This window comes from Crocuta crocuta, unplaced genomic scaffold (genome assembly GCF_008692635.1).
Source record: "Crocuta crocuta isolate KB4526 unplaced genomic scaffold, BGI_CrCroc_1.0 scaffold433, whole genome shotgun sequence".
Taxonomy (NCBI): domain Eukaryota; kingdom Metazoa; phylum Chordata; class Mammalia; order Carnivora; family Hyaenidae; genus Crocuta; species Crocuta crocuta.
The window spans coordinates 1642563-1697652 of record NW_027530001.1 but is presented as its reverse complement, the minus strand read 5'-3'; the positions used below and the strand labels follow the sequence as shown (position 1 = coordinate 1697652).

The following is a 55090-nucleotide window of genomic DNA, read 5'->3' as shown; positions in this document are numbered from 1 at the left end:
AAGAAAGGAAGGAAGGAAGGAAGGAAGGAAGGAAGGAAGGAAGGAAGGAAGAAAAGAAAAAGTGTGAAGCCTAAAGAACAGCCACAGAGAACTGGTTTCACCCCACCCGGCAGGGATCTCTGGGTGATTCTGGGCACTGAAGCATCTCTCTGAGAGGCCCCCAACCTGACAGCAAAACACAAAAAGCCTGACTTTATCCTACAGCCAGGGAAACACGAAGATGCCTCCGTGCAATCAGACCCGCAGCTCCTCAGGTGGGCGCTCCAGCAAACTCTCCCCAGAGGCCGAAATGGAGTATCAGTCCTCTGAGGGCTAAATCCACCAAGGCAATCGCAGTGGCTGACACCCTCCACCCCCACCCCGGAGACAGTTTCAGCCCATCCCTAAATGGTGCAGAGGTGACTCATTTCAGAGCAAGAGCAGAACAAGACAGGTCCTGGCTAAACCAGAGTAAGCTGGTCTGGGTGGCTCAAGGTCCCGCGTCCAGGTTAGCGAGGGTGCGCTCCCAATGACAAGGACAAAAGCGGGCTGTGTGTGTGTGTGTGTGTGTGTGTGTGTGCGCGCGCGCGCGAGCGCTGTTCTGAACTCCCTGGCTGTTCTGACCCGCAGCCTAAGTTAAAGGCTCACCTGATCCCACGCAGCATTCAAGCCAATTCTGCCTCTTAAGAAAGGAAGATTCAAAAAACAGAAGACAGTAAAAACCTAGAAAGTAACTCATTTTTCACAGCCGCCCAAAAACTCTCTTGCAGTGTCATGCCACTGGAAAACGATTGCTAAGAAATTCTCTCCTGATTGTAGAGGCTCTGACAAGTGAGTGTTCGCATCAGCCGCCGAAGCTGGTGCAGAAAGCAGACGCTGGCAATGCACTAACGTCAGCGGTAGTGGGTGGCTACCTGGCTACCGGGGCTAACTTTGCTCCCCAAAGCTTTGCTCTACCACGGAGAGTGCCTTATGTTACCGTGAACGAGTTAATCCACATAAAATGCTGAGAGCAGCACCTCACAACAAGCAAGAGCTCAATAAAGATTAACTATCATTGCTAAAAATATTCCTTCATGCTTTTCTACTAAAGAAAAAATAACTGTTGCCTGTCTGTGATTCCATGTGTGTCCTTATACATTATGAGCTCCAAGTGTTTTATTTATATTATGTATTTCAGAGCCTGGGACTGTACTGGGCTCAATAAGTTTGTGGTTTGAATTGAATTCTTTACTCAGTTGTGTTACCCTGCAGAGAGCAGAAATTGAAATAAAAGGATGACAGTGAAATACAAAACACATGAAATCAAAGTTTCCTTTACCTCTTCACTTTATCACTGTTTCTTTGTAACATCCCTGGCTTGGGGGACTCTCTTGTTATCTTTCCTCTTTTGGAATCTGGTTCCAGCTGAGCTTCAATGGAGCCAGTGACAGTTGATGCCAAACACAGTTCAGGCTCAACCAATTTTGATACTGCCTGGGCTCCCACAGGGACTGCATATCATACAGGAGATACAGAAGGGCACAAACTCAAGCCATATGAGCAGATTTATTTGAGAACCCACTCCAACAAGTGTCTTTTGACATACACCAAATCAATAATAATAATAATAATAACAAAAATAATAATGACCAACATTTGCTGAGCACTTACGCACTACTAAACACTTTCCTATGACATTTAATCCACACAACAAAACAATGTGTGTCCTTTAATTTTCATTTTATTAAGTGAAGAAAACTAAGGCACAGAAAAGTCACTGTGAGGCAGCCGCTTAATAACACCACCAGTAAATGTTGAGATTTAAACCCAAGTTCACAGCTCTCCAAAGCTCATTCAGGTGAACCACTCAAGACTACAATGGCCTCGGGCTACACAAACCCAGCTGGAAAGCACAAACACCACAGTACTGGTTCTCTGCAGGGTGGAGTGGAGTGTCCTCCCACGTCCCTGTCTCTGTCATCACCACAACATGGTATTTCAGCCCAGCACATCTTATCTTCTACAAAAGACCCCCAAAGATTTCTTTTCTCACCTGTCCTGGTTACCAGCCTACCTAACATGTCTTAAAGTGTGACCATTTGTGGTTTGTAACTCAAGCGTAAGGGACCTACTCCCATTTTCTTTTGCTGGTACACAGGCATTGAGGCCACGAGTCACTAAGACAAAGCATTTATTTATTAATTAGAGTCTCATCAATATCAGCCTCTGCTAAGATTAGGTGTGGACTTTCACATGGCCACACTGCTTCTTTGCCTTGCTCCTCCTCCTCTAATGTATAACTAGCAGAAAGCTGGAGAAAGGCAGGGGCTGGCCAGCTGTGTGTGCCACACTCACTACAGGACTTGGAATTAAGAGGCCTCCCAACCGATAAAATGACAGAAGATAAGGTAAAGCAGCATTGTGTTTGTTTTAAATCGGCTTGAAGAAAGAAATGGGGGGATTTGTTCAAGCTGGTGACCATATGGAGGATTGGGGGGTGGTGTTGGGTGTTGCTGCCATAGATCGAAGCTACTTTTCTGGGCCAACTGATAGTTCATTTAGCTGCTAAAATATATATCTTATTCAGGATTTTATATCACATATCGATATATTCAGGATTTTGAGGATACTTACTATTTTCTGACCAATCTGTGTGACTTTTTCTCAAGTGATTCTGCACAAGCATATTACTGAAGGAATGTGCAAAAAAAAGGGGGCAGGTTAACCTGAATCTAACTAATCATGAAAACTGGTCTGAAATTTTCAAAAATGACAATGAATGAAAAATATGAGGTAGAAAGACTGTTCTAGATAAAAGGAGACTAGGAGCTGACAACCAAATGCAACAAGTGATATTAGATCCTGGGAAGAAGAAAAGAGCTTTAAGGGACTATATGGGGACACCTGGGAAATTTTGAAAATGTGCTGCTTATTAGATAATATATCCCGTTCTTGGGTGTGATGATGGTATTATAATTATGTAGGAGAATGTCTTTGTTCTAAGTGAGTACATGCTAAAGTATTTAGGAATGAAATGGCACTGATATGTGCAACTTCTTTTCAAACAATTCCAACAAAACAACACACATACATACATACGTATGTGTGTGTGCACACATACAGTGCAAGTTTAACAAATGTAAATGTTAACCATCCTTGAACACAGGTTATGGAGTGTTCACTGCATTGCTTTTTCAGCTTCTCTGTAGCTATGATACTTTCCAAAATAAAAACTTAAAAAGAAAAAGGTCATAGTGCTGTTGTTCCCTTATAAGTTTTCCCCAACCAAACTCACCCACCCCTGCAAACAGTCATACAAGTGGGTAAATCTGTGGCCCTGTTAGAGTAGGACCTCCAAAGTTCTGACCTGGTGTAATGAACTCTGCTGAGCACTTCTTCACATCAGTAAGTGACGAGGCTGGGAGCACAGACTTTGTGGTTAGCCAGGCTTGGATTTAGAGTATGGTGATGCTACTTACCTGCCGTGAGACCAGAGTTATTTAACTAAGCTTAGGTTTTCTATATTGTGACAAAATAAGAACATATTGGGATACAATAGAAGGATATAATATAGGATATGCAGGGATTACAATAGTCCTTTATGGTCTGGGAGTATTTAAATGAGATAATATTAAAGAGTTCAGATAACACACATTTTAATACTAAGAGTTATGTATTTATGTGATACGTATTTTAAAAATAACTAGGACTTCCTGATTTCCTATCATAGCCCAGGATAAAGCTAACGTAGTTAACACTTTCAAGATGATATGAAGACAAATACTAAGTTAATAACTATACACATGGCATGTAGATTTGGCAAAATAATAAAGGTAGTGTTCAAATTACTAGAGTTTGGAAGATACTGCAAAAGGGAAGATAATGTGCTTACCACAGTGTCTGGCACATAGTACGTGCTCACGCTTCATTCTGAACTGTCATTAAATTCCCTTACGCAGCTTTAGAAATTGTCATAGGACTTTTCTTGAGAACCAAGGAATTGCCTAATAATGGAACCCAGAAATAATGCAAACTGATGCAAAGCACAATGTTTCAGCTTTGTAAATCTGCCCAGACTTTGAGCCAGTGGGATAAGCATAGAACTGAGGGCCAGGAGACCTGAGTTCCCACACTGGGTATGCCCAATAATGCACTAACTATATAACTCAGACAAGATACTTGAACTCAGTTTCTTCAAGTAAAAAAAATGAAGAAATTAGACTAGAATCCTCTGCTCTCTAAGGTCCCTTTCAGCTTGAAAATCCTATGGCTTGAGAGGCTCCTGGGGTTTTCTAAAGTTGGGTGTAAGATCACCTTTAGGTTCACATTTGGAGTCATGCAGTTTAGAGGGAAGACATCAGCTTTTTCTCCCTACCTAGTCAATCAGTAGCTGTTGAAAATCTGATTTTTGTTTAGCAGTGGGAGTTTATGAACACTAGCTCTGGGTTCCAACACTAGAATGTCTGTTACTTACTAGCTGTATTCTACTGGGAATATCACTTGATCTTCTGTGAGCTCTGGTTTCCTCACCTGTAAAATGAAGGTAATTTCCTGCACTTTGTAGTATCACTGTGAAGATTATTGGCAATGTATGAAGAGTTGACAGGCGGTTGGTTGACAAGAGAGATAAATGAGATGCTAATGTGATTAAAGATGCAGTTGTTTTATAGCCCTTTGATTGTTTACAGGAAGACTATATTATGTATCTTGTTTAATCTTTATGATAATCCTATGCATGAACTATTATTATACCCACTTTCTTCGGCAAAGAGAGAGACTCAGGGATATTAAGGGCCTAGCTGAGACTCTTCTAGGTTTTCTGAATTTGTTTTTTTTAACAAACCTTTTGATTTCTTTTTTTTAATTTTTTTAATGTTTATTGATTTTTGAGAGGCATAAGCGGGGGAGGGGCAGTCAGAGGGAGACCTAGAATCAGAAGCAGTCTCCAGGCTCTAAGCTGTCAGCAGAGCCTGATATGGGACTTGAACTCAACAAGTTGTGAGATCATGACCTGAGCTGAAGTTGGAAGCTTAATCCACTGAGCTGTCCAGGTGCCCCAAACCCTTTTGATTTCTAAGCCACAAATTAAACACTACATTTTGTTTTATGTTAGAATTCAGCCACTTGACCATTCTACATACTTCCACATTTATCCAGCAGCATATTTTTAACTGGATGTAGAATCTAGTTTCTCTAAATTAAAAGTGTTAAGCTCTAAGTGAAGGCAATCATTCTTAGAGTCAGGCTTAATATCTTATATCCCATGAAGAAGCTGAGAGAAAAAAACTTGAAGATCTTCAGCCATTTTGTAGGTATTTAGCCTTCGGACAAATTCCTTACCCTTTGCATATTGGTTTTTCCATATGTGACAGGATAATAATGATTACTACTTACAGAGCTATTGAAATAACAGGCAAACAATTTAGAACCCAGAGCCTGTACAGAATAAGATCCTAAGTTCTCACTATTTTCATTAGCTCCTATGTACCTATTATTGAATCAATTTCTTGGGCATTAGATTGAATGTATAGGGTTAATGGGCCAATTCAAACATCGTCTTCAGAAGTTTTCCCTCTCATAAACAAAACTTTCTCTGACCAAGCCAGGGCCAAGCCACACCTAAGATTGACTATAAATGTTACCTGTTTTCATTTCACAACTGAAAAAGAAAAGATGAGAAACAAAGAGCCAGTTTAAGGTGAAGTTCAGGAGGGTAATTAAACCTGAAAATAGGGAAAAACAAAGAAAGAGAAGGAAAGAATGAGAGGAAGGAAAGGAGAAACGGAGAAAGAGAGAAAGAAAAAGAGGAGAAAGGAAGGATGGAAGGAAGGAAGGAAGGAAGGAAACCAAACAGCTCCAGAGACTTCTATATTTAGAACTATCACTTCAGTTGGAAAGTCAAGTAACCTGCTTCAAATTGATAACATTGTTCCTTATCTGACCAACTAGCTGAAATTTCTATCTTAGGAAGTTAAACCAGGGAGACTGCAGCCTCCCTTGGTGTGGCAAGACCAGAGCCAACTCTAAAAAAGAAGCCAGGAAGACCAGAGGACAAGGACTTTAAGAACACTCTAAGATTTCTAAAAGTTTAAAAACTATTTCCTTCACAGTTCCTTCTTTTTGTTTTTGTTGTTCTTATTCCTACAAAATGAGAAATTGGTTTTAGGGGCAGCCCCAGAATTGCCATAGTAATGATTTAGAACAATTTGATTAGAAAGTAATGGAACTGGAGCTCCAGAGAACTTTGATCTCTGAAAATTAAATTTCATTTTTATCAAAGTAATGTAGGAGCAGCTAACACTGTTTGGGGTGGCAGGGGAGGCCAATGGAGATTATGGGGAACCAAACCTGCTACTGCCGCCACCTTCACCACCAACTTCCATTTCCATAGCACCCCTGCTTGTCACTGGCATGGTGACTAGTTGGATTGTTAAAATAAGGAGAAAGGAACTATATGATTGTCTGGTGGGGGCAGGAGGAGAGAGCCAGCAGACAGCAGAAGCCCAGGCATAGAGTGGGAAGGGCAGTCACTAAAACACCAAGTGCTGGGACATTCTGCCACAGGAAGAAAAGGAGATGAAGGGATGAATATGGGTGCGTATATCATGGCCCTGGGTTTGGTGGTGGGAAGGCCATGAAGTTCTTCAACTGAGTTACAGATGAGCAGTTGAGTCCTGTCCTTTTATATTTTTATACAAAAATGTCACAAGTTAACTGTGTGTAGATGAGGAAGGAGGGGATTTGTGTGGTGGGTAGTGTGAACCTGCACTTGAAATTGGGGGGTATTGGTGATTTGGTTTCAGCATCACACTTGCAAATTCTATGAATATGTGCACTCTTAGATATATTTTTTTTCATATTTAGGGGTGCCTGGGTGGCTCAGTCGATTAATCGTCTGACTTCAGCTCAGGTCAGATCTCATGGTTCGTGGGTTCCAGCCCCACATCAGGTTCTGTGCTGACAGCTCAGAGCCTGAAGCCTGTTTCAGATTCTGTGTTTCTTCTCTCTCTATCCCCCACCCCCACTCATGCTCTGTCTCTCTCTGTCTCAAAAATAAATAAACTATAAAATATTTTTAAATATTTATTTATTTTTGAGAAAGAGAGAGAGAGAAAGAGAGTGTGTGTGAGTGGGGAAGGAGCAGAGAGAGATGGAGACACAGAATCCAAAACAGCCTCCAGGCTCTGAGCTGTCAGCACAGAGCCTGATGTGGGACTTTAACCCATAAACTGTGAGATCATGACCTGAGCTGAAGTCAGATGATTAACCAACTAAGCCACTCAGGAACCCCAGATATATTTTTCTTTATTTAGAAAGATAATGATCCAAGACTTTTAGATGTACTTGGCTTTTGAATGTCTGTTTCTAACCAATGAAAAATGCAAAATAATCAATCAGTTAAAAGCATAAGGTCTGGATCCATGTCATTATTGTTCAAGTTACTGGCTCTGACACGTTAATCTAGTCTAGTTATCTATTAGATAGGGATACTGATGGTGCTTTCATGAGAAGTGTGGTTGGTAGAAAAATGGTCCTCCAAAGATGTCCATGACCTCATCTCTAGAATGTGTAAATATGTTACCTTAAATGGCAAAAAGGACTTTACAAATGTCATTAAGGTTATGGACCTTGAGATAGGGAGATTTACCTGGATTATCCAAATAGGCCAAATCTAATCCCACAAGTTCTTCAAAGGGAAGAAGTTTTCTGGCAGTGGGCAGGATCAGAGAAGTAGTGTGAGGACCTGACTGGCCCATTTCTGGCTATGAAGATAGGGGAAGGGCACCACTAACCAAGGAATGTGGTGGCCTCTAGAGCTGAGAATGGCCCTCACTTTATAGCCAGCACAAAAACACAGATCTACAACCATGGGGAACAGAATTCCACCATCAACCACATTTCCCCCTACAGCCTCTAGAAAGGAATACAACCTGTCAACATCTTAATTTTAGTCTGGTGAGATTCATACCAGACTCCTGGCTTACAAGAACTGTAAGATAATAAACTGGTGTCGTTTATTAGACAAATAAGAGAAAACTGATAACAGTTAAAAAAGATGATACACATAGAGCAATGAATAGGCATGCAGTAGGCATAAATATTCAGTATTAGGCCTTGAAGTTGTGTTTGCATTGCACCTAGTATCAGATTGTCTAGACTGTAGTGACAGACTCTATCAGGGAAGTGGGCTGAAGCCTTCTCAAGGTGTCCCCTGGGCCTCTCACTGCTGTTGATGGTTACTACCTATAAATGAAATAAAAGAGTAAAATTTCTTGTCTTTGGAAACAGCTGAAGGGGAAAAAGGATTTGAGGAAAAAGCATCAACCAAGTAAATGGAACCCTTTTTAGAACAGGCTGTCAGAGGCACTAGGTATTAGATACCTAGTTACATGTTAAAGGATAATTCAAAATCTCTGGTAATCCCCATGCACCATGTAGCATGTTGTGTGTATGTGTGTACATACACACAAACATGTGCACACATGTACATTTTACACAACAAACTTTGAATTTATTTATAAGTATTTTATTATGTATATGGATGAGTGTATATATTATTTATATCTCAATATATAATGTATGTTATATGAGATACATATGTTTCTTTTAAGATATACATATTCATATATAATATAATCATATCTTTGGGAAAGTTTTTAAGTCCTTTCAGAGAAGGAAGTTTCTGAGAAGAAAAGTCTATAGAGGTGCCACCTGACATTGATTCTGAATTAGTGGAAACAGAAAAAACCTACAGAGTCCCGGTTCTCTCCCCAGAGAGTCCAATCCAGTAATAGGCCTGGGTGAGCCCCAGGAAGCTACACCTGTAACAAGCTCTTCAACTCGGGTCTGGTCATATAACCACTAGACTCTAACCTCAAGGGTTCTTGGGCTGGTTTTGTGATAATACTTTATGGATGAGGACACTGAAATTTCTGACCTCTAGCTTTATTAGGAATGACGGGATCTGACTAATAAGCTATTTTTCATGCTGGAGTAGGGATTTATAATCATCCCTCAATTTAGAGAAAAAGTGAAGATCCTATAGGAGAAGTGGCTTGGGTCACATACTCCCTAAATATGAGTGGGAACTGGAATCCAGCTTGATATGACTCATTCATTCATTCAGTGGAATTTCTACACTATTCCATGCTATTTATTTAAACATTTAAATTATGTAATTATACAAGAAATTATTTCCTTATAAAATGAATGATAATATAAATAAAAGAAAAAATATTCTTTTATCCCCCTTCTTTTGTCTCACATTCCTCCTTCAACAATCATCCTTTGGTCATTTGTTCAAGAAAATATTCTATGACTTATATAGAACATGCACGAATCAAAGAATACTCAGGTTTAAGCCCTTTAAAAATACTGAGATTAACAGCTTCATTTGTCACTTAACAATAAGTCAGCACATAATGATCACATCATTCTTTTTAACTGCAGCGTAGCAAGTTATAGGTCTCATGATGTATTTGAATCTATCTGGCCATTTTCCACTGAATGACATTTAGGTTATTTCTACAATTTTTTCACACACACACACACACACACACACACACACACACTGCTTCATAAAATACCCTGAAATGTGATTCTATATTTATGATATGATTTTTCTAATATGGTTAGACATGTAATTATGAGTTGAAGGGAATAAATGCTCTATCCCTTTCTACACTGTTTTGTTTTTTTTTTTTTTTGTAGTTACATGGAGTTGGGAAGAACAGATCATCCTTCAGTCCATAGCTCTAGGTTCAACTAGTTGCAAATCTTAAAAATTATCCTTCCCTGGAGGTTAATGTGGTTGTGATAAAGCCTGGCTTATGCCTCTTAAATGAGTTTTGAGGTGGTTTTGTACAACAGCAATGCCCAGGAGAGCCCCCTATCTCTTTGTCACTGGTGTCTTATTTGACTTCTCCCAATGATATAAACTGACTGTTTTTATCACGGCAATTTCCTTTGGTCAGCAGCAATTCTAGTACTCAGTCCTGATTTTGAATCTTAAATATATATATGGAAAAAAATGTTTTGTTCCTCTCTTGGGAGAAATTGTCCCAAACTTTAGCAGTTTAGAGGACATGATGAATGCCTCTTACATTCCTTTATGAATGACCCCTGCTGGGAACATAAGGCAGACTATGAATGAGTATCAAGGAGCAAGAACCAGCCGATGGAGCCTGTCAAAAGTCCAAGCTGCAGACTGACAGGATGGTAGGTAACTGAAATTGCCTAGTGTTTCTCAACCCTGTGTCTCATTCCCCACAGATCACCGGGACCTTGGTTTTCACTGTCTTCACGGCTGCACTGGGTTCCTTTCAGTTTGGATATGATATTGGTGTGATCAACGCACCTCAAGAGGCAAGTGAAACATGGACAATTCAAATCTCTTTTTGGCGATTTCTATCAGTGACTAAAAGATCTGTGTTCCTCATACACAGAGATAAAGTGTGCCCATGTGAGGAACACGGGGTTATCCCAGCATTGTCAGGCATCATGTGCATGGTTTCAAAGCTGATAACTTGGCCTTGACTCCTCTATCACTCTCACAAAGGAAGAAAGGGCAATAAACAACTCTTGATCTCTGACTCTGCTGTTTGCTGAGCTCACGGAAAACTAGCCAGAATGCCACATGCCTACAGATGTTGTTTTAAAACACTTAAGAGCTTATTGCAGCCTTCATTAAGAGCCCCCAGCCATATGTGAGTGGAAAAATGAACGAAAAATACCAGAGATAAGAGGAAGCAATAGAAGTATATGTCTCATTTAGTGCACAAGCTTTTCCTGAGCACCAATGCTTGTACTTGATGCTTTTACTGTGCATCAGGCACTTCAACATATGTTCTCCCTAGTTTGACCTCTAAAAATCTTATTATGCCCAATTCTAGGCCAGATGAAAACCTTTAGGAATCCTAACACTAAAAAGGTCCTAGTCCTTCTCCGTACTTCTGTCTCCCATGCTTAATTCAAAGTAAAATAATATAAAACTGTTAAATAATAGTCAAGAAGTCAAATAAAAATTTGGATTTTCTCCATAACTATTTGGATGGGTATTTTTTAATATTGAATAACTTCTATATTTTTTTTTCATTTATTTGTGTATCCCTACTCTGGTATCTAATGAATAAATAGGACAGGGCTATCATTTTTCTCAGCTCCCACAGCCTATAAGTTGGGAAACCAGTAATTCATCTCCATTGCTCTAATGAAGGCTGTCAGGTCATTTAGGGCAGAATTGATGTTTCGTTCCTCTTCCTGTCATCAGTGCCAAGCACAACGATCAGCATAAAGGGGTTCAGTAAAGTGTTCAGTGAGTAAAGAGAGAGAGAGAGAGAGAGGAGAGAAGGTGAGGGGGAAGGAGTGGCAGAAGGTGAAAGTGCAAGCATTTGTTTGGTGCCTTCTATGAATACATCATATTTCATCTGTTTCTCTTACAATGTTGAACTCCAGGCAAAATGTGTGCTGGTCACAGATATGGTCAATGATACATAAATCTACCTGCAGTCATATGTATAGAACATACAACCCAAGGGCTGCTCCTTGGGCCAGAAGATATGCTTTGATCAGGTGCCACATAATATTTTCATGAGTGTGGTGGTCTTGCCAAAGTTGAGAGATTTAGATGATAATGCTGGGGGTCACAGTCTTTTGTTCTGAGTGATGACAACTCCTGCCAATTTAGCAGCTTCTTGAAATTTGGCTCAACAACACCATAATTCAGAATCAGTAAGCCTCTTTTTGTGGGAGATCTTTTCACATCCTATTAAACCATCCTTTCCAGGGAAGGAGAGGGGAAATTAGTCTAAGGTTTCCCCTCCTTCAATCCAAGCCCTAGAGCCAGACTTGAAAACAGGGATCCGCCACTGGCATCCAGCTTAGTGCCTTCTCTAGAGCCTCTCTTGTCTGTGTTTAACAAGCCACCTAAACACCATTATAGAATAATAATCATTCAGCTTCATTTGTTTTTGTTAGTGGAATGACACGGCATTATGTTAGGGTATTTTAAAGTCACATTGTTTTTTTATGATTATAAAAATTATACAGGTGTGCCCTGAGTAGCTCAGTTGGTTAAGCATCTGACTCGATTTCAACTCAGGTCATGATCTCATGGTTCATGAAACTGATACCTGAGTAGGTCTCTGTGCTACTAGCACAGAGCCTGCATGGAATTCTCTCCCTTCTCTCTCTGCCTCTTCCCCCACGTGTGCACACGTGCACATGCATGCACTCTACTTTTCTCTCTCTCAAAAGAAATTAAAAGAGAAAAACAAAAAGCTACACATACCTGTTACAGAAAGTGTTAGAAACAAATCACCTGTAAGTATTCTACCACAGAGAGTAAACAGCTGAGAACATTTGGATATTCCCTTCTAGCCTTTTTTCTATACATATTATCCTTATAGAGTGGTCTGCTCATGAGGCAATGTCTTGGTCAGACCTCTTTTATCATAAGAGGGCATCACTTCCCTCCCTCACTCAACTGACTTTACCACATAGGGCTTTGCCCGTGACTGGCAACCTAGTCAGTTGCATCCCAGGTCCTTTCAGAGGTCCTCTCAAGCCACTCAATAGTGACCAAATCATCACTGAAAGGAAGGACAAAAAAGGAAGCCTGAAAGTTGTGTCTTTACTAAATTATATCTTGGTAGGATCTTTGCCTCTACAGAAACAGATGATAAAATAACAGTGCTGTGAAATTTAGTTTTGAGCATTGTTCATTGTATTACACACTGAACTCTGTGAGGATCCAGAGGAAAAAAAATGCATTCAAGTCTCAATACCTTCTGAGGGGCCACTGAGTTGTTTCTTATCTTTGAAATTCATCAGAATACAGGATTGTTTCCCCCTCTTTGAGCTGGCTGCTAGAAAGTGTATTGCTAAATTTATAGCATACTTCTAGCAAGGATACAGCTCCCAGTGTTTATATTTTGTATACAAACTATTTTTGGCTTCATCTTATCTTTCCCAATATTTTTTTCTTATAGCCATTTTTATACTTCTAGTAGAATATTTACACTAAGTTGATTTAAACCCTGTTGTGCAGAGGTAACACTGGTGTGAAATTGTGTCTTTTTAGCCTGCAGAATATTTTCCATTTGATTAGTTACCTTCATTTAAAACTTGAAGAATTTTATGTAAAAATCCAGATTTCTGGCTTCTTTTTATTTATTTTTTGTTTATTTATTTATTTTGAGAGAGAGAGAAAGAGAGAGGAGGGGAGGGGCAGAGAGAGAATCCCAAACAGGCTCAGCACTACTAGTCGTGAGCCTGATTCAGGGCTTGAACTCATAAACCGTAAGATCATGACCTGAGCCAAAACCAAGAATCAGATGATTAACCAACTGAGCCAACCAGGTGCCCCAAGACTTCTGGCTTGTTTTTAAAAATTAAAGGTCATGAAACACGAGTCTCACGTTTGCAGCTTCCTCCTCTAAGGTGAGGCAAATATTCTCCAGTGCTATAACCTTGCCCACTTGCTATTATAGTCTCAATAGTAGAGACAGGTATTTCAGTCCCCCTAGCTATCAAAGTTCTCCTTCACTTATTTGTTCCTCCCTAGTTCCTGTGGGCACTGGGATTTGCGACCTCTGTTTTATAGGATATGGTCAACTATAAATAAATCTATCTGTGACTGCAGGTCTATATATAATGCACATAATTGGGATGACCCTTTTAAACACGTAACAAACAATCTAAAGGAAAAACAAATAAAAATTAGAGAATATTTGAGATGTTGGAGCTATTTTTCTTTATTTTGTTTCCTCAGGTAATAATATCCCATTATGAATATGTTTTGAGTATTCTACTGGAAGACCGAAAAGCTATCAACAACTATACTATCAACAGTACAAATGACCTGCCCACAATCCCACACCTAAGGGATTCAACACCAGCCACTTTGGCTGAGGAAGAGACTACAGAATCTACTAGCCTCATCACCATGCTCTGGTCCTTGTCTGTATCTAGCTTTGCAGTTGGTGGAATGATTGCGTCCTTCTTCGGGGGGTGGCTTGGGGACCAGCTTGGAAGGTAGGCAAGTTTCATAAATAAGCATAAACATGTAAACTTTAGTACTTTGGGTTTGTAAGACTTTGTTTAGAAAGAAATCATCTTTCCCCTTGTGGAATAGTTTTGAAGTTGTTTTTTTCAATTCATGACCCTATGAGTTAGGTTGGTTTTAGACTAAGTAATGGAGAAAGCTGTTGCCCTAGTCTGCTTAATTGTGGAGGTATTCATAGCAAAAGTGAGTTTGGTGTGTATTTCCACAAATGCTTTGATTCTCTAAATTTGTTAGTTTTAAAACGTATTAAGAAACTGCTACACAAATGGTTAACTCAGGAACTCAATGGAAGAGCCTGAGAGTGAAATTTTTAACTGGGGAATCCATTGTTTGCTTCACAAAATCACTCCAGTTCTCAGACCTCCAGCTTTTTATTTTCAAATTAGAATTTGGCATTTGAATCGGTCAAGTCCTAAGGTTAAATCAATATCCTCAGCTCTCAATTGCCCAATACCTTTGGCCTGGGTTTCTAGCCCCTGCTACTGCTATGTCAAAGCCTAAAGTAGAAATGAAACAAATAATATCTCCATTTCTTTACTCTAGTTTTTAGCAGGTGTTTTGGATTTAAAACATCACTGGAACTCCTTCACACTCAAATTTCATTCATTTAGTCATGTGACATTGCTTCTCGGCCTTTTGGCTAAGATCAAGTGCATTTAGTCATGTGACATACTAAATGGGATTCTGCCCCTACCACCAGAGAGAGAAAATAAAATCAGATAAATCAAATGGTTGGGGTTTTTTAGATTTATTTTCTGCTTTTGGGGGCCACTTTTTGTTTACTAATTATATTTTTCTGGTGATAAAAACAAATATGCAAATATGGAAAATTGAGAAAATGCAAAAACCTTTAAACATGTAAATGATACAGGCAACTATTTTAGTAATTCTGGATTAGAATTTATTTAGGTTTTAAATTCTTATTTTATAATTTTATCTCTCTGGTTATTAAAATACTGAGAATTTCTCCTCTTGCACTGGAAATTTTATATAATAAGACTATAAGAAGTTTTCTTAAATACTGAATAGCCTAATAACTTAAGTTTTATACTTGTTCTTATGTGAAAGGGACATTCCTCTATCTAAAAGAAAAGAGTCAGGTTCTCACATTTTTATCAATTTATGTGTTTAGCTGAACTTAGAATCCATAAGTTATAGGGTTCATAAACTGACTTAAATAGTTAAAAAAAATTTAAATCATTTTATTTGAACCAAATTGATTTAAGCAGTAATTGGAAATTTTTCTAGATTATTTCTAAAATAAATAAAATTAACCAAAGTTAAATTTTAAAATATGAACCAACCAATTCTTTCACCAGCTACTGATATTGAATACCTTTTCCCATTTCTAAAGAAAAAATTTAAGGGGCACTTGGCTGGCTCAGTTAGTGGTGCCTGTGACTCTTGATCTTAGGGTCATGAGTTCAAGCCCCAAGGTGGGCATGGAGTTACGAAAGAAAGAAAAGAAGGAAGGAAGGAAGGAACGAACGAACGAATGAATGAACGATTTAAGCCCTTGTTATCATCTCATTTAGAGATGAGATTCTGACAGGTCCAGTGACATACTTTAAAACATTTATTTCATGTCCTAGTGAAGGAAACAGATACATGCCATCTCAAGAACTGAGCATCAGCAGTGGTCATACCCCAATACAATGTCAAATGATTATTTATCAAATGATTTATAATAAGCTAAAAGTGACTCTTCTTCCAATTCTCAGTAGAAAAATGATTCTCCATGAATAACAGCCACAAATTAATAATTTTAAGATCAAAATTATGACAAAAGGACTCAGTCTCTCCTATAAAACTATAGGAAGATTTGCTGAGAAATGACATGATTTTCCTTATTGGCCAGGTCATTGCTCCATCAGTTAAAAATAAGTAAATAAAAATGTATGTTTCCATTACTGCTTTAAAAAGTCTTTCCTTATAATTGTGTAATCGGTCATAAATGTCTGTGGCCACTGTTTTATAGATTTGGCTTCTCAGGGTCAATTTTTCCAGAGGCTGTGCACTGAAAATTTAATTACAAGGATATGGTGGAGGAGACCATGATCTGTGCAATCAATCCATACTACCATAAGTTAAGGAAGGTATACATAGTTTGCATTTGAATACATTCTTTTAATATAAGCAATAGAACTCTCACTAAAACCAAGTATTAACCTCTCATTTCACACAGATCAAGTTCCAGCTGTGTCACTTAATCGTTGGGTGAAAATCAACCAGTTACTTAGGTTCTCTAAGATGTTTCCCTCTCCATCTACATTGTAAGACAAAAATAATACCTAACTCATAGCATCATTATGAAGATTACATGAGAACATACACAGAGGTTTATCACAGTGCCCAACACATAGTAAGCAAGCACTGAATGCAGCTTTACTTTGATGCCAATGATGAGGACGACGACAATAATGATGAAGACACTGACGATGACATGACAGTGATAATGCCTATGCTAACAGGAATATGTAGAGCAAAATTTAAAGAAACAGAAATATATTTCTTTCTCCCTGATTCAACGATGTCATGTATTTTTAGATTATTTATTCTGGGCCATTTCTCATGTCTGAGCAGAAGTTAAAATCCTCTAAATTGTACAAAGTGCTCTAGCAACCATTGGTGGTTAAGGAAGAGGGACTTAGAGCAATCTGGCATCAAAAGTACTTTCAGGCTATCTCTTTTAAGAGTTTATCTGCCTAATAAATATACTCCCTAATAGAATATACTACTGGCCGACTAGTAACAATTTTCTTAAGGTAAATTATTGAATTTGTTTGTCCTTTGTCCTTGTTCAAAGGAAAGGCACTTCACAGAGAAATATCCCTGTCTTTTTCTGCTCTGCAGCTCTGAAGTTGGTCAGCTCTCAATTACTGTTTCCCCCTCCCTTTGAGTAGTTGACAATTCCCATATATTGTTTTTCTATTACTGCTCTAATGAGTTACCCTAATCAGTGGTGGAAAACAACACAAATTAATTTTCTTACAGTTTTGGAGGTCAGAAGCCCAAATTCAGTTTCATTTGGCTGAAGCCAAGGTGTCAGCAGGGCTGATTCCGTCTAGATGTTCTGAGGGAAAAACTCATTTCCTTGCCCTTTTCCAGCTTCCAGCACTCACCTATATTGCTTGGCTTGTGGCCCCTCACTCAATCTTTAAAGCACATTACTCCAATCTTACTTCTATCAGCACATTATCTTCTCCTCTGCTGTCCTCTTATAAGAATACTGGTGATTCCATCACTGGGTCCACAAGGATAATCCAAGATAATATCTTTATCTCAATATCCTTGATTTAATCACATCTGTAAAATCCCTTTTATTATATAAGGTAACATATTCCCAGGGTCTGAATAGGATGTGGACTCTTGGGGTATATCACTGCAGAATAAGACTACATAGTTTTACTCTCTAGAAAAAAAATCTACTTGGCATTAAAAATACTTGCTTAGAAAAAGCTCACCTATTCAAGTTTGAAATATTGACATAGAATATAACAAGATGCTGACATTTCTTTGTGGCACAAATATGTCCATACCTATCCATTCAGATTATTTTATTGGCCTTATCATCATCTACTGAACTTTAATGAAGGTTTTTGTGCCTCACTTTTCCAAGTACTAGTAGTAAAAGTATCAGATGTCTGCAAATGTTAATTTTCATATGATTAATTTTGAAAATGATATTTTTTGTTGCTATTGTCAGCTTGTATTACATATTTTACATTGGTTGGCATTAATTCATAGATTTTGGAAATATGACATACCATGTTAAAAATAGTTATAATTCTCTACGATAAGGCTTAAAGTAAAAGTATATTTTAATTTACTTCCAAATAATTCATTTTAAAGAAAATTTAACTTTGAAAGTTCCTTACATCACTTACATCAACTAAAAATGTGCACCACTAAGGAAGGAAGGAAGGAAGGAAGGAAGAAAGAAAGAGAGAAAGAAAGAAGCTCATTGGTTACAACTACAGTGTTGAATGTAGCTATCACCAGGTAATTATTCCTTAAAACAATCAACTTGATGAAAACTTAATTATTTTTATTTTTAATTGTATCTGTTCTCTCTCTCTCTCTCTTTTTTTAAGTAAGTTCCATACCCAATGTGGGGCTTGAACTCATCATCCTGAGATCAAGAGTCACATGCTCTACCAACTGAGACAGCCAGGTGCCCTCTTGAAGAAAACTTAGTTAACTGTTTGAAAAAATTTTCAGATATGTTATCTTAAAGCAAACTAGTCATCACCACAACTGAATCATCTCTATTAAAATGAGATCATGAACATGAAACTCAGATTTTCTCATTATAAACATTATTTATCATTAATGCTTTAGTCCACAGACAAGTCAAACTAGCAATCATGGTTTAAGATCTCCCAATTAGCTGTTTCAAATAACTGCTCTTAGGTAAATATCTTAGCATACTCTGAAAGCAAATAATTTTATCAACTTTTGATGCTGAATTTGTAATCCTTGCTTTTTAAAATTTCAGAATCAAAGCCATGTTGGTAGCCAATGTTCTCTCATTAGTTGGAGCTCTTTTGATGGGGTTTTCAAAACTGGGACCATCTCACATTCTTATAATTTCAGGAAGAAGCATATCAGGACTCTACTGTGGTAAGTCATGTACACACACACATGCGCACATCTGTCTGAAAAATTCTAACAGCAGATGTGGTAACACACAGGGAAGTTTTTGAGCCTAAGATGCCATCACAAAAGAGAAAGGCAGTAAGTAGCATGAAATTGAAGTCCTGAGTAGGTTTGGGACCGGTAAGTGGGAGTTGTGAAGCTATCTTCTTGCTCATGGCAGTTTCTAGTGGTATAATCTCAGATAAATTATTTAACTCTTAGTTTCATTATCTGCTAAATGAAGGAGATAATATGCACCATGTCAGGCACTTGTGAGAATACAAGCAAATGTTCCATATAGGGTCTGGGTTACAGTAAGCTGCCAAGAAAAGCTGGCTGTTGTTATTGCTCGTTGTACCGTAGACAGTAGCACACTGCTACACCCACAAGCCCTAACTCACCTCTTATGGCCTATTTGGCCACTTATGTCTCTGCCTCTCCTTTCTGGAAAGACCTTGATGCTCAGGCCCATCTCTCAGACCACATTCCCTAGCCATTGGATTCCAGACATGGTCGGGTGAAACATTATGGTAACGATGACCATAGGGAAAGGGAGTCACGCAGGAGCAGATTATTGAAGAGTTCATAACGGACAAAGGATGCTCTCCCCCTGTGAGCCTCACATCTGAACATCTGGAGTGACTAGTTCTGGGAAGCAGCTTTTCAAACTTTTGGAGGTTTCAAACTTTCAGAAGCAAATTTAACCAGCAGAGGTGTGAACAAAGGGAGGATCGCTTATTCTCTAAAATAGCCAAATCTTTAGCTTCTCAATGCAAGTGAAGGCCTGGTTCTGATGGTTTGGACCCGAGGTTTTACATTGTCCCAAATCATAGCTGCCTTTCAAAGTACTAATATTCACTGGGGCTGGGGGAGGACATGCAAGAGCACAAAATGATGTATAAAATGTTTATAACATTTACTTGCAAAGAGAAAAGACTATATAGTTCCATGTGTCTTCAAAGATCAGGTGAAACAAAAGTCTAAAATACCCATAAGTTAATAACTTAGTTAAAAGTCTCTTTTCATTATTTTCAATGTTAATGCAAATAGCTAAAGGATAAGATGGTTTTATCAAGGTGAAGAGTCAACCCACATGTGGCAGGATTTAGATTCAGCATATATCAATTCTGGTACTATCGTGGGCTGGCCTTAGATATATTAACTGAGCCATCTGTAAAATGCAACTAATAACACGATCAAGGAGGCCTAAATCATGATTCTTCTTTCTTCTCTCTCCATTTTTTAAAATACAGTGTAAAAAAATCACAAATGTTTTTGACAAAATTGAAAAGAAATGCTATCCATTGTGGAGCAACTGGTCACTAGCATAGCCAAGTAACTTTGTACTCCCCAGCTATCTTTTAAAATTATTCCTGGTCCTGTTCTGAGCATTAAAGTTGCTAAAAAGGATAATAAATACATTTTGACTTTAAATGTGTATAATTTCAGACCTGTGAGCGTATCTACATTACTATGTTCTTGACCTACAATAGTATTACACAGAGAGTATAGCCTAGAATAGAGCAAAAAAAAAAAATGGTATTCTTCTTATTTAAGATCAACAGACTACACATTAGAGTCACATGTAAATGTCAACCAAAATTTAGATGCCATTTCAATCATGCAACTGTTCATGTGAGATATTAGAACAATTTAAAGCATTAAAAAATATTGAAAGTTTCCAAATGCATCTTTTACACAAATACCATACATTTCCATTTTATAGACAATCTCTCTAAGAGGAAGACTCTGAAAATATTATTTTTAAATTCTTAAGAAAGTGCCAAACATCACATTCAGCCTTGCTTATTGATAGTGTCTGATCTTTCTAGGCACTCAGCAAATATCTGGCTACTGTAGCAACTACTCCAATGTGACTGATTACATCTGCATTTAAGAAAGCTATAGAATTGCCTAGTGCTCTTCAAATTTTTTTTATTCCTTTAAGCACCAAAATCTTTTCTGAAGCTCATTTTGGAGAGAATAAAGAAGAAGATGGGTTGGAAAATGGAGAAAGAGCTCCTGAATCTCTTAATGCTTCCACCTCTCCACACCCCTGCTCACCACTTTAACAGTGATCTAGAGGCACTTCCACATTGTAGAGACTCAGGGCTTGTAGTTCTCATGGTAAACACTCTGTTGTACTGTGATCCCAGGTAAACTGCTTCTCACCTCTTTCAAGTAAAGAGGTTGGCCTAGATATGTGCTAATTTCCTTTAATACCAGGAGTTTCTATTAAACTTATTATGCTATTATTAAAGCATCTTTTAGTCTCTTTTCTGAAGACAACTTAAGGCACAATGATATAAAGTCCATTTTAACATGGCTTTAACTAAATAAGGCAGTGCTATGAGTAATTGCCAAATTCACAACTAATCAGTTCTTTCTATTTCTATATTCAACTACAACTTCATTTGGAGTCTTCTCAACACATATTTTTTGCATAAGCAGTGTTTAAGAGTAGGGACAAGGGCTCTTCCTTCCAACAGACTCTGAAAGGGACTTTTACTCAGGACACTGACTACATTTAAACCAAATTACTATTATTGAGATAGTCCTGGCTGCACTTTCATTTACATTTATGTTCATGTTTTATGCAGGGCTAATTTCAGGCTTGGTTCCAATGTATATTGGCGAAATTGCTCCAACCACACTCAGGGGTGCCCTTGGCACACTTCACCAGCTGGCCATTGTCACGGGCATTCTTATTAGTCAGGTAAAAACTCCCATCCCCTACTTCACCCATCCTCCACCCAACTTCTCCCTCCCTGACAGTCCTCTCTCACTGTAGACCATCACAGAGGAAAAAAACCAGTTCCCGTGGGAGTAGAGATGGTGTAGAGACTAAGGTTTTTAGGTCAAAGCTAAATTATTAGTACTCTGGACCTCACTTCTCCCTTGGATCTACGGTAGGATTGGTACTGGAGATGACCCAGCATGCCAGATCTTGAATTTCTGGAGCTATTTTAGAATTAAATTATTATGTTTAGATTTCAAGGAACAGAAAACTTCACATTTTTTGAGTGCTTGGGTTTTCTTTGTTTTGAGCATTTTACCTGGAAATTTAATATATATATGATTATCATAGCAGTTTTTCATTCAGCTGGCTCTATCCTTCCCTTCCATCCCATGGACTCCAAGTCCTCCGACACCCTAGCCTACGACTATCCAGGGGGTAAACCACCAATAAAGATAACAAAACTGATTCGCATTACAATCATTGTTCTATCTATGGAATCCCATTTTATTTAAGTTCTGGGTAATCTAAGAAGAAATTTGTTAGTGTCCAAAGTTTACACATGATTTTTGGTGTTGCTTTATATGTCAAACGTGTTCTTGACAGTTTGGTTGTTTCCCTTCATCAATGGCCCATATGAGCTAATGAAAACAAACCTAAGTGAACTCTTTGTAAAACAAGTAATCTCTAATTTAGTTAAGGTGAGACACAATACTAATAGTGTCTGCTTTGGGCATACTTGAATCAAAGTTGCCAGGGAATACTATTTGTTTAAGTTTATTTATTTATTTTAGAAAGAGAGCACACGCACACACACAAGCAGGGGAGGGGCAGAGAGAGAGGAAGACACAGAATCCAAACTGTCAGCACAGAGCTCCACATGGGGGCTCAAACCCGCAAACCATGAGATCATCACCTGAGCCAAAGTCAGACGCTTAACTGACTGAGCCACCCAGGCACCCCGCCAGGGAATACTATTAAGCAGCCAATGTGTTCTTTCAACAAAGGGTTGCAGAAAGCAGACCCAATGTGTTGTGCAGCTGCTATGCTCCCTCCCTGCCTTTTCAGATTGTTGGCCTCAACTTCATCCTGGGCAGTCATGAGCACTGGCATATCCTGCTTGGCTTGTCTGCTGTGCCAGCCATCCTCCAATCTCTACTGCTCCTCTTCTGTCCTGAAAGCCCCAGATACCTTTACATCAAGTTGGATGAGGAAGTCAAAGCAAAAAAAAGTAAGTCTGTGGGGTTTTTTTTTTTCCTTCCTATTGTTTTGGAACTATCCAATAATGAAAAACAGTGTGCATGAATGTTTACGGATCAAATTGGTACCAGAGCTTTCCAAATGAAGTCAGTGATTACACATAAGAATAATGTGCAAGATCACTTCAATATGACTCATGCATGCCATTTCAAACCCATAAACACTAGAGTCCAAATGGGAAACCCACATGCAGGGTATTGGTTATGCTCCTATGATAATAAAGATCATAGCTTTCTTTGTCATTAGACAAAACCAAATGGTTTTTTTTATTTAAAAACAGGATTTAATTTAACAAAAAGAATTTCCAACACCCATGCTGTAAAGCAAGAGAAAGGGCTATGCAGAACTGTAACTCTTTCAATAGCATAATAAAAATAAATTTACTTTTGTTCTGACCTGAGTTGTGTCAACCTGATCATTTTGGGAGACAGGCTTAAAAAGACTCAGAGGAAGTGATGATGTCACCAAAGACATCACTGAAATGAGAAAAGAAAAGGAAGAAGCATCAGGTGAACAGAGAGTCTCCATAATTCAGCTCTTCACCAATTCCAGCTACCGGCAGCCTATTATAGTGGCACTGATGCTGCACATGGCTCAGCAATTTTCTGGAATCAATGGGGTAAGTTTACGAATACCCCCTAACCTGTGGGGTGCCTGGGTGGCTCAGTCGGTTAAGCATCTGACTTCGGTTCATATCATGATCTCATGAGTCTGTGGGTTCAAGCCCTGCATCGGGCTCTGTGCTGACAGCTCAGAGCCTGGAGCCTGCTTCAGATTTTGTGTCTCCCTCTCTCTCTGCCCCTCCCCCACTTGTGCTCTGTCTTTCTCTATCTCTGAAAAATGAAAAACCCTATAAAAACTTTTTTAAAAAAAAGAACACCCTCTAAGAGCAAAGTAAATTAAAATAGGGAAAGGAAGGGGTATAAATTTAAATAGCTAATAGATATTTTAAAATGTTGACATCACTTGGGGTGCCTGGGTGGCTCAGTTGGTAAAGCGTCCGACTTCAGCTCAGGTCATGATCTCGTGGTTTGTGGGTTCGAGCCCCGTGTCGGGCTCTGTACTGACAGCTAGCTCAGAGCCTGGAGCCTGCTTCAGATTTTGTGTCTCCCTCTCTCTGATGCTCCCCTGCTCATGCTGTCTGTCTCTCTCTCTCTCAAAAAAATAAAACGTTTAAAAAAAATAAAAATAAAATAAAATGTTGACATCACATGTTTTAACATAATAAACATATAATGACTGAGCATTAATTTTCTTTGTTCTGCTTCATCTGCTTTCTAAAACTGCCATAGAATTTTTTAAAATGTAACAACAATCACTGGTTCTGTGTGTCTACTAAGAAGGAAAAAGGCTAAATTCATAATTAATACAAAAGAGGGAAATGGAGAATAATTATACAAAAAAACCACCTGAATTACAAGGGACTTCTAGAGTTTAGTATCAAATTTAGGATTATTGATAGCTTAGGCAAAAGGGGTCCATGGTTCCCTTTATCTATTTAAATGAACTATACCAGATAGCCAGGTGCAAAGAACTGTCCTGCCGTCTAAAAAAGTTTCACTCTATTTATGGAGCCAGCACACAAAATAAACAATAGAGAGAACTGATATGATATGGCTGAGTGAGGGTAACAGATAAGACATGATTGAAAAACATACTGAATGTTAAACTAGCTAACTTTTAGGTTTTGAGCTGAAATCATTCCATTATGCAAACTAAAATTGTTGTACTCGTAATTCACTACTAGAAGAAAAAAATTAAGCATTTGCTAAAAAAAAAAAAAAACAAACAACTAGATAAAGAAAATCACTTACCCTTTTTATTGCTGTTAAAAATGCAGTTTTGGTTTCCTCTTTAATGAGCCAATCCCAGATCTGCAGGGGACACATAGGGGGTAACTGATGGATGGGCAGAGCCTTAGAAGAAGTAAAGATAGTAATTCTTATCAGTTGAAGCAAAAGGAGGCCTGAACCTCACTCAATAAGCTGAATACCGCTCTTCTGTCATCTCTGTCCTCCTTGAAGAGGTCACTGATGTTCATTTTAATACTTTACATAACTTTGGGGTTTGGAGACCAATTCTGTAGCCCTTTTCTCACCTCTGCCTGTATATATCCAAAGGTGTAATACTTAATGTATCTAAGCCTCCCTGCTTTAGCCACTATCCCAGTGCCTGACGTAGACGCATCCAGGAAATGTGAACTGAAGCTGTTGGGATAGTGCGTAGTGTGCTGTAAGCCACTCCTCACTGAGCACAGTCTGCACAGTTCTCCTCCATCAGCCCCATCCATAGAAAGAGGCACCAGCCACGGGACATGTTAGCTGGGGAGGTAATGAAAGAGGATGACAGAATGACAGAATGCCCTAAAAAAGACCATTATAAACATAAAAGCATAATTAATAATAAAGGCTCTTAGAGAGATTGTGAAGATTTCTCCATGTCCACTGAGGATTAGTGAGAAATGTTGAATTAAACACGATAGCAACCAGAATTCTTATATACACTGGTGACAGTGTCAGTTGACACAACCTCTCTGGAAAATTGTTTGCCAATATCTGTAAAGGTGAGCATATGCACATACTATGGTCCGGCAATTCTATCCTCAGACAAAAATATGTACATGTTTCACCAAAAGGATTATACTAGAATGTTCACAACAGCACACTTCATAATTAGGCAAATGATGATTTAGGTAGTTACCTAAATACAGGTAGTTACCTAAATACCCATCAGTAGTAGACTGGGTAATAAATAGTGGTATATTAATACAGCCAAATACTAAGCAATGATAATGAACACTACAGCACACATAACTACATGGATGACTCTCGCAAAGATAATGTTGAAATCAGATAACAAATAATTCACACTGTGTGTGCAACTACAAGATGAGGCAAAATTTATCACTATGTTAGAAGCTGAAGTGTTTCCTTGGGAAAATAGGGGGACATTCTGGGGCTTCTGGAAGACTGGACATCATTTATATCTTGATCTGAGTGCTGGTTACACAGGTGTGCTCAGTTTGTGAAAATTAATTGATCTGTATGCTTATGCTACGTGTACCTTTTTTGTGTGTATTTAATACCATAACAAAAAGTTTAAAAATTTAAATATATGTATAAAGAAAATGCAGATTCAGAATTTTCAGCTAACTTCAAGGAGAATTTTAAGCAATCAGGAGTTTTAAGTACTAGCGATTGATAGTGTTTCTCATTGCCCAGAATGAGAGGGCAGGTAAAATCTTTAGGGCATTCTAGGGGCCATGGTTCCATAGAAACAACTAAAAGTAAACAACTTAAAATATTTCTTGCTTTCAGGCCATCAGTGCTAGGATTCTTGATTAAAGCTAAGCTGTTATTACTTTACAGATCTTTTACTACTCAACCAGCATTTTTCAGACTGCTGGAGTCAGCCAACCTGTTTATGCAACCATTGGAGTTGGTGCCATCAACATGGTTTTCACTGCTCTTTCTGTGAGTTCACACCCTGCATAAGTATGCTGCTTGTTTCTCAGTTCAGAAATGGGAGAGGCGAGAACCTTGTGATCCAAAAGTGACCAATCACTTATTGTTCATGTGCACTCGGTGTATAGAACCAAGTGAGTCACAGGAAGAGTCCTTCATGCAAATAATGAACTACTAAGCAAACTGAGCACGTGGGTCACTGGTTATCCCCATGTACAGGGATGCCAGTTAGTCACTCATTTGTGAATTAATAACTCACTTGGGGCACAGAGGACTTCCTCCTTGTGTCCTAGATTCCTCCTCCTTTGCTCTGCACTTGAATCTGTTGGGATTGGTGGCAGTCTGTCATTTCTATCAATATTGGGTCTTCTACCTGGGTTCCTCTCTTTCCATGGTTGAAATTCCTTTTTATCCTGATGTCTTAGGGGCAAATACTTTTTTTAAAAAAAAAGGTCTTCTGTAATAGATGCCTATTCCTGTAACAGGATTAAACAGACTCAGCAAACTCCTATGATATTTGGCTATTGGGCAGAGTTTACAGATAGCTCACAAGGCCACAACTTCCGGTAATGAGGTGATGCATAAAAGTGTGTGTGATATTATAAGAGATGGAGTAAAAGTGGTATAACTTGAAATGTTATTATTTTTGAAATGTTATTTTTTTTTCTGACAAGGGGAAAAGGTCATATAGTCTACTTAAGACCAAGTACCTTATATAAGGACTGACTCAGTATCTTGATAATGATATTTAACATAAACAATCAAAGAATTAAACAACAACAAAAAAACTCCTAAAACTTCCCAACTCATGTAATTCATTCTAAGATGAGGAAAATTGGGCTTATTTTTATCTTCAAATGCAGTATATTCAAAAAGTTTGTGGGGCACCTGGGTGGCTTAGTCGGTTAAGCATCCGACTTTCGCTTAGGTCATGATCTTGGGGTTCGTGGGTTCAAGCCCCGCGTCGGGCTCTGTGCTGACTGCCAGCTCAGAGCCTGGAGCCTGTTTCAGAGTCTGTGACTCCCTCTCTCTCTGACCCTCCCCTGCTCACACTGTCTCTCTCTCTCTCTCCTAGAAATAAATAAAACATAAAAAAAAAAAGTTTGTGCATTGTGCATTAAAAAAATATTGGTCACATTGCTGTCTATACTCAAAATACTTCAGTCACTTGTTTTTCTTCCTCTGCACATGGACTTTTAACTATTACCTTAGGATGGTCAATAAATTACAGCTTGCCTACCTAGATCAAAAAGCAGATTTGTCCAGACTACATTAAACAGTGCTGGACCTTGGAAAGAGGAGAGAGAACAGATAACAAGGGAACACCAGCAGTTCTGTAGACATGCCTTTAGAGATAATGCCCACTCAAGCCAAAAGGCCACTTGAAATCGATGAAGGCCTGCTACTGGGATGTGATCCAAGGAACTACTCACATTCTTTTGTCTCCTGAGATATGTTTTTTACAAATCCCACTTCAAAATATTTTTTAATATAGAGATTATGCTTAAAACATCTTATATGTAACAGGATTTGCTATGTCAAAATTGAGTAACCAAAACTCTAAATGCCTAAAAAGGACACTACTACAGAATTTCATTTTTGTCCCCCTCCCCACCAATCCAGCTGGAATATGAGGAGTTGCTTGTTGCTTTGAAAAGTATCTTGACTATTCTGAATATGCCCTCTTAGAGTTTATCCTTTTATTCCATGAAAGGTTCTGAACAGATGAGTGACATAATTTTAACAATCAGCTCTAATCACCTGCCTAATTAACCCTCCAGGGCTAAACTTTTTCATTATATTTATATTTGAAAAGTTATTTTAAGGCTGAAAAAGTACAAAAAGAATAGTCCCTCAGTCACCCAATTCCTCTCCCCCAAATTAAGCAATGAATATCCTTTCAAATAAAGATATGCAAGTAAGAATATGCACTGAAAGGATATTAATGATTCACCGGCTTGGAAAGGGTATAATCAAACAATTTTTTTTTTCTCCTGAGTGAGTATTTGGGAAAAGAAAGATTTTCCTAACCCCATGCTGAATTACATTTCCACATTTCATACCTTCTTCCATACCAATGGACCAGGAGAAGAGGGCCTATAATGTTGAGAAAAACAACACAGGAAGAATTGTGGAGGGAACGGAGAGACAGATGGATCTAGAGGGGAAGCAGTGGTTACTAAACTCCAAGGTGGCATCCAGGATCTGTGTGACACATGGTATCTTGGACAAAGACAAGGGTTCTGGTCAGACAGACATCTCTAGCCCCTGACCAAGTCTCACCCTGGGCCACACTCCTCTCCAAGTGCTCATCTAGCCTCAAGAAATGAGTCCAGCTCAGTTTCCAAGACATGTGGTTTTAGAACTTATTATCCTAGTAGTAATAATTATTCAGAAGCAGAAGACACATAGTAAAAGCCCTCACTCCTGAAGAAATGTTTTTATTTTCTTGATGGTTTGACATGGTGTCATCAAGTCAACTTTGAAAGTCATACTTAGAGAATCCAATTATATAGAGAAATGTTATGAACTTGGGAAAGATTTGTTTCTCCTATTACCTTTTCAACAGTAAATGTGAGCTCTTTGCTCATCTTCCTGAAGTTATTTGAAATCTGAATATGTAATACCTCTGAAGTGAAAGGGGTTTTTGCTATAGGTGAAAACAAATGTTTCTCAGATATTTTCAGAGCCAGAGCTAAAGGGTTTCAGAATGCTATAGATTTACTGATAGATTTATGAGCTGAGCCAATTTAGTCATTGAATTGAGAAATTATGACATAGTTTTTTGTGTGTGATTCACCAACCTTGGCATATTCCAAGAATCAAGCAAGAAAAGTCTATTTAACAAACATTGGTCTTGGCTAATTGTAAACCTTAACCATTAATTGCAAAGGTCCACAGATTCAAAGATATCTATGACCTATCTCCCGAATTAGGATAAGAAAGCACTATAAGCTTTTGCTTTGAAGTCTTATCTTTTCAAATGGATAATTCACTTCCAGCACCAAATACATTTAGGGACACCAAAAAAATGTAGATCTAACTAATTGGCAATGTGATCAAATTCTGTAAGTTGCCAGGTGAATGGCCATAATTTGACTTTATTAGCAGTGAGAAAGTTGGATAAGAATAGTTAACAACCCAACAGTTATATGATTTCAGGTGTCTGTAGTGCACACAGCCTTGTACTTCTAATAGGATAATTATCAAAAGATAAATTAATGTCATTTTTAATGTAGAGCCACTTTAAATGTATAATAAATCTACTGGAAGAGATACGAGAGGTACAGCCTCTTAATACTGTACTCAAGTGATACTTGTAGAGTGATGGTAAGGCTATGTATGGCTCTTTCTCCAGAATCGCCTGTTGAAACCAATGTGACTAAATGAAGCAGGTATCTGTTAATTACTTCGCTCACTGAGACCAGTACTGCCACCTGAGGCAAGAGTCACTTCTCTACTCAGTTCCACATCTGTAAAATGGGATTACATAACCGCCTCCTTCCAGCTGTCTAAATTAAAATGACCTCTTTGGCCATAAAAACCATTTAAGTCAGTATGTTTTGAAACTTTCCTAGGTATTCCTTGTGGAGAAGGCAGGGCGACGCTCTCTGTTTCTAATAGGAATGAGTGGGATGTTTGTCTGTGCTATCATCATGTCCGTGGGACTTATTCTACTGGTAAGTGTAGATTTTTGCACCAAGGTTTTTGGTTTCCATATGATAGCACTTCTGTGATCCAGGTCAAAGTGCTTTACATGTCAAAACACTTGAGATTGATTGAGGAGATAAAGCCAGAGGAACAGCATATAATATAAAGGAGGAATGTAAAAAAAGAGAGAGAGAGAGAACTAGTGTTTTGGGTTTAAAGACTTCCAACATCACAAGTAAATTGCACTTGTTACCAAGGGAGGCAAAATGATCAGAGCATAGTCTCTGGGGTCAGCCTCAATCAGGTTCTAACACTGGCTTGACCAGTTGGCTACTTGTGTGACCTAGGGCAAGTCCCAGGACCTCTCCAAACCTAGCACCCTGTCCACTACTTCATGGAGGGTAATGCATCCTGTCTGGCAATTGATATGAACAGGAGCAAAGGTCAATAGATTCTTGCCTTGCCTCTTTCACAGGAAAAGAGTGACTGAGAGTCATGTAAAGTGCTAATCCAGAGGATTTCCTATAACAGAGTTCAAAAGATTTAAGCACGACTCAGACTAGAATAAACTTGTCTCAGACTAGAATAGTTTGTAGATATTTGCTCATAAACATATCGGGAAGAGAGCTGTCACCATTGAACTCAATGAGAGCCTACTTAAAGGAAGAAACTGCCAATAATCCCAATTCCACTCTTGTTTTTTGTTTTTGTTTTTCCCTAAGAATAAGTTGGCTTGGATGAGTTATGTGAGCATGGTAGCCATCTTCCTCTTTGTCAGTTTCTTTGAAATTGGGCCAGGCCCCATCCCCTGGTTCATGGTGGCGGAGTTCTTTAGTCAAGGACCACGGCCTGCTGCCTTAGCAATAGCTGCATTCAGCAACTGGACCTGCAATTTCATCGTAGCTCTGTGTTTCCAGTACATTGCGGTAAGCAGCCTAGTATTGTGCAAATTTGCTGAACAGTGGAGTAGAATGATTGCTAATTAGAACTCTGTTTGTTCTCTGTGCAGAAGTTCTGTGGACCTTATGTGTTTTTCCTCTTTGCTGGAGTGGTCCTGGCCTTTACTTTGTTTACATTTTTCAAAGTTCCGGAAACCAAAGGAAAGTCCTTTGAGGAAATCGCAGCAGAATTCCGAAAGAAGACTGGCTCAGCCAAAGCGCCCAAAGCTGCCATGGAAATGGAATTTCTTGGAGCCTCAGAGACTGTGTAAAGATAACCAGATTTTTGACATGAAAAGGAACAGAAAAGAGATTATGTGTTTTTAAATGAGAATTCTTTGATAATGTTGTATCTATATCTTGAAGTATTGTTATATTTTTTAGAGGACTTTTATGGGCTCTTCTCAATAATGTCATCAAATATTACCAAAGAAAGTATTTTTTTAAAGTTAGAGCATCTATTTTTGATAGTTAAGACTCTGGAATTAAGTAAACCAAAAGTCTAGCTCATTTTTCTATCCCAAAGGGCAAGTACATTCTAATGCTGCTAGCTCTACTCATTTTTGCTGAGGGGGCAGAAAGAGAATCTTAAGCAGGCTCCACACTCAGAGCCCAATGCTGGGCTCAAGATTGTGACTGTGAGCCCTGCCATGACATGCATGGGGTTCAGCGCGACTGTGAGAAGGTAACCTGAGCCAAAATCAAGAGTCGAATGCTTAACCGACTGAGCCACCCAGGCATCCCCCAGTTCTGTTTTTTATAACAAGGTTCTCCTGAAATGGAATTACATCATGTTAATACCTCATGAAGCATGTAGCTAGAAACCTGGAGATGCAATTAATTTACATATTTGCATATGATTATGTTGGAATTTTCTTACCCACAGACCTCATACTAAAGATTTGGCTAGTGACAATAAGGTCCATGTTAAAATTGATAAATTTTCCTTTTCTCCATTCAGCTTTTTTTCTTGTGGATTAGAATTTGTATTTTGTTTAGTGTTCTATTTTTCTGTATTTTAGATATGAAATGGTTTATGAGTATATTAAGATATGCGCATAAAGAAAAACTTTTATTTTTGGTAGGCTTACCAAATCTTTCAGTACTCAGGAAAAAATTAGTTCCTTTGCTTGATTTTTGTAAGATTAAACACTTGAAGAGACTTTACCAGTCATATAGCCTAGGTCATCAGTTATATTAATATCTATTATAAACTATGTTAATTCCTTGCTGGTTCAATCCTTGAAGCTATATTTTGGTTTGCTTTTAAATTGAACACAGCCTGGTTTTCTGAGCTGTGTTTTTATAAAACACATTCAAACAGTCATTAAATTGGGCATTTCTGTATCTCCTTAAACACTAAATAAGTTACAGCAGCCCAAGGGAAATTTGAAATAAAGGTTTGCTCTGTTTGCTAAAAAGGATCTTCTGAATTATGTTTCAAGACAAGGTGAAGGAGTAGGTTGGAGGATTCCTGAATGTGGGCTTCTGAAACTTCCTGTACATTCATTCAATTTCAGATTTCATCAAAATCCCTATATTATATTTCTGGTTAGAACTTTTGATGTTCCTTCTTTGTCATGGCAGTCTATGGATGCTATCTAAGCTGTTCTATTGCTATTGCTAACATTTACTGTGTACTATCTATGTGTCAGGCACTGTCCTAAGTGCTTTTACTTATGTAAGCAAATTGGAAATACACAGATGATTAAACAAACTTTCACTTACAGTCAGTTCTACAACTATAGAAATACAGATCTGTTGGATATCAAAGGCTTAGTAGGAAGCTAAAATACTTCCACGCTGTTTTCCCTACAAGGTGGAGTACTGAGTCAATTCTTTTTATGTTTGCCTTAATGTGCTTAATAGAAAGGCACTTTTTTGAAAGTACTTTTTATGAGTGGAGGGGGAAAAAACATGAACACTTATTTCTGGTTTTGTTTTTTTTCCCCCTAAGTTGTTTACTTTTTACATAATTTGACAGTCCAAACAACATAAAATGATTTATTTTCACTTTGCTTTGTATTCCCTTTGGACCAATTTGGAATAGATTGTTTTTACTTAGGGCTTCAGGACACAGTTAAAGAGAGCTTAAATATTTCAAAAGATTTTTGTGAATCTAGGAAGAAATATGGGGACTCTGAACAGGGCAGGGTCAGGAGAATGGCTCCTGTGCAGCTCTCGTCCACTTCTTCAGGGAGCTGGTGGCCTTTGAGAAGCCCAAAGCTACAATGATAAAGAAATTTAATTTAAAGAAATTTATTTCTTTATCACACATGAATGTGATTTAATCAAACTGTTAGTCCTGTTCTCATTTACTAAGAAAAGAAAGTAGTAAGAGTTTAAACAAAGAACCCAAAAGACCACTTTTTAAGTTCTAATAAGTTATTTCAACTGACACATAAACACCAGAAACTCAGAGCCTGAAGCTTTCCACCTCAGAGAAACTGAAGTCATTTAAAATGTTTCTCTTCCTTACTTTTTTCCTTGCAGAGGTACAAGTGAGTTGAAAAGAAACCTTAACATCAAGTAATAACCTGTAAAAGCATTGTAGGAGGACAACGGAACTAGCTTAACGTAATAGAAACTCCTAGGTCTTCGGTGGGATACCTCATAATAAATACTAATATTGGCACTGATAAATTAGATATAATCCAAGGAAATTAGCTATGAGTTTGAACATTTAATTCTCCTACTAGTCTATCATGTTTGTGGAAGCGTTTTCACTCTAATGTCCTAACGTGTGATTTTTCTCTTAGCTTGTTAGAAGCATGATTATAATTCTTGGTCTGGCCACTCACCTAGCTCTTGCCCAGTGCCGTTACACCAGTGAAAGCGTCTTCTCTAACCCTGTCCTCCATGCAGTCAACACTGTGATGGTGCTGAGACATGCCAAGACACTGCCCACTTCCTCCTCAAGGAGCTCACAGTCTGAGAAGCAGTTCAGGAGGACCGAGGTATGAATAGCCCCATCTGCGCCTTTTGCCATGCATGAGCCGTGATGTGGAGGCCTCTTCTGTAGAGTGGGCACAGCAGTATTCCCTACCTCAGAGACCTGTGAGCTTTGTAGAGCTCCTGCTACAAAGGAGGTGCTCAGTAAATGTTACCTAGAATTAGTATTCACAAAGATACTGCTAAGATAAAAGTTTGTCATAGATAAGATAGTTCCAAATTTTTCTTTTTTTAAAGTTTTTCCCCAAATTTATCTTTTGAATATAAGAAATTTTATAAATTCAAGATAATATTTTCTTACTTCAAGCAACAATCTCACAATGACAAGGGATTGGTAAAAATTAGTGGAGATATTAGGCTATTCTAATTCCTCAGACCAAACTTGATATTTCTAAGTTGGTTATGAGTTTTTATTGTATTTTTAAAGTTTGTTTTGCCTAAGTTATGTTATTTTTTTAAGAGGTCACTGTAATATTATGTCTTGGATAATACTAAGTATACAGTAAAATGCTGTATATTTAAATGTAATTCAATGAGAGTATAATCACTGGACAAGACCAACCTTCTTGGTAAGCCTCAAAAATTGCAAAACTGTCATATACATGTAAACCCGTGTGCGTGCATAAGCTCCTTCTTCTGGCTAGCGTAGTACAGCATATGCGGGAATTAAGCAACATTAAGCACATATCTTGTGCTTACAGTGTCCTAAGCAGAGGTGCTGAGTAAAGTATAAAAGAATATACACTTTTTATTACAATTATATCAGTGACCTGAGGAGAAAAGATTTGTTGCTAACCACTCTGAGCCATCTGCTGGTGTTTTTACTGCTTCCTAATTCGGTGCACATTAGAAAGAATCATCATGAAAAGAGACTTGTTGTAATTAGGGGTATATATACACTAGGGTTTTGTGCCAATAAATACATTACTGAATGTTCAGTGTTGCTTCATTTTATATTAAAAATAACTACATTTAAGAAAATAAATATTGGTTTACTGTGTATCCTGTTTCCTTTTCACAGTATTGTTCCTATTCTCGCTTTAAAGACAATATGTGAGTTACTTTTTTTCATTCATTTATTTATTTATTCATTTATTTTCTGTTTTTTAGAGAGAGAGCATGCAAGCTGGGGTGGGGGCAGAGGGAGAGACAGAAAGAGAGACAATCTTAAGCAGGTCCATGCTCAGCACACAACATTCAACCCCACAACACTGGGATCATGACCCAAGCTGAAATCAAGAGTTGGACACTCAATTGACTGAGCCACCCAACCACCCCTGTGAGTTACTTTTTAAATCCAAATTTTATTTCCATCAGGCAGTTACTTCTATTATCAGTGGTAGGAAATATTAACCTGCAGTAAATTGAATTGAAAAACAATTGAAGAGAAATGAATAACTCCCTTTGATAAAACAATTGAAGAGAAATGAATAACTCCCTTTGATAAAAATAACATAATTTTATTCAGTAAATATTTCATTGAGCTCTCATGATGAATAAGACACTTTGTTAAAATTTTGTGAAACACATAAAACATAGAAAACATGATCCATATCCTCAATTGCTTGCATCCTCATAAAAGGGATAAAAGCTGAAAACAAATACAGTAAAAAAGAGAAAATAGAAAATAACTACTATGGTTACTAAGGTTTTAAGTCGATATCTAAAATTTTTGTTTAAATAGGTGCAAAGGATGTAATTTCTAAAATTACAGTATATAATTATGTTTAAAAATTGTTCTGTTTACGGTGCCTGAGTGGCTCAGTTGGTTAAGCATCAGACTCTTGATTTCGGCTCAGGTCATGATCTCATAGTTCAAGCCCTGCACTGGGTTCTATGCTAACAGTGCAGAGCCTCCTTGGGATTCTCTCTCTTCTTCTCTCTCTGCCCCTCTGCCACTCGTGTGCTCTCTCTCTCTCTCTCTCAAAATAAATAAACTTTAAAAAATTGCTGTCCTCGGGGCACCCAGATGACTCAGTTCGTTATCCAGTTCTTGGTTTCAGCTCAGTCATAAACTTGCTGTTTGTGAGATCCAGCCAGCCCCACGTTGGGCTCTGTGCTGACAGTGCAGAGCCTGCTTGGGAATCTCTCTCTCCCTCTCTCTCTCTGCCCCTTCCCCACTCGCTCTGTCTCTCAAAATAAATAAACTTAAAAAAAATTTTTTTAATTGCTGTCCTCTATTTATCCAATAGAATTTAAATACCATAGTAATTTGTTACTCAACATAACCATTAAAAATATATAAATATAAATATGCCCTTTGGTGCCTGGGTGGCTCAATCAGGTGAGTGTCTGACTCTTGATTTCAGCTCAGGTCATTATCTCAGGGACATGGGATGAAGCCCTGCATCGGGCTCCATGCTGAGCATGGAAACTGCTTAAGATTTCCTCCCTCTGCCCCTCTCCTCCATGCACATTCATGTGTACTCTCTCTCTTTCTAAAATAAAAATAAATAAATAAATATGTATATATATTAACAGTTGGAAATTTTACTGTATTCTTCTCTATTGCCATATTTCCTTTCCATTTCCTCCAAATTCTTTCATCTTAAACACTAAATTTATATGCTTTAAAACAACTCTTTGTTTTAACTCTTTGATGATTCCAAGTTTCTACAACAAAAATATCTATAATTTGAATTTTATGTTTAAAAATGGGGGTGCCTGGGTGGCACAGTTGGTTAAGCGTCCAACTTTGGCTCAGGTCATGATCTCACAGTTCATGAGTTCGAGCCCCACATCAGGCTCTGTGCTGAATGTTTGCTCAGAGCCTGGAGTCTGCTTCGGATTCTGTGTCTCCTTCTCTCTCTGCCTCTCCTCCACTCATGCTCTGTCTCTCAAAAGTAAATAAATATAAAAAAAAAAATTTTAATGTCCCATGTCTACAGAAAAAGCCCAAGTGTCCAGGTACATATATATATATATAATATTACTCAGCTATGAAAAAGAACAAAATCCTAACATTTGCAAGGATGTGGATAGAGCTAGAGTGTATTATGCTAAGCAAAACAAAATCAGTTAAAGAAAGGCAAATACCATGTGATTTCACTCATATGTGGAATTTAAGAAACAAAACAGATGAACACATGGGAAGAAGAAAAGGAGAGAGAGGGGGAAACAAATCATAAGAGACTCTTAATGATAGAGAACAAACTGAGGGTTGATGGAGAGAGGTGGGGGATGGGCTTGATGAAATACGGGTATTAAGGAGAGCACTTGTTACGCTGAGCACCAGGTGTTATATGTAAGAGCTGAATCACTCAAAACAATATTGCACTGTATGTTAACCAACTAGAATTTAAATAAAAATTTAAAAAGAAAAGAAAAATGCTCCATGTCTATAAAGGTCCAAATTCTGGATTGTGTTAACATTTATGATGTTGTACACAAATGATGAAAAAAACGGTATTGAAGATTTTGATAGAATTATTAATTTTTAAAGTCATTAAATTTCATCTCAATGAGAAGGAGTTATTTTTCAATCAGTTAAAATATTAACGGATGGATATTTCTTACTGTTAAAATTAAAGAGCGATCAGCATAAATTCTAGTATTACTCTTTGCTAATACTATTATATTAAAAATCTTGTTTTCACCAATAATATATAGGAATAGAACATTTATTTCATAAACTATTTCCAAATTATAGCCAAAAAGCACATAAAAATTAATCAGAAAACTAAATTTTAATAATCAGCTAACAACGCAATTGGACCTTTCTTTAATTTTGTTGAAATCAAAGAAATTATATTGTGGAAGGATTTGTTATCCAGTTATTACAATCGTCCTTCATTTAGTTTGTGGGCAGTCAAACCCAAAGGGATTTTTTTTTTTTGGTTTTCTTTTTATACAAATAGTTTATTGTCAAGTTGGTTTCCATATAACACCCAGTGCTCATCCCCACAAGTGCCCTCCTCCATGTCCATCTCCCCACTCACCCCCACACCCATCNTTATTCCTAGGTATTTTATGGTTTTTTTGTGCAATTGTGAATAGGATCAGTTTCTTGATTTCTCTTTCTGTTGCTTCATTATTGGTGTATAAAAACCCTGCAACTTTGCTGAATTCTTGGATCAGTTCTAGTAGGCTTCTGGTGGAGTCTGTCAAAACCCAAAAGGTTTTAACAAAACTTAATAAAAGACTATTAATTATACCGTTGAATCTTTTACTTAAAGGTAACTTGCTTAATCTGATATAGTGAGAAAGAGTTAGGAGAATTGAAATACTAATTTTACATATTTTCACATATATAATAAAATTCTTCTATTTTATCACATGCCTTTTTACATGAAACCATTAGAACTTGAATTTGGCTCATGAGCTTATTCAACTCATGGAAGATATCTATAACCTAGTGGGCAAATTTCAATTTTCCTTGTTAAACTAATTCTCCAAATCAGATTTAGTTTCTATCTGACTTAATTTTTCACTTCCAATAAGTACTTTAATACTTTTTCCTGTGACAGCCATCTCATGTTTGAATTCCAGTACTTCCACAAGTGAACAAAGATTAGGTATGGATATTTGCCATAAGCCTGTCTCCTGCATTTCTAACAGATGTTTTACTTTCTTTACTTTATGGTTCTTTCCCTCAGGAGCAATACACTTTGAAAATAATTGGGTAAGTTCTGCTAAACAAAAAGTTCTGCTATTCTACAAAGCCTGAATTCAAAATATTCTAACTTGTGCCAAAATATACTATTTTTCATGCCACCTTAATTAAGGTAGGCTTCATAAATAAAAATTATTCCCAAATATTTTTTTTGTCTGTTACTCTTAAAATTTTTTTTGTTTTTTGTCTTTTTTATTAATTTTTTTTTTACAAATAGTTTATTGTCAAATTAGTTTCCACATAACACTCAGTGCTCATCCCCACAAGTGTCCTCCTCCATGCCCATCCCCCCTCCCCCCCACATCCATCAGTCCTCAGTTTTTGTCAGCATTCAAGAGTCTCTCATGGTTTGCCTCTCTCCCTTTCCCCCACCATTTCCGCCTTTCTTCTCCCCCTTGTTCCTCCGTCAAGTTCCTCCTAATCCTCCTATACGTGCAAACATATGTTATTTGTCCTTCTCTGCCTGACTTATTTCGCTCAGCATAACACCCTCAAGGTCCATCCATGTTGCTACACATGGCCTTAAATTTTAACACTCTGGGACAATGCAACGTAGTGAGAGCCAGGATATATTGAGAAGGTTGATTATGAAAGAGGTATTTGGAAAGAACTTGCTTAATGCACATTAGGCACATTACTGAGCATGAAAGTGAATATTTTTGTCCATAATAAAAGATAATACATGCAACTTTGAAAACAATTATTACAAGTTATTCAGGAACTAAATGTTGGGTTCGGAGCAGGCTACAGAATAAAACTTAGAGAATTAGATGATCCAGCATCCAAGCAATAGGAGTTCAAAAGAGGAAAAACCAAAACAGAAGGAAAATATTATTAAAAATACCCTCTATTGGAAATTTGCTGAGCTGAAGTACAAGATGAGATTGTGTGTCAAACACAATCAACAAAACCCAAGATTTCACCATGAAATTTTTGAACACCAGAGATTAAGAGTACATATTAAAGCATCTGGAAAGGAAATACAGGTCTTGTACAAAGGAACAAGAGTCATAACAGCATGTAATATATGAACAGCAACCGTGGAAGCTAAAAGTCTGTGGAGCAAGGCCTAAAAAATTCTGAAGGACAATGATTTTCAACCTAGAATTCCATCGCCAGGTATATTATCAATTGAGTGTGAAAGTAAAACAAAGATATTTCCAGAAATACATGGCTCAAAATATTATCTTATCTGCACCTTGCTTCATGAAACAGTTAGATGGTATACTCTACCAAAATAAAGAAGAAAACCAAGAAAGAGTAAGACATGGAATTCAGCAAAAGAGAAGAAAGAAAGATAAATCTCAGAACAAAAGTCAGGGGTGGACAGCTAGCATCAGGGCCAAGAAAGCAACTCATTCAAAGCAAAGTAAGGAAAAGAACATTCTAGGGGAAAATAGAACTGAAAGATTCTCTGTGTTTGGCCATAGTAAGAATAATTTGGAACACTTAGGGAAAAAAGTGACAAACACATAGAAAACTAAACAAATGAATATACGGGGGTAATTATAAATTCCTGGAAAGAGAGTAACATAGGGAATAGCATAAAAAGGAAACATCATAGTACACTATTTGGTTTGGTAGTGAATAATTACATAATTATGGAAAACGCTGGATATTGTTAAAATTTTTGTTTCCAAATTAAATTTACAAAGTACTACATTATGAGACATATGGACAGAGAATGTGAGAAAGTGTGAGAGAAAAAAAAAAAAGCTCAATCATTATCATACTAAGTTGTCAACACATAAATCCATAAAGCAAAAAATATTAGCCTAAGCCTATGTGCTGGTAATATTCCCTGTGCTCTTGCAGATCTATTGTAACCCTTTCTAACCCACTCTTTGCCTCAGGAGACTGGTCTCTTCATGCTACCGAGTGGGTTCTTTGTCTTTAGCTTTTAGTTGGGTTTGCTTAATGGGAAGTACTGGGGGAAATGGGAGGACAGAAGCAGTAGAACGCAGACTATTGGATCCTGCAAGGTAGGCCCTCTCTTCCAGCCACTGTTCTTACCGTTGTCTGGTAATCATTCCTCTGACCTTGCCCCTCTTAATCCTAGACTTGGCAATGCCATCCTACTATTACTAGTTCCATTAATACAAGTCCCGTAGATTTACCACCCTTCCTATTCCATAAGGTGGCCTTCTCCCTTGTAAATCATCTCTTCATTAAACTTCTATAATCATCTCTTTTTCTGCTGGGCCCCTGAACAAGATAGCATATGAATTAGAATATGAATATTAAAGCCTTAAGGGATACTTAAAAACTTCTCAAGTGTTCATCTACAAGGACATTCATGGGTGGAGACGAATGGGGCAAGAAACTGTGGTTTATAGTTATTTTAATGTTTAAGTATAAACTTTGTACTATTATTGACCTTTAAATTATAGACATGCATTCTTTTATAAAAATTAAATAACATTTTAATTTAAAAGATTAAGTCAACCTATGGAGCACCTGGGGGGCTCAGTTGATTAAGTGTCTGATTTTGGCCAGGTCATGATCTCATGGTTTGTGAGTTCAAGCCCCACGTCGGGCTCTGTGCTGACAGCTCAGAGCCTGGAGCCTGCTTCAGATTCTGTGTCTCCCTCTCTCTCTGCCCTTCCCCGACTCACGCACGCTCTCCATCTCTCTCTCTCTCTCAAAAAATAAACATTAAAAATTTAAAAAAATAAAATAAAATATTAAATCAACCTTTAAAAAGCTATATAGCACAAAAGTAGATGAGATTATATATACACAATACATTTAGAAAATAAAAAAGATGGAGAAAGTAAAAAAGAGTAGAAAAAGAGAGAGATGGGTGAAGAGGAAAAGAGGGAGAGAGAACAATATTAATAGAGGTTAGTGGTTAAACATGAGTGGTAGGATTTCAGACAATGTGTGTGTGAGTATATGGTCCAAATTGTCTTCATTGTGCATGTCTGTTATGTTTGTAACAGGATAAAAATAAATATGGGGGAAGATAACTTTCTTTTAGAAATAGGAGGTGAGAAAAAGTAGAGAAGTGGGTCTGAAATTTGAAAAACAATCATGTTTTTATTATAATGGGAAGTGTGTGAATATGTTTGTAGACTAAAGGAAAAGAAAAATAGAGAAAGGATTTTAGGGTGAGGAAGAGAAGGATAAGCAAAGCATGGAAAAGTTTGTTACAAAAAAATCATAGGTAGTGATATTAAAAAGGAGAAGACAGAAATTCGAGAGAAAAATTTAAAAAATGAATAAAGTTGCAAATCAAAACCACACTGAGATATCACCTCACACTGGCCAGAGTGGCTAAAATGAACAAATCAGGAAACTCTAGATGCTGGCGAGGATATGGAGAAACGGGCACCCTCTTGCACTGTTGGTGAGAATGTAAACTGGTGCAACCCCTCTGGAAAACAGTGTGGAGGCTCCTCAAAAAATTAATAATAGCACTCCTCTATGACCCAGCAATAGCACTGTTAGGAATTTACCTGAGGGATACAGGAGAGCTGATGCGTAGGGGCACATGGACCCCAATTTTCATAGCAGCACTTTCAACAATAGCCAAATCATGGAAGGAGCCTAAGTGTCCATCAACTGATGAATGGATCAAGAAGATGTGGTTTATCTATACAATGGAATACTACATGGCAATGAGAAAGAATGAAATCTGGCCATTTGTAGCAATGTGGTTGGAATGTGAGGGTATTCTGCTAAGTGAAATAAGTCAGACAGAGAAAGACGGATACCATATGTTTTCACTCATATGTGGAACAGGAGAAACTTAACAGAGGACCATAGGGGAGGGGAATGGGATAAAAATAACTAAGGAGAGGGAGGGAGACAAACCATAAAAGACTCTTAAATACTGAGAACAAATCGAAGGTTGATGTGTGGTGCAGGAGAGGGGGGAAAAGGGGTGATGGGCATGGAGGAGGGCACTTGTTGGGATGAGCACTGGGTGTTATATGGAAATCAACTTGATAATAAACTATAATTTAGCAACAAAGAGTAGAAAAATTGAGATTACTTGTATCAGATGAACTATCCCTTTTCAGCAGAGGAAGTGCTAGGTAAGCTCACACCCTGAGCAGAAATCCAGGGGATAACTGGTACCTGGACTAACCCCAGTAAACCAACCACATTCCAATGTTCAGCCTTGATTATGAAGTTATCAAATGAGTCATTCTGGGTAGGATACATAATCTTCTAAAGTTTCAATCATTTGCTCCCATGTAACAAGAAAGTGAAGATGGCATGAATTTTGCTTAAATTACAGGATTTTTTTGAAGTACAAATAATTGTTTTTAAAAATTGTATCTAGGAGCATCTGGGTGGCTCAGTCAGTTAAGTGTCTGACTTTGGCTCAGGTCATGATCTCACAGTTCATGAGTTTGCGCCTGGCATAGGGCTCTCTGCTGTCAGTGCAGAGCCCATTTCAGATCTTCTGTCCCCCCACTCTCTGCCCCTCTCCTGCTCACACACTCTGTCTCTTTCAAAAATAAAAAAATAAACATTAAAAAATTAAGCTAGAAATCAATAACAGAAAACTATTTAATAATACCAACTGCTGGAATGGATTCAGAATAACTAGAACTCTTGTTCATTCCTGGTAGAGGCATGGTAGAGCCTTTTGGAAAACAGTTTGGCAGTTTCTTATGAAGTTAAATATATACTTAACATAAGAACCAGCAATCTTACACTCAAAAGAAATAAAAACTTATGTACACACACACACACACACACACACACACACACACACAAAAGAAAATGCTGCATAAATGTTTATAGTGGTTTTTTTCATAACCAGCAAAAACTAGAAATGCTCATATGTCATTTAACTGAGGAATGGATAGAGAAACTATAGAATACTATTCAGCAATAAAAAAGAATGAATAAGTGTAAAATGTGTTACAAGTTAAACCAAGGTATATTAAAACTTTTAAGAGTTTATCTGAGCAAAAATCAATTAGAATGGGGCAGTGCCAAACAGGACATGGTTAGGAGTGCTCCATCAACAGGAGCTATGAGCAATATTTTCACAGAGAAGATGCAGGAACAAAGCAAAAAGTTATTTGATTGGCTATAGGGTTGTTTTATTTGGGAAAGTCTAGATGGCTGGTTGTGATTGGCCATCCTTAGATTTTGATCTCTTATCCTTGAAGCATTTACAGGCTTAGGTTTTGATCTGCTCATATAGGCTGCCAAGGCAGTAAAGCCACTTCAATCTAATGGCCTTTAATTAATTTAACACATGCAACAACATGGATGAATCTCAAATATATTATGCTAAATGAACAAAACAAGATTCAAAAGGCTACATAATCTATGATTCCACTAGCATGATATCTAACAGACAAAAGGATAGGGCTAGAAATCAGATTACAGTAGTATTTGCAAAGGAACAGGGTTAATTTGTAAAGGGGCTGCATGAAGGACTTTGGGGGATAGAACTGTTCCTTATCTTGATTGTTGTGGTGGTTTCCTGGACTATATATTTGTCTAAATGCATAGAACTGTACCAAAAGAGTGAATTTTACTACATATTAAATTTAAAACATCAATTTAATGTTTTTTTTTAACTTGGATAAAATACAAGGTAATGAACTTCTTCTTAGGTTACCTGAGGAGAGATTTTTTTTCCATGTTTTCTGGCTATGGTCAATTATCAAAACATGAACCCAAACCAAACTATTTAATCCTTGTTTATTCTGTTAACTCTAGGTGATTTGGAGCAGAAAAGGAATATGCCAGTCAACAAAATCCAGAGATAATCCTAAAGCATGATTTTAGCTTCTCTTCATGGTCTCTGAGCTACACTCAAAACCTCTTTCCAGAAGTGTCAAAGAGGCTTGATTGAGTCTCAGCATTATTTCCAGACCTCCCTAGGTGGAGCCATTAATAATCAGTGAAATGGCCCAAAAAGAGCACTGAAAGGAGCATGAATTTCAAAAATTTGCTAACTGCACCATCAATCCCCGAATGATTGAGAACTGAATATAAAGACCATGGTACCACTGCCCATTTCACACACCTACAACACTCTGAAGCAGAGATCAACCCTCTAACAATGATCTCACGACACTGCATAACCCTGAGGAGACAGGGTGAAGCTGGCTCTGTCTGGAGCTGTGTTGATTGTCATCCATCGATCTGCACAGTCAGGAATGTCTGTATTCAGAGCCTCTGACAACCAGTTCCAGTTTAGACTTGTTCCCAAGGGACACGGGTGATTATTTTTATCTTCTAACGTTATAGTTTAACTAATTCACTAATGATTAAGACAATTTTAAAGACTTAGCAGGCCCCACTAGCTAAATGGCTACTGCACTTTAGTTAACATGCAAAGGGTGTCTGCTGCCTGCAGTTAGCTAATAATGCATTATAATTAATAGTACTTGGCAAAAGTGTCCTGTCAGCAGGAGCCCTGAGGTTGTTTTCCTAATACGCCAAGATGATCTCCATCAGGCCTTCTCTTGTTTCATCAGATAAGTGATTGTGCTGTCCCTATTCTGATTGTTTTAATTCTAAAAGTAACTTGGGTTCTGATTCCAAAATCTCACAGAATTTCCTTCACGAGCATTTTCTTGAACTGACATGTGGGTTGCTGTGGTTATAAAAGTGAATAACCACCTTCTTATTTACTCATCTCCAATTCTGCCTTGCAAAAGCACATCTATCTCAGCAGGAGGGCCTCAGCACGCAAAACCCAGGGGAAGTCAGGACAATGATTCATCCACTGCAGTATAGATTTCTTCATTTGCTTGCACTAACTCATGCTCTTCTCACGAATTGTTCTGTTTTGTTTTGCTTTTAATTTTCATTTCCTCGTGTATAGTATCTGCTTTATCCCACTATTCTTAATTGGTGCTAAAAAGCCTATTTTGTAGTTAGGGAAACCAATCTTGAATGTCCTAGACAATTAACTATTACAACATCTAACCTTACTTTGCTGGAATAAGAAACAGATGATGATGAAATCAGAGTAGTTCAGCGAAAGCGAAGAAAACAACAAATAATAGCATGATTAATACCATTTTCATCTCCTACCTCATTATTATTGTCAAATATGAACATAAAAATATTTTTGGAAATTAAGTGCCCATCTCCAGATGCTCCTTCCCATCTCTGCCATCTTCCATTGCCCATCCACCTCCCAGGGCAGGAGAGGGATGAATGAGGTATCCCTCACCCTATACATTCCAAAAGCAGAAAGTATCTAAATCATGTAACTATGTTAGAGTTGTCAGGAGAGAAAAAAATATGAGATGAGTTTTATATATACTATGAAGCATGAATCATTGTTCTACTCGTTCTGCAATTATGTAAATTTGTATTTTTATTTTTTTATCAAGTTAAAAGTTACATGGGACACCTGGGTGGCTCAGTCAGTTAAGCAACCGACTTCAGCTCAGGTCATGATCTCACAATTTGTGGGTTCAAGCCCCACATAGGGCTCTGTGCTAGCAGCTCAGAGCCTCTAAACTGCTTCAGATTCTGTGTCTCCCTCTCTCTCTCTGCCCCTCCCCAACTTGTGCTCTGTCTCTCTCTCAAAAATAAGTAAACATTAAAAATTTTTTTAAGAAATTACATACAAAGAAAACCTCTAATAACTGGCATTGGATCAGCTGTCAGAGTCTAGTTGTGAGTCTAGTTGTATTAGAGTTTTCTATGAATGTCAATCAGGTTTTGTTCAGGTCCTCTATTTTCTTACTGATAATTTTTTCCTTACTTGTTTTCTGATTACTGAGAAAAATATTGAAATCTCCCACTGTAACTGGATTTGCCTAGTTGTATAACCTGTGCCACCACCATATGTACTCATCACCCCAATATTTTTAATCATTCTATACTCTACTGTCATTATAATCACCATTTAAAAAAAAAAAAAAGAAGGGTAAGTAAATGTATGAGGCCACTTGGATTTCAAATTGAGGTAGTTTGACTTAAGAGTCCTTGCTCTTTACTCCCATGATATGCTGAACTCTGTTTCATCTGTGAATTTCAAGGGTGGGTAAGATAAGGCAATGACTTTATTTGTCCTTTACAAGATAATTGTGGCAGAAGCCAATTTCTGGGGTTGTTCAAGCAGCATCCCAGACTCTACTCTCTCCGATCTCCACCACCACTAAACACAATCTTATCCTCCCTTCAAGGAGCATTGGAGGGAGCACTCTAAGGGTATGTTGTCAGGAGATCCAGCTTTCAGTAGTCTGAAGAAGGTAAAAGACCTTGCTTTGGCATAAAGGGTTCTATGGGGGTTATGGCTTTCTTTCCACCTTCTCTCAGTTCCCCGCTACCTTAACTTTATTCCCTTCCAGGATGTTGGTGTGGATAGTTCTGAGTCCTGCTTTTAGAGGGTCCCCCTGCTCTGAAGAGGCCTGGAGGTGGGGAAATAAAGCCAACACTACTCTGGGGTTCAGTAATTCACCTTGTCATCATTGTAGTAAGACCTCAAAGGTCAAGTATGGAGTATGGGCTTTGAGAAAGAAGCAATTAAGGACTATTCAGATTTGGCCTTAGGCTAGAAACGCAAAAGGAGTCCTCCTGGTTCACTCACAGTTCACCTAGTTTAGCAACCTAGTTTAGCAAGACCAGGATGTCTTGGGGTCAACAGGACTTTTTATACAGGAAAAAGCAATGTGTATTCTTCTAGAATATGGCCTCTGTATATGGATCTCTTAGGTGGATGGTTGGCTACCTCTGTTTTCATCAGAGAAAAATTCAAACCATAAGATTGTCCATGGGAATGGAATAACTATTTTTTTTAATAATTTTTTAATGTTTATTTATTTATGAGAGAGAGACACAGCCTGAGCAAGGGAGGGGCAGAGAGAGAGGGGGAGACACAGAATCCAAAGCAGGCTCCAGGCTCTGAGCTGTCAGCACAGAGCCCAAAGTGGGGCTCGAATTCATGAACCATGAGATCATGACCTGAGCCGAAGTTGGACGTGTAAATTGGCAAAGCTGAGCCACGTAGGTGCCCCAGAGATACTAGTTTTAAGACTCAGATTTGAGCTTCTCAGGTTTGATTAGAGAATATCGGCCTTCACTGAGAAGTGAGAAGTAATTTCAAGAGGAAACTAAGGAAGTCAGTTCTGAATTCAAATGAGTCCCCCCAAAACTGTCCCTTCAAAGTTGGTAAACTTATCTAAAAGTAAAAGACCCACACATTTTTTAAAGGAAAAAAAAAACCACACACACAATATATTATATGAGACCTCTTTTAATTTTCAAATGTAAATCTCTTCATAGTTCTTTGATAGAAATAATCCAAGGTAAATAACACCCTCAAAAAATAAACTTTTCAGTTGTATAATACAGATTATACCTTGAAGGCCATGAAAATACTATACACGAAGAGATGTATAGCCACCCAGTCAGCCCCTCCCTGTCACCAAATGGCCACTGCAGCAGTAGCAGTGGGCTCCTGCCAGGCTCCATTCACAAACCTCATGCACTGCTGACCTCTACAGATTATTCCTTCGCCATAGTGCCTCAGGCAGTAGTCACTCTTTTCCGTCATCTATGGACTTCATGAATTGTAAATCAGTTCAAAACTGATAAGTACTCATCAATTCCCACTTACACTCTGTTCCAAAGCATAGTTGTTTCCATTTGTCTAAAATGTGTCATAAACCTTTCATACTAGGAAACCCATGGTGAAAATTTCTCTCAGTAGTAAGCATATTTATTTCACTTAAGCCTTGGAAACAAGCTTAACAAAATATAAAATGGTCCCTTTTGCCTTGTTTTTAATGTCTCTTTATTGCAGGAAAAATAATTTGAGGGTCTTTGGCAGAAGGCTGGTTTTGATTGGCAATGACACAATCTAAATTTCACCACAAATACTGATTGATTCAAAAATAGCAAGGGAGTGGTCCCCGATTTTCTGTTACAGAGCCAAGTTTAATCTGAGTATTGTGGGAGTATTAATTCATTTGTGGAACTGAATGCAAGATAATACACTCATGTTCTGATGCAAGTCTATAATTTAGAGTTGAGTTTGCCAATAACAGTATCACTTAGTACATATTCAAAGTTTAATGTGTCTGTGTTCACGTGCTTTCCAAACGCATTTCAGAGTCCACTTGTAGTACAGATAAGCTCTGAAATCTGCTATTTTGAATTTTATCCAAGGAAATCTCTGCAACCAAAAAGAGGTGTGGCTATTTTAATTGCCCCTCCTGAAGCAGTCCATTTCTTTTAGTTCTATGTTGAAAGCTAGTTCAATAAATTGAACCAAAATCTACCTCCCCAAGATTTCTTCCATTTTTCAGATGAAACACCTTCTAGGTAAAAGTTACAATGGCCCTGGATGCCTAGGTGGCTCAGTCAGTTAAGCATCCGATTTCAGGTCATGATTTTAAGGTTCACAAATTCTAACCACGTTGGGCTCTGTGCTGACAGCTCAGAGCCTGGAACCTGCTTTGGATTTTGTGTCTCCCTCTCTCTCTGCCCCTCCCCGACTCGTGCTTTGTCTCTCTCTCTCTTTCTCAAAAATAAACATTAAAAAAAATATTTTAAAAGCTACAATGGCCCAACTTCAGCCTATCATGAAGAATGACTTTCTTACAACACAAATGCTTCAGTACACAGTTCCCCATCAACATGATGACTGCATGAATTGAGTACACATGAATGGCATGTACACTATGTGCTATTCTTTTAAGTGCTTTGCCTATACCTTCTATCACAACAACACCTTTAAGTGAGTACTGTTATTATCCCATTTTACAGATGAAATAAGCATAGGGATTTTAAGCAATGTGTCCCAAGTCACACATGCAGATAGTAACTGAGTCAGAACTCATATCCAGAAAGTTTAAATCCACTGACCATACCGCAAAGCCCTGTGTTATGAGATCACCACTTGATACAGAAAATTTCAGTAGCAGAGAAGGTTTGAACTAAATGATATTTGAAGCCTTTTCCAACCATGAGAATATGTCACAGAGAATTCTCATGCAATGTGAACATTTTCACTTAACCACTCTTTTCCCCAGAGTACCTTTCTATTATGCTCCCTTGGATGTTGTGCTTCCTCTATGATGGCACATAGCCAATTACCTTATAATTACTTATTGTGTTTCTCCCACACAAAACTAAATTTCTTCAGGATGAGGACTATTTCTACCTTCTTAATCATTATATCCCGATATCTAGCATAGTGCCTGGCACAGAGTAGGCAGTCAGTAAGTATTTGGTTGAATAAGTGAATAAAAGATATAATGAATCAATGGCAACATCCCATTGTTCTACAATTTAAATTTCACCAAATCTTACTGCAGAACTAGATTCTAGAATGAAGACTGGAAGAAAACAGATACACCTACACTAAAAGTATCTTTAAAAAGCATATCCCATACCCTTTATGCTTATTGTATGTTGCTTACTAAAATATATATATTTAAGTATATATTTAACAATAGGAGATTAGTTAAATAAATTACAATCTGTTCACCCAGTAGAATATTTGACTTTTATTAAAAAGGATGTTGAGGACCGTCTGGGTGGCTCAGTCAGTGAAGAGTCCGACTTCATCTCAGATCATGATCTGAGGGTTCATGAGTTCGAACCCCACATGGAGCTCTCTGCTGTCAGCGCAGAGCCTGCTTTCAATCTTCTGTCCCCCTTTCTCTCTGCCCCTTCTTCACTGGTTCTCATTCTCTATCTCAAATTAAATAAACTTTTTAAAAAATGATGTTGAAAAGTAACAGTTAATGACATGGAAACACATTCTCAATGCATTAAATTTTTAAAAAAAATTAACCAGTAAACCCACTTTTTGTTCATGTNACTTCATCTCAGATCATGATCTGAGGGTTCATGAGTTCGAACCCCACATGGAGCTCTCTGCTGTCAGCGCAGAGCCTGCTTTCAATCTTCTGTCCCCCTTTCTCTCTGCCCCTTCTTCACTGGTTCTCATTCTCTATCTCAAATTAAATAAACTTTTTAAAAAATGATGTTGAAAAGTAACAGTTAATGACATGGAAACACATTCTCAATGCATTAAATTTTTTAAAAAAATTAACCAGTAAACCCACTTTTTGTTCATGTGAGAACAGAAAAAATTAAATGGCATATATACATAAACATTACTGGAAGGATGTGTTATAACATTAAATAGCAATAATGTTTTTCTCTGTTATAGAATTAGAGATAAATTTTTATTTTTTATGGGTCAAGATTTTTTCCTATTTCATTTATCTCTGTTTTCTAAATTTTCCACAATGAATTTTTATGACATGTAGAAAGAGGAAAAATAAAGGGTTCGGGGGGTTGTTTTGTTTTTTGCTAAATACAAATGAATTATTTGCATAAATAATTAGAAAGGAACGTGTACAACTTATACCCATGTACTCAGTTATCTTTTTCCCACTACTTTAATTGAAATACCATATATAGCCATGGTGTAAGGGGGGGTGGCTCTTGGGAAATCTTTTTTCAAAATGCAATCAAAGGCACAGTAGACCATTCCAACCCAAACTTGACGTATTCAAAGGATACTATGCTGGTGTGCATCTTCTCATGGTTTTGTCTTTCTCCATGCATTGTAATAATTATACTAACTCCCATGAAGTGATTTAAATAAAACAAACAAACGATAATAAATCCTTCATAATAACAACTACCACTAAAAAAAAATTAGTGCTAGTTGTAGAAATAAACAAATAAATAAATAGTTGTAAGGCAGTGATTGTTCTTGGCCTAGAACTGCATATTATATGGGGGAAATTATAAACAAAAACCAGGCAAAAATATGTTTTCTGGAAGTTTTCTTTAGTTCTTCTTATTTATTCCCTCCAATGATATCAGCTTTGGCGACTTCTGAAAAATGTTATGCCAAGATTCCAACTTCTTTTTTATTCTTCTTTCTTTTAATGTTTATTTATTTTTGAGAGAGAGAGACAGACAGACAGACAGAACATGAGCAGTGAAGGAGCAGAGAGTGAGGGAGACACAGAATCCAATACAGGCTCCAGACTCCAATCTGTCAGCACAGAGCCTGACATGGGGGCTTGAACCCACAAACTGTGAAATCATGATGTGGGCCAAAGTCAGACGCTTAACCAACTGAGCCACTCAGGTGCCCACCAACTTCTTAATTTATTCTTTTGCTGTAACAAGAAAGAAAGGGTAGAGAGAGATAGGGGAGTAGGGTAAGAGAGAAGGAAAAAGGTGGTGAGCAATGGTGGCTGCTGGCCCTTGTAAAAGAATTCAATTGTCACCTGATACAAGTAATGGTTAGGAAGTATTTTTCTTTTTTAAAGGAAGGGAGCATGTTTGAAGGAAGGTGTGCCTGCAAGTCATTGAAATCTGGACCCTTTTCCATCTATTTGTGAAAAGGGTTGAAGTTTGATGACCAAGATTGGGAGAAGGAACAGAAAGTGGTGGATGTGACACTCCAAATGACAGCACGAGGTAGTCAGCAGATAAACAGCTCCACATCTCCACACCTCTACATCTCGGAGTCATATAAACAATAACCTGGGAACCAGCTGCATCCACCCTGAGGATCCATCTCTGTATAAATGAGGCCCCTTTCTGACAAAGATTAGGTCTAAAATCACTCACATGAGATGCTCTGTTTGCTGGTGGCTTGACGACTTGAATAGATTTGGGGCATCTGCCTACCAACTACAGATACTGAAGTTCTCCCAAGTCCCCCACAGGGGAGAGTACTCCTTGGCAATATACATACTGAGTATTTAGGGAGATTTTATGTAAAATGGCATCTTATTTCTAGTTTCTTGATGACCTACGAAAACACTCTTATCTGCATTCCTTCTCACTGAGCAATTTTCTTTCCTTTCTTTGAAATTGGTATCATCACTTATTGTCTCCTACTAATTTACCTATTCATACGGGACAGCTCCCAATAACAAAGATATATCTGGTCCAAAATGCCAGGAGTGCTAATGTTGATAAACCACAGCTTACTTGTATATAGGACTTCATTTATACTTTCTGAGTGCCATTTTACTCACTTGTAAAATGAAAATAAAAATATCATCAAAGTATTTTCTGATCCTTAAAAATATAAATTCTTTACTCAAAATCACCTACCTCATAAACAATAATACTGAACAATACTGAATATTGGACCTAGATTTCTAAGTGTAGTTCTCTTTCTGCTACATTACAATCTTGGTATCTGCTTGATTTCTATGTTCTCCTATTTGCACTCCTGACTCTGTCTGTTCAGAGCATGGTAATCATACTCCTTAACCCTCACTTTTTTCTGCCCGGGTTTCTTACCTGTTCTAACTTCTAAATGTGTCATCATTTGACCTTCAGTGTTCCTTAGTTCTATGTGAAGCCCAAGGAATAGCGTTAGAGCTTGAAATTCCTTCATGCATTACTGAATTTTATGTATACAATAGAATAAATTTTATTGTATAATTATTTTGCAATTCTTGAAAATGAACTTTTCTTATTGCTTTCTTAACATTGCTGCTCATCGTTAAAACTTTTTAAAAAGACAGCAACAAAGAAATTTGAAAACATTCAATCTCCATACCTAGAAATATCTCTGCCATCACTGTGTCTTTTTTCAATGCATATTATTTCTTCCATTAAAAGGCATTGTGATGTCAACACTATTCTTTAATTTTTTCCCACTTAATAACACATTGGGAACCTCTTTCCATGTCACTAAATATTATTCTCTAGCATTATCTGTAATGGGTCCATAGTAATCCATTGTATAAGTGTATTAGAATTTGTTTAACCAACCTATGTTGTTGAGTAATTCTGCTTCCAATATTTATCTTTTATAAATATGCACTTCCAAATATTCTTAAAGCAAATCTTTGAGCATTCTTATCACATACCTAAAAATGGGAAATATGAATCAAATGACACACAAAAGTTTGAATTTTGACATATATTGTCAAATTCAAGGGAATTTTACTTTGAATTAATGAATTTTTTCGTTGAGGTGTTCCTATCCCACAGACATTCTTCATCCTGATTAGTTTTTCACTATAGTGGCCCCTCAGTGTGTATCTGTGAAATGAAAGCCAGAGTAAGCCTGGAAATTGGTGGTGATTAGTCAGTACTATTGCCACTACTGTAAACCAACTTTGAGTAATCCTGAAATTCAAAGCCACTAAACTTTAGTGAATGCCACATAGTACTAAAAACAATGTGGAGACAATAAGATGAACCACCAACCTTGAAAGTATTTATAATTTAGTGTTCACACGTAATTATTACATAATACAAAATATGGAAGTTCAATAAGAAAATTACAAAGTGCTATGGGAAGAAAAATATTTCCGAACAGGATGTTTGGGAGGTTTACATAAAGGAAATGGCATTTAATCTGGACTTTGATGAGGATAAGATCAGACTTCGACTGGCAGGGGGCAGAAAGGCATCTTGGGTATGGAGACATACAAAGCAAAAGGACCAAGGGCAAGAAAGTGTGTGACATTCGTAACAAGTGTAACCAAAACATGAGTTTGGTTAATGCAGGGCAATAATGGGAGATATACTGGGGAAGCAAACTGATAATCAAATTTTAACACATTGCTAAGGAATAGAAACTATTTGTAGGGAAATGGGGAGCTCATGAAGGAAAGAGATATGCGCACGATATCAGCAATGTGGATCACAGAGGTGTCTGGTATAGGGAAGTACTGCAGTAGTCATGGAAGAAGTAAACAAGGGCCTGAAAAGGGAAAAGGGCAGGTACAGAGGCACGCTGTGCGGAAAGAAAATGTATAGTAAAATTCAAGTTACGTAGAATAATTTTATGCAAGCAAGAGTGAAAAGTGGCAATATTAACAAGCTGGATTTATAGTCTGTGTTCCCCACCGCACATACCCAATTTCTTCCTGAATAAATATCCAATTAATTGTCAACAGACTGTTCAACTGTTTATTTAGCTTTTGTTTGAAAAGCACCAGCACCACCTGGTGACAGTAATTCAGACTGCCCCTCCCCAACGGTCCTGGTTCCTTCTTTTCTACTGTGAATTGCTTTTTGAAAAAATTTCACACATACATAAATCTTGAAAGAATACTAAAATAATCACCTCTATACTATCATCTATATTTACCAATAGTTACTATTTTGCTACATTGGCTTTATCTGTTTCTATTTGTGTTCATAACTGAACCATTCAAAAGTAAAATGTAGACACAAAAACCTTAAGCTCCAAAATTTTCTGCATGAATCTCCTAAGAAAAGGATTTCCTCTGCATGAATATAATATCATCCCCCTACCTGAAAAGTTAATAATAATTTTACATCATCATATGATATGCTATATATGTTCAAATTTTCCCAATTGTCATAAAACATTTCTATGTTGTTAATCCAAGATCTAATCAAGACTTAAAGTCTGCAATTGGTTGTTGTTTCCAAGGTCTCTTCTAATCTAGAACAATGTCCCACATTCTGGATTTGTCTGATTATTACCCTCATGATTAGGTGCATAGTCAACATTTTGAATACTTCGTAGATGACTTTGTGTAGTTTCTACTGCGTCTCTCCAAGAAAACTTACTGTCAGCTTGGCCTACTTTTGGTGTTGCCAAATTTGATCACTTGGTTAAAGTGGTGACTGCAAACTTTACCCCACATAATTAATGTCATAAGTGGAGTGTTACCTTGAGACCATATAAATATCTTTACCCCAACAAATTTTTACACAAAGATTTTGACACACATTGACACTCCTTACTCGAATCAGTTAATATACTGGAAATTGCAAAATGATTTTCCATTTCTTTTTTTTCTTTTTTTTTTTTCTTTTTTTTTTTAATATTTTTATTTATTTCTAGGAGAGAGAGAGAGAGAGACAGCGTGAGCAGGGGAAGGTCAGAGAGAGAGG

General features: G+C 37.6%; 1 protein-coding gene across 1 annotated transcript; it reads left to right on the top strand.

Annotated features, from left to right (window-relative positions):
* Positions 1-2354: 2354 nt before the first annotated feature.
* Positions 2355-31011, top strand: SLC2A2 (solute carrier family 2 member 2). Its single transcript, XM_077763629.1, has 11 exons — positions 2355-2369; positions 10234-10326; positions 13733-13995; positions 18525-18649; positions 21265-21380; positions 22470-22632; positions 23093-23280; positions 26030-26134; positions 29704-29805; positions 30499-30702; positions 30786-31011. The coding sequence occupies exons 1-11, from the start codon at positions 2355-2357 to the stop codon at positions 30984-30986; spliced, it is 1575 nt and encodes a 524-aa protein (XP_077619755.1). The 3' UTR covers positions 30987-31011.
* Positions 31012-55090: the final 24079 nt, after the last annotated feature.

What these genes read in the sequence shown, in the direction of transcription:
- SLC2A2 (XM_077763629.1), top strand. An exon ending in GGAAGTCAAAGCAAAAAAAA is followed by an intron (nt 22,633 to 23,092) that starts GTAAGTCTGTGG and finishes TTTGGGAGACAG; the next exon opens with GCTTAAAAAGACTCAGAGGA. An exon ending in AATTTTCTGGAATCAATGGG is followed by an intron (nt 23,281 to 26,029) that starts GTAAGTTTACGA and finishes ATTACTTTACAG; the next exon opens with ATCTTTTACTACTCAACCAG.